The 72,089-nt window shown below is 39.1% G+C and overlaps 1 protein-coding gene across 3 annotated transcripts; it reads left to right on the top strand.

Moving 5' to 3' along the window:
* Positions 1-38,109: 38,109 nt before the first annotated feature.
* Positions 38,110-49,043, top strand: CTXN3 (cortexin 3). Of its 3 annotated transcripts, XM_043912201.1 has the most exons (3): positions 38,110-38,189; positions 39,089-39,719; positions 47,857-49,043. In XM_043912201.1, exon 3 carries the CDS (start codon positions 47,947-47,949, stop codon positions 48,190-48,192), a length of 246 nt encoding a protein of 81 aa, XP_043768136.1. In that variant the 5' UTR covers positions 38,110-38,189; positions 39,089-39,719; positions 47,857-47,946; the 3' UTR covers positions 48,193-49,043. The 3 variants fall into 3 exon arrangements, with proteins under 3 accessions (XP_043768136.1, XP_043768135.1, XP_043768134.1); XM_043912200.1 differs by lacking the exon at positions 38,110-38,189 and having other exon boundaries at positions 39,001-39,719; XM_043912199.1 differs by lacking the exons at positions 38,110-38,189; positions 39,089-39,719 and adding an exon at positions 42,476-42,984.
* The last annotated feature ends 23,046 nt before the right edge of the window (positions 49,044-72,089 follow it).

Here is a 72,089-nt window from a genome sequence, read left to right as displayed (position 1 = left end):
CTTCCATCACCAGTCATATCCACAACTGGGTGTTGTTTTTGCTTTGGCTCCATCTCTTCATTCTTTCTGGAGTTATGTCTCCACTCTTCTCCAGTAGCATATTGGGCACCTACCAACCTAGGGAGTTCATCTTTCAGTGTCCCATCTTTTTGCTTTTTCATACTGTTTATGCGGTTCTCAAGGTAAGAATACTGAAGTGGTTTGCCATTCCCTTCTCCAGTGGACCATGTTTTGTCAGAACTCTACACCATGACCCATCCATCTTGGGTGGGCTTACATGGCGTAGCTTATAGTTTCACTGAGTTAGACAGGGCTATGATCGATGTGATCAGTTTGGTCAGTTTTCTGTGATTGCGGTTTTCAGTCTGTCTGCCCTCTGATGGATAAGAGGCTTGTGGAAGCTTCCTGACGGGAGAGAGTGACTATGGGGGAATCTGGGTCCTGTTCTGATGGATGGGTCCATGCTCAGTACATCTTTAATTTAATTTTCTATTGATGGGTGAGGCTGTGTTCCCTCCCTGTTGTTTGGCCTGAGGCCAAACTATGTTGGGGGTAATGGTGGTAATGCTAGCCTCCTTCAAAAGGACTTTTGACTGTACTGTTGTATTCAGTTCCCCAACCCTGCAGCAGACTACTGCTGGCCCATGCCTCTGTGGGAGACTCCTGAACTCTCATAGGCAAATCTAGTTCAGTCTCTTGTGGGGACATTGCTCCTTTCTCCTGGGTCCTGGTGTGCACAGGTTTTGTTTGTGTCCTCCGAGAGTCTGTTTCCCTAGTCCTGGGGAAGTTCTGTAATCAAATCCCACTGGGTTGCAAAGTCAAATTCCCTGGGGGTTCTCAGTCCCTTTGTTGGATCCACAAGTTGGGAAATCTGTTGTGAGTCCTAGAACTTTCTTAACAGTGTGAGAATTTCTTTGGTATTATTGTTCTGCAGCTTGTAGGTCGTCTGCTCCATGGCTCTATGGTGTGGCTAAAGGCAACCTCTTCCCAAGAGGGCTTATGCCACATGCTGCATGTCCCAGGTCTGCTATAGCCAGAGCCCCTGTCCCTGTGGCAGGCCAGGAGATGGCAAGAACGAACACTGACATTTTAGCAATCAGTGAACTAAAATGGACTGGAATGGGCATATTTAATTCAGATGACCATCTATATCTATTACCATGGACAAGAATGCCTTAGAAGAAATGGAGTAGCCCTCATAGTCAACAAAAGAGTCCAAAATGCAGGACTTGGATGCAATCTGAAAAATGACAGAATGATCTCTGTTTGCAAGGCAAGCCATTCAATATCACAGTAATCCAAGTCTCTGCCCCAACCATTAATGCTGAAGAAGCTGAAGTTGAACAGTTCTATGAAGACTTACAAGAACTTATAGAATTAACACCAAAAAAAAAAAAAAAATGTCCTTTTCATCATAGGGGACTGGAATGCAAAAGTGGGAAGTCAAGAGATATCTGGAGTAACAGGCAAATTTGGCCTTGGAGTACAGAATGAAGCAGGGCAAATGCTAACAGAGTTTTACCAAGAGAACGCACTGGCTATAGCAAACACTCTCTTCCAACAACACAAGAGATGACTCAATACATGGACATCACCAGATGGTCCACACTGAAATCAGATTGATTATATTCCTTGCAGCCAAAGACAGAGAAGCTCTATACAGTCAGCAAAAACAAGACTGGGAGTTGACTGCGGCTGAGATCACGAACTCCTTATTGCCAAATTTAGACTTAAATTGAAGAAAGGAGGGAAAACCATTAGACCATTCAGGTATGACCTAAGTCAAATCCCTTATGATTATACAGTGGAAGTGACAAATAGATTTAAGGGATTAGATCTGATAGACAGAGTGCCTGATGAACTATGGATGGAAGTTTGTGACATTGTACAGGAGGCAAAGACCAAGACCATCCCCAAGAAAAAGAAATGCAGGAAGGCAAAATGGTTGAGAAGGCCTTACAAATAGCTGAGAAAAGAGAAGTGAAAGGCAAAGAAAAAAATGAAAGATACACCCATGTGAATGTAGAGTTCCAAAGAATAGCAAGCAGAGATAAGAAAGCCTTCCTCAGTGAGCAATGCAAAGAAATAGAGGAAAACAATAGAATGGGAAAGACTAGAGATCTCTTAAGGACATTAGAAACACCTAGGACACATTTCATACAAAGATGGGCACAATAAAGGACAGAAACAGTATGGACCTAACAGAAGCAGAAGATATTAATACACAGAAGAATAATACACAGAAGAACTAACCAAAAAAGATCTTAATAATCCAGATAACCATGATGGTGTGATAACTCACCTAGAGCCAGACATCCTGAAATGTGAAGTCAAGCAGACCTTAGGAAGCATCGCTATGGACTAAGCTAGTAGAGGTGATGGAATTCCAGCTGAGCTATTTTAAATCCTAAATGATGATGCTGTTAAAGTGCTTCACTCAATATGCCAGAGAATTTGGAAAACTCAGTAGTGGCCACAGGCCTGGAAAAGGTCAATTTTCATTCCAATCCCAAAGAAAGGCAATGCCAAAGAATGTTCGAACTACCACACAATTGCACTCATCTCACACACTAGGAAAGTAATGCTCAAAATTCTCCAAGCGAGCTTTCAACAGTAAGTGAACCAAAAATTTCTAAATGTTCAAGCTGGATTTAGAAAAGGCAGAGGAACCAGTGATCAAATTGCCAACATATGCTGTATCATAGAAAAACCAAGAGAGTTCCATAAAAACATCTACTTCTGCTTTATTGACTATGCCAAAGATTTTGACTGTGTGGATCACAATAAACTGTGGAAGATTCTTTAAGAGATGGGAATACCAGACCACCTGACCTGCCTCCTGAGAAACCTGTATGCAGGTCAAGAAGCAACAATTAAAACCGGACATGGAATAATGGACTGGTTCCAAACTGGGAATGGAGTACAATCTAAGCTATATATTGTCACTCTGCTTATTTAACTGATATGCAGAGTGTATCATGTGAATAGCTGGGCTGGATGAAGCACAAGCTGGAATCAAGATTGCTGGGAGAAATATCAATAACCTTAGATATGCACATGATACCACCCTTATGGCAGGAAGTGAAGAGGAACTAAAGAGCCTCTTGATGAAAGTGGAAGAGGAGAGTGAAAAAGTTGGCTTAAAATTCAATATACAAATAACAAAGATCATGGCATCCGGTCCCATCACTTCATGGCATAGATGGGGAAACAAGGGAAACAGTAAGAGACTTTATTTTCTTGGGCTCCAAAATCACTGCAGATGGTGACTGCAGCCATGAAATTAAAAGATGCTTGCTCCTTGGAAGAAAAACTGTGACAAACCAAGACAGCATATTAAAAAGCAGAGACATTAGTTTGCCAACAAAGTTCTGTCTAGTCAAAGCTATGGTTTTTCCAGTAGTCATGTATGGATGTGAGATTTGGACTATTAAAAGCTGAGCACTGAAGAATTGATGCTTTTGAACTGTGGTATTGGAGAAGACTCTTGAGAGTCGCTTGGACTGCAAGGAGATCCAACTGGTCAATCAAAAAGGAAATCAGTCCTGCATATCCATTGGAAGGGCTGATGCTGAAGCTAAGCTCCAGTTCTTTGGCCACCCGATGTGAAGAACTGACTCACTGGAAAAGACCCTGATGCTGCGAAAGACTGAAGGCAGGAGAAAAAGGGGGTGAGAGAGGATGAGATGGTTGGATGGCATCACTGACTCAACGGACATGAGTTTGAGTAAGGTCTGGGAGTTGGTGAAGGACAGGGAAACCTGGCCTTCTGCAGTCCACGGGGTCTAAAGAGTCAGACGCAATTGAGTATTTTAACAAAACTGATGATAAACCTCAAAACCTTTATACCCTTGTGGTCTTAAATATAAATAAGAAAGTTATGTTAGATATTAGATTAGATATGTCTGATATTAGATTGTCAGTTTTCTCTTTGAATATCTAACAGCTTTTGGTTCGCATTAAAGCAATGTGATTGTGTAAATTGTCATGACTACTGTAACGTCTTGGTGGATGTCACACTGTCTTAAACGCCTCTTTCCCACTGTTGTTGATGTTTTTTAGTCGCTAAGTTGTGCCCAACTCCATGGTTCCTCTGTCCATAGTGTTTCTCAGGCAGAAATAATGGAGTCCATTGACATTTTCTTCTCCAGGGGATCTTTCAGACCCAAGGATCCAATCCGGGTCTCCTGCTTTGTGGGCAGGTTCTTTACCACTGAGCCAGGTGGGAAGTCCCTCTTTCCCAATATTGGACGGGAAATTCATAATTGGGAGGGAATAGGAAATTAAACAAGAAGGTGACTAGACTTTAAACAAAAACAAAAACTTGGACAGAACTTGGACTGCTAGTCTCCTTAAAAGAAAACATCTCAGTGATAAAGTCCTTCTGTTTCTGAGAAGCAAAAAGCCTCTTCATAAGACTGTTCTCGATCGATACAGCTACAATGCTGCCCGAGAGTCTTCCCTCACTTGGCGTTTTTGCTTTTCCATATAGTCCGTTGCCCATTTATTTACTTATTTTTAGATACTCAGGATCCATCATTAGGAAGCCATTAAGATTGCTAGGCTTTTGTGTCTTGGCAACATTCTTCCTTTTATGCTCTTACATTACAGTAAGAGCACACAATCATTATGTTTTGATTGTATAGGTCAGGCTTTCAGTTCTAAGTACTTCATTCTACATTCTTCGTACTATCGTTAGATGAAAGTGTTGAGGAAAGAAAAAAAAAGTGGCTGCCAAATTGCAATTAGATTACTGAGTTGAGATTTCATACATTCAGTGAAACGGTTTCTGATTTCCACTGGCCTACAAATCTATTTTGTACCTATCAAGTCTGGAAACCCCTCTTAATTCCAAAATGATGTGATTTCTAGGTAAAAGCAAGAGGTATGACTATACCAGGGGCTGGGAGTACCATAACCACTTGTGCAATCTTATAGGACAGTCTAGTTGTCACTGATTTTTTTTTTCTTTTTAAAAGAGGAAATAAATCTGAAATTAAATTTCTATAATGTTAGCTGGCTTCCCTTGTAAACTAACAAATTCTAAAAACCCATTTATTTGTCAGGTTGTGTGTCCTGGTTTTTTATGCAAAAGATGTGGTAGCATAAACTACTGTGAACAGTAGAGAACACAAAGAACCCGTAGAATATTTCTTCAAGGATTAACAGACATCTAGAGAAGAAAACACCCTCCCCAAAAGACCATTAGAAAATGGTAGAATACAGTGTAGAATCAACTGCTAATTTAAACAGCATTGTCTCTAAACTTTCCGGAAGTTCAGAGAAAATTTTTAAAATTTAAATATACCTTGATTACTCAGGATATAATTTTTCATTTTAGACAAGATGCCTCTTCCCATCTCTGTAACTGAAAGCAGACCAGGTAATTTAAGGAGTCTGGGAGCAAGTAACATCCTTTCCCTCAGCTTGGAATTTCAACCTTTCCCAGCTAAGTGTAAGAAAAAAGCCAAGCCTGGATTTACTGAGTGCCAGCCACTTGCCAAGTGCTTTAATGAAAATCTCCATTTTTACAGACAACAAAACTGCAACTTGGATTGCTTCATGGCTGAGGTTATTGAGTCAGGAGGCAGCAGGGCCAGTGTTTTATATTGAGTCAGAGCTCCCGATCCTTCAAAATTGAAATCATGCCTTTGCCACTTTTTTCATGTAAATGGTTAGAAAGCAGATATTTTATCTTTTTTGCAAACCGCATGTCATCTTCCTGAGCAATGTGCTCAGGTAAATCTTCTTTAGGTCATTTCATAAACATTAGAACCAGGGGAGGAAAAGGATCCTCAAAATCCCCTAGCAGGGTTGCCAGATTCAGTAGATAAAATACAGGATATTCAGTAAAACATTAGGGATATCCTTGTGCTAAAAAACATCATTAAATTGTTTACTTGAAATCTGTGTTGAACTGAATATCCTGCTTTTTATCTGGCAGCCTTATTCTGAAGCCCCCATTCACAATTTCATCCTTCTCAAAATGGCAGATTTTTCCTTGTTAGATATTTACTCTTATTTTCTTTCCTATAAGCCCTGTATAAGAGAAGAGCAGATGGCAAGAGTGGCCATTAGGTGCTTATCAAAAGGAGAATTTTGTTTCAATAGTAAAGTCATCTGCTCTCTCTGCATGGTGTAGAAACTGTAAATTTCATCCCTAATTCTGAAAATTTCTGACTGGTGGCAAAATCTTTTAAATGACTTTATTAAATGAAAACTGTTCTGTTTTACTGGTAAAGGGTCTTAGATGAGAATATTGTAAGGTAGGAGGGAGACCTATGCCACCTATGCGTGCATGCGTGCTAAGGCGCTTCAGTCGTGTCCAACTCTTGGTTACCCTATGGAGTGTAGCCCGCCAGGCTCCTCTGCCCTTGGGATTCTCCAGGAAAGAATACTAGAGTGGGTTGCCATGTCCTCCTCCAGGGGATCTGCCTGACCTAGGGATCAAACCCCCATCTCTTATGTCTCCTGCATTGGCAGGTGGGTTTTTTACCACTAGCGCCACCTGGGAAGACTTATACCACCTATACCATGCATTAAACTCGAAGTTTTATGTATATTAAACTCCAACTTAAAGTTGTTTTTTTTTTTTAAAATACATTTCAGGAGACAATTTCCCTAATTTCCACATATTGCAGAGTCATGTTGGTGACCACAGTCTCTGATGGATGGTTGGTTAATTAAATGATACAAAATCAATCTGGAAAGTGTCCCAAGAATCTGTGGTCAGTTGGCGGTAAACACACATGGGAATCTTAGACAAATTCACTGTCAAGACTGCCACGATGAAGGTATTAAAATTCATCCATGGTTTTCAAACCTAAGGAAAACAACTGAATGTGGGTGAATGTACAGTCTCTGGAAAGATGACCTTCTTATTTTCAAAGGATAAAAACTTCATCAAAAACTTGAAAATAGTTTCTGAACATGATGGAAAACAGAGCATGGAGAACATGAAACAAGACAGTAATCGAAGGAAAAACTCCAGTTTTGGTCAATGTCTACACAGGGGAATTTTTTAAATGCATATGTCACCCCCAGAAGACAAGTTTTATTGTACTCATGACATGTTCCTGCACAATGTTTTGGATATTTCTCTATTAGTTATCCCTGAGGGATGTGTAGGAATGTAAAGTTGATAGAGATTGCAAGGTGACCTGCTCCAGCTCCTCCCAGAGTAGCAGGGAAAAGGCAGTTTTAATCACGGCTTAATGGAGAGGTGAGGATGGGAGTGGGAGATGGAAACACAAATACTTATTTATAAAAGTTTTAAAAGTAATTGCTAAAAAGTTCCACTGAGAGAGATTAAATGATTTTCAAAATCAGCCACTCAAGTATCTCATTTACCAATATTTTTTCCTTAGGACTTCATTAAGATCTCTTTGATTACATTGTGAAAACAATGAATACATCATTCTTTTAACCTAAATGATAAGATAATTTCTCCAGAGAGAGGTGCTTCCCTCCAGCTTCAGATAAGGGAAGGTGGTAGGGATGGACCCCCAGTCGTGGTGGGATTCCAGTGCTCTGAACATCTGCCCTCACTTTGAAACATAATTCAGCAATTTTTTTTTTTTTTTTACATCCCAAAGAACAAATCCAATTCTGCAGTACATGACAAGTATTTCAGGTGTTAACAGGATTTAGTAGGAATGTAAGGAAGTAAATTGACATTGTCCCCCACCCCTGCCACCCGCCACCCCCCCAAAACAAAAACAAACAGAAAGAAAAATCCTAACAATAAAAGTTCACGTTAGGTATTTTAGCACTTCACCATAGTTTCTCTCCAGCTGCCTCAAATTTCTGCTTTCTTCCCCTTCCTCCTCTCAAATGTCTCCACTTTTTGGAGGAATACTGCGCTCACCCTCAGCTAGGATATCCCACTCAGCAAAAGAGCAGCCCTATGGCCAAGGGGCTTCCCCTGTGGCTCAGCTGGTAAAGAATCTGTCTGCAATGCGGGAGACCTGGGTTCGATCCCTGGGTCGGGAAGATCCCCTGGAGAAAAGAAAAGCTACCCACTCCAGTATTCTGGCCTGGAGAATTCCATGGACTGTATAGTCCGTGGGTTGCAAACAGACACAACTGAGCGACTTTCACTGTCTATGGACAGAAGGATCCTGGTAACTGCTCTCCTACTGACAATCATTATCACCCCAAAACCCTTGGGATCTCATGTCCTATAGCCAGTCACTTTTCAAGTATTCTTTAAGCAAGTTTTTTCCTTTGTGATAATGTACCTCAAGATGGCCCCCAATGATTCTCGCCTCCTGGAATTCACTCTTCTTGAGTAATCTCCACCTACAATGAATCGTGGCTAAATTATCATGGCCCATATGACCAAGAGAATCTGGTAGAAGTGACTGTGTATGACATCTGAAGACAGGTCTTGAAGTCATTGTAGATTTCACCTTGGTCTCTGGATAATTCACTCTGGAGGAAGCCATGCCTCTAGGACACTCAAGTAGCCCTGTGAAGTGGCCCATGTAGAGAGAAACAGGTCCTGCCAACACCAGCATCATCCACGCTGCCAATCATGCTAGTGAACTTTCTTGAAACTGATGACAAATGTCTTGACTGACATTTGACTAAAACTCAGAGATCCAAACTCAGAACCACCCAAACTACCACTGAATTCTCGGTTCACAAGAACTGCCAGGGAAAATGTTTTTTTACTATTTTAAGTGACTATGTTTTGTAGTAATTTGCCTTTTGCGACTGTAAAATAATAGTAAATACATATTGGTCTCAGCCCTAGTTCTTGCTAATATTTGCTGTTTGATCTAGTTCCTGACACAGAGTTCCTAAAATACTTGTAATTTCCTAAGTGACAGATCTTTTGATCTAATGAGATGACTCTTGGTGGGCTCCTGGGTGGGGACTGGTCACCAGAAAGACCAAGCCATGATTAGAAGCTTAGAACTTTCAGCCCCAGTTCCCATTCTTCAAAGAGGATACAGAGGCTAAAAACTTAGCTACTGATCAATCATGCCTATGTGATGAAGTCTCCATAAAAATCCCTAAAATATGGGGTTTGGAGAACTTCCGGGTTGGTGATCACATCCATGTACCAGGAGGATGGTACACTTGACGCCACAAAGGATAGGAACCTCTGTGCTCAGGACCTTTCCAAACATTATCCTATGTACCTCTTCCTCTGACTGTTCATTTGTACACTTTGAAATGTCCTTTGTAATAAATTGGCAATACTAAACAAGCCATTTCCGTGGGTTTTGTGAGCCACTCTGTTAAGTTATTGAGCCCAAGGATGGGGTCATGGGAACCTTGATTTGCAGCTGAGTCAGACAGGAATTGTGAATAACCTGGGAGACCCACTACTTGTGACTGGTGTATGAAGTGGTCCTGTGAGACTGAGCCCTTAACCTGCAGGGATTGCTTTACCCTAAGCAGTTAGTGTCAGAATTGCTTCATGTGGATAACCCAAATGTTTGCGGTCAGAGTGTTTCCTATTCAACAACAATGAATAAGCAATGCATTCTTAATGCAGGCAGTGATTCCAATTCTAACTCAGTTTTGAGGTATTAAGAATGCCTCAGGATTCACAGTATTGGATGACTTCTCTATTTCTTATCTTCCATCATGTTTTCCTAATAAATCAACATGGAGAAATACAGAAACTGTTACCCTGAGTTTCTAATGGATTAATTATTTAAAGTATATTCTATCCAGACCTAAAGACATTAAAGCATTATAGCAGTGGCCCATCTGGAGCTAAGAAAACTGGATTCTGCTTTTTTCCAGCTACATGGTCTTTGGCATGTTATTAATCTAAGACACAGCTTTTCCACCTGTAAAATATGCAGAGTAATCACAAGTATCTCACAGAGATCTGAAGGAATGAAATATAATAGTACATGTTCTCTGTACCCTGCATGGCTTACTGTAGTGAATGCACAAGAAATGTTGGCTATTATGGAGCTGCTGTCCATATTAAAAGTGTGTCTGTTCTGATTACATTTAAAGTGGAAATTTGGCAGATAAAGGAGAGAAGCTTGAACCCAAATCTTGCCAGCATCTTATTTTTTGTTAACGATATTAACCAGATCTGAACGACTTCCTGTTTATCTAGACTAGTTCACAGACAACCCACTGACACTGTGAGCTTGGATGTTGTGGAATGCTAATCATTTCTAACAATGTCAACTCGGAGAAAGCACCAGCTGGAGGAAATTGAATCAGGGATATCTTCCACATTTTATGTTACAGTCTACCTACACTTAACATAACTAGTTTGCATAGAGAAATCTTACAGTTATAGAATATTCATGAAATATTCTTAAACCTCTCATGCTTCATTTCCTGGGTTTATCTATTCTTCCATCACACACGGATACACACACACTTAATCTACTCAGAAATCATTTATTGGTTGATTTATTGGTAATTGTGATGCTCCCTTAGCTAGAAGATGACACTGATCGTGAGATTATTTTTTAAATGGGGAAGAGAAACAGATGTTTCTCTCAAAAAGAGTTGGAGAAGTAGCAGAAAAAAGGGAAATTTAAAACTCTAATAGAAAATGCCAACTAGAAGAGAAAAGTCATAAATAATGAAAATATGGAAAACATGGAAGCCATAAGGAAAGTGAGTATTTGCTTGGTGTGAAAAATTAGTACGGAACTGACTCAAGGGCAAACACTATATAAGAATTTCTTATGCCTGTCACTAGAACTTACATTTCATCATTTCCTTTAGCCAATTTCTTTAAGAAGAACTCTATTATTAACAGCACTAAAATGAAGTGAAAGTTTAGCTTGCAGATACCTTTAAACATTTAGCATAAACCTTATAAGCTTACTGTTTATAAACAGTCGCTTAATTTAGGTTTGCTGGCTCTTTATCTTCAGCATTGGAAATTGGGCGGGGGGGGGGAAGCTATGTATTGAGAAATAAGTTGATTAACTGGGTCCCCAGGTAAGTAGAGGAGATTACTGCTTAGAAGACCCTGGGCTATCACTGAGACAAAGTTTTCTCATAAGTATACAGAAATCATACTATCTGTTCTTCCATCATATCTGAGCAATAAGCGAGTCAGTGACTAGATCTGGTCCATGAGATGTAAATACACTCCTCATATTTATTACTTTAAGACAGAAAATTTCAAATGAATTCCACAACAAAAATGGGGAGGCCGAAGAGGGTGCAGTGATCAGAGTTTAGACCATGAGTCCTCATCCTGAAAACAATAACTTAGGTGAATTTACACGTATTGAATGCTGAGTGCTTAAGCGCACCCCTGGGCTTCCGTCACTCAGATAAGACCCAGGAAGTTCTCCTTTGGCAAGTCTGAACAGCCTAAAAGACCTAAAGTCACTGACATCATAGCTGTTTGATAAATGGCCCACCCAGATAACACGATAATGAAGTTCAAAGTCAACAAGTCTCACACACATGTTCGGAGCTTCCAACTAGAGAAGACCTCCAAGATGGAAGATAAAAACCAGAATAAATAGGGAAAACACAGTAAGGCAGGAAAAGAAACAAATGAGGAAGAAGATATCTTCCAAAGTCTATTCTACATATTCCAGGGAATTAAGAGAAGTTAGTGCATCCATGAATTGAAAACAAGATACTAAGTAAAAAGTATTCAGTAAACCAAGAAAAATCTTTGGAAACTGGAAAAGAGATGATGGCAAAAATTATAAACTCAGTGGAAGAGTTGAAAATACAGCTAGAGAAATAGAGCAGAAAGTAGAAAAAAAAAGATAAAAGTGAAGGGAGATAAGAAATTTAGAAAACAGTCTACAAAACATAATACACAACAATAGATATTCAAAAAGAGCAGGGACAGAGGAAATTGAAGGTAGGAAATCATCGAGACAATAATTGAAGACATTTCCCCAGCACCGAAGGTCATGAATTTTCAGATTAAAGGAGTTCATGGGAGGCTTAACAATGAATGAAAATAAGCTTATGTAAAGTACATCAATGTGAAATTTCAGAACTGGGCACGGAGTAGATTCTCAAAGTTTCCAGATGGAAAAGCAAGTCATACACAAAGTGTTAAAAATCACATTAACTCTGTAAGCTAGAAAAATCAAGAAATTCTTTAAAATTCACAAACAGTACTATTTCCCATGTAGAATTTAATACACAGCCAAAATATCAATCAAATGAGAGGAGAAAATGCAGATATTGTCAAACATGTGAGCCATTCCCCCCTCCCACTCCCCCGCCTGCCAGAAAACCATGGGAAGATGTGGTCCACTGAACTGAGGAAGCAAATCAAGGAGGAGGAAAACATGGGATACAGGAAACATGGAATTCAACACTGAAGAGAGGCAAAGGAGTCTCTGGAAAAATAGTGAGGAGGGATTCCAAGAATGGAAGGTCAAAGCCTCTGCTGCCAGCTTTCAACCCTGAGAGGGAGAGACAGATATAATGAAAGTCAATGAAACCACTGTATTTATTGATGAGATCCATGATGAGATGATTAAAAACTGTGACTTCCACTAAAAATTGCTGTCTCTCTTTTAATCAAAATCTTGGTAAGAGTCTGCAGTTCCCATAAATGAATGAAGAAGAAAGCACATGAAAACTCCCTGAACATGACTGAATCTGCTTTATATCCCATTATTTAGACTCTACTCTATTTTTCTATCAATAAGGATTGAGTATCCTTCTGGTTTGTCCCTTTTTAAGAAGTCACACTAATTTTGCATCATAGAAGTAGGGAGTGTATCAGAAGCACTCTCAGCAGGAAAACTGAGGGCTGGGAAACTCTACCCCATGCAGAAGTGGATAAGAACAGGGTCCTTACAGGACAAGGCTTGTAACTCAGTTTTCCTTTAAAGGAATCCCCTGTGGTTTATATGGAGAACTAAACTGAAGTGCATAGAGCCTTTGTTTTTACATGGTGGCCACTGAGGCTGTCTATATAAATTTGTGCTTTTCAGTTCAATCCTGAAGATTGTGTGATTGAGTAATTCCTCACATGGTTTATTCCAAAAATATGCCCCTACATTTATTAATCCTAAGATCTAGAACTTCAGTGATTTTATTTAAAACATGCAGTTATTGAATTGTTTGGGTATATCTTGTTGTAAATTAATGCTACTCAATTTAACTATAGTCGGTTGTTTATAATATGTATTTAGAATGATAGAAGAATTGAAAAATATCCTTCACTAAATTTCATAGATGAGATACTGCTTTTTCTTTCTGCCTCAGCACATCAGGAAGACATGTGATGGTCCCATTAGAAATAACAGCTCCCTGTAAGGAGAACCTGCCTCTATATCTACCCTTGTGGGTATATTCTCTTCTCAGTTGACTTTGATCCATGTTCTCTTTCAGACAACTTGAACATTGCTGTCAAAGTTAATCTATTCAATTTATTAAAGTCTTCCTTCCTTGTATTTGTATTGGGATTTGACAGATGAAATAATGATAACTAATGGGAATTACCGAAAGGAAAATGTTTCTTTACTTTTGTTTATAGAAGTTACTAATGAAGTTCAAGGTAAATTTTTGTTTTATTAGAGGAAAAATCCTTTTAAGTTAATTTTCATATGATTGGGAAAGATCAGAAATATTTCAGTTCCATTTTACCTGAATTAATTGCTTAGAGAACTTGCATTTTCCCCCATGACAAAGTAATTCTTGTGTTTGTGTTTAATGTCTCAAATCCTAACATCAGATTTAAAAGATGTATTTCTTAGCTGATATTTTCTGTGGTTTATCCTCAAGGAAATATTATTTGTCTTGAGTGATTCTGCATAGTCTCTTTGATTTGTCTTGAAAATATGTTCTCTAATCCTTTTTATTCGCTTGAAAATAAACAATGAAGACAAGACCACTATGAGGCTATCAGACAGTAACTTTCCAAGCATATGAATTAAAATAGATACTGAACTTTGGTTTTAAAGAGACAAGAGTTTTTTTAATACAGTCTGCTTTGCATTCACCCAGCAAAACACCTACCTTATGTATAACTCAGTATTTTGAGTATCATTTGGTATTTCCAGAGTTTCTGAATATTACCTTTGAATCTTATGTTGTAAATTAAATTTAAAAATCACACGGTTGGTTATATAACTTCTAATCATAGCCCTGGGATATGCAAAATAAATGCAACTTATCTTTTAACTCTGAACTCAGAATAGAATGGCTTCTGTTTCTGTTTCTTCTATCTAATACAAAAACTTTATCTAGTTACTTCTAAGTAATCTGTGTTACTCACAGATTTGTTCTCAGTCTCTTGGGTAAATATTCAGTCAGATCCAGGGTTTCCACCTCCTCTCCAGGGTCAAACAGTGTTCAGTGGTGGGATTGAGAGGAGCAAGTGTTTTTCCTTCCAATGGGAAAGACACTTGAGCATCTCACTAATTTGAGTACATGTCCTTGTGTGTGTGTCTCCATATGTGTACACTCAGGGCTCAAGGTATCCCTGCTGAGTGTATGACTTTGTTGTTAGCACCACTTTGGATTGGGTTGTAAAGGGTAGTTTTATGAAATGTTGTATTTTGGAATACAAATTGTAAATCTAATTTAAAAATCCCAGAGCATGGAAGGTGGTTGAGGAGATTTCAATTTTCTTGTTGCCTGTTCATTGGGAAGTTCCAGGTTCATCAGGGAGGAGGAGGCTGAATGGTCCCACCAATTTTAAGATAAGATGATTTGACTAATCAAGATATATGTTGATGTGTACCTATACACAGATTTACATATTTGTGATTATATATTGTATTCACACTGTATTTCTATCATTTGAATTGATAGCCTTCTTATTTGTATTCCTGTATTATATGCTCGAAAATTTTAAGATTATGTGTGTATATATCATACACTCACATGCAGCAATTAATGCTCTCCATTCTAACATTTTCACTATTATTCAAGATATTTAGGTCAAATACATTGTTGGAGTACAACTAGTCTGAAGGAAACTTTTGTGAGACTCCTGCGAGTAACCTTTTCACTTCCCCATTGCAGTGCTGTGAAGTCCATTAATGAAGTGTTATATGATTCCCACTTCTCATCACACCTGAACAGTTGCACCCACTCATGTAGAAGTCTTTCTGAGAGGAGCTGTGATGCATGTGACATTCCCTCCCTGGCCTCTGCTGCCCCTTTCAGCATCACCTCTCCTCGGGCCCTCTGAGTCCTCTGAGGATTGAGGGTCTGGCTCGAACAAGAGTGCTTTCTGCTTTTCCCGATTTCATGTGTGTGCCAGTGGACACACAGGAAAGGGAATGAGACTCTGAATAACTCAACCACACGGTAAGTGTGCAGCCAGTCTGCCACAGTGGAAGTTTCCCCGAGGAGGGGTAGCCTCCTCTTCTAAACTAAACTGAGAATGTTGGTGGCAAGAGGTGACATACTCTGTCCCACACCCCAGCATCTCAGGCCTTGAGGGTTGCTCACCAGATTTTACCCAAGGGTGCAAAAGGGAACATTATTAATACTATCCTGCCTTGATGGACCTTTTAAGGATCAAAATCATGGAGAGAGCTGAGACTTCAGGGCCTTGGGGTAACAGAAAATTTCCCTTTGCCATCCTGTTGGAATTGAGGTCCTTGAGATATAACATATCAATTTTGCCTTCCTGGCCTAAAAATAAAAATCATTAGTGTTCTATGCAAAAGGGACCTATTCTATTCCCCATAATCAGAAATATAAAGATTTGTTAATTAATAATTGCATGTAGATTAGAGTTTAAGGGTATACTGAGTCACTCCAATATTTTGGCCACCTGATGCGAAGAACTGACTCATTGGAAAAGACCGTGATGCTGGGAAAGACTGAAGGGAGGAAGAGAAGGGGATGACAGAGGATGAGATGGTTGGATGGCATCACTGATGCAATGGACATGAGTTTGATTAGGCTCCGGGAGTTGGTGAAGGACAGGGAAGCCTGGCGTGCTGCAGTCCATGGGGTCACAGAGTCTGACATGACTGAGCGACTGAACTGAACTGAACTGAACTGAGTCACTCCGACCTGGTTAGTACACTTGGAGTGGTAGCACCCGTGAGCTGCAGGGCTTCCGTAAGAATTACTTGATATACTGTCTGTGGAGGAGTCTGGGTCCCTTGACCCCGGGGCAACGTGAGATAAGCCCGGATGAAGGATGCTCCTATGCTGTTGTTACCCATGTCTCAGGGACCTTAAAGGGGTGTAGGTGCGCTCAATGGCTCAGCCATGTCCGAATCTTTGTGGCCCCATGGACTGTAGCCCACCAGGCTCCTCTGTCCATGAGATTTCCCAGGCGAGAATACTGGACTGGGTTGCCATTTCCTTCTCCAGGAGATCTTCTCGACCCAGGGATCAAGGCTGCATCTCTTGCATCTCCTGCATTGGCAGGTGAATTGGAGCCACAGTCAATAGTTGGCTCTGGTCTCTGACCCCCCACATTCCAGTAAAGGATCCAGAAATGACAGCAACACTGTTAAAGTGTGTGCTTTTTTTCCTTTTAGATTTCCATGAGCCTCTCTGTTGATGTCCCATGCCTCTATGAACAGTACACAAGCCTGAATGGATAAAAGTATCTTTAGAATTAGGAACAAAGACAGTGTTTCCTAGCAGATTGCAATATTGTATTGCCATGCAGAAGGCTCAAATTTTCTTTTCTACTCTGCCAGGCATTTTGCGTCCTTACATGGTGAGAGAGAGAGGAGAGAGGGAAAGACTTCTATGCTCTTTCAATTTTAGTTTCTTCGGCTATAAACTGATTACTAAAATAAGTGCCTTTTAAATGAATCTGTGAGAATAAGTGAGATATTGTAAGCAACAAATGGTACACATGGTGAATTCCAACAGAAATATTCTCTAATCATAGAAGTTAGTGAATATAATTAAAAATGTGAAGAGCCACCCCCTGTAAATATCTGATAGATACTTATGAAATGTAGTTATAGCAATGATGCTTCTTTTTTTAGAAACATTTCTAAATTCTTCCTGAAAACTGAGATCTATATGAATATATGTTTATGTTATGACCTCTTCCAAAAAAGAAATTCTTATTACTTGCATCTGGGGAAAAACTGAACACAAAATTTAGTATTTGTTTATAGGTCTTTCCTCATTGTTAATCATATGTTTTTTTTTAACACAAAAGTATTCTGTTGTCATTAAAATTTTGGGGGCTCATAGTAATTTAATAGCAGTGACTCAAGTTCAATTAATACTTTAATGTTTATATGTGTAATAAAGGCAAATGGTTTTGTTTAGCCTGATAATTGTTTGCCCCTTTATTCACAGAAATATATATATATATTGAACCTTGACTTATGACTTTTCGAACTACTTGCTTCTCTATGATAATTGTCTACTGTTTAGTCTTTAGCTGCAGCACAACTTAAGCAATATTTGCTTATGCATTTATTAGAGACCACATGCAGAAACATGTTAACCAAGCCTGGCTGAAATATGAGCTGGTTGGTGGTTTACTTGCTAAGTTGCATCCAACTGTTTGCAACTGCATGGACAGTAGTCCGCCAGGCTCCTCTGTCATGGAATTTCCCAGGCAAGAATAATGGAGTAGGTTGCCATTTCTTTCTCCAGGGGATCTTCTGGAGCCAGAGATTGAATCTGCGTGTCCTGCACTGTAGTTGAATTCTTTACCCACTGAACCACCAGGGAAGCCCAAAATATGAGCTACTTGAAATGAAAATACATTTTCCTTTCTCATTGCAATTAATGACCTAACTAAGGTTGAGTCACTTAAAGAAATTTTTTTAAACTAAGTTTTGATGTTAGAGGTATAAGTGGCAAATCAACTATACTTAAATTATAAACAGAGAAGTTTAAGTGGGTTGAAATTCATGAATTGACTTATCATGCACATAAGTCCATGTATAGCTCAAGCTGTCTCATAGGATGTGAATTAGGCACAAGGATAATATCTGATGTTAGAGGACCATAAGTCCTAGAACAGGAGATATAACATGTGTGGGGGGTGCTTGGGGTTTTCGTCCACCTGAAATGCCCTAAGCATTGTTCTGGTAAATGTTGAGGAGAGCTCCATGACTTCCAAAGTTTATTCCAATTTTTTAATTCTAAGATTTTTCCAATCAGAATGAAAGTAGTCTACAGTGCTTTCATGTTATCCAAGTTTTAGAGGCTCTGAGACTTACAGATAGGCACTCATTTGTATTAATAACTTCTAGATGCAGTAGTGTGATTTTTAAAATGTTTATAGATTTGAAAGTAAAATGATTTGGTCTTATGCCTTGCATTAGCTCTCTCAGAGATCTTGCTATTCATTCGGAAAGAATATGTTTATGGTGATCAGGACAGAAACTAGCAGGAAACTTTCTGAACTGGCACTGAGCCCATTTCTTCCCTGGGCACTAGATAAACTCATAGCACAAGTCATCAGAGATCAGTATGGTTAAAGACGTTCGACTAGAACCTGGAAGCCCCATGCAACTCTGAAGCAATTTCTTCATCTCAAGGTTTTCTCTTAGGTTCAGAAGGATGTAGCCTTATTTGAATTACACTGAAAGTGCTCTTCAACCCTAAGGCTATCATCGGAACACATTAACAAGCTGGAGATTTCTTTCTATTTGTATTTGTTTTTTCTCTTGTCTGTGATGAAGAATGATAATGGGGTGAAGCCATTACTTCCATTAACAATCATGGCTCATAGCCCATCTTTTCAGTTCTGACGTTAATCATGGTGAAGCCCCAGCAGCTTCTTGAAGCAGTGCTGAGCAGGTTCAACTGTGACCCGAATTCTCAAAGTAAAACATAAAGGCAATGTTTTCAAATAGCTTATCAAGAAATGTTCTCCCAAATAGCACAGTCCAATTTCAGCAACTCTTGAGATGTGACATTTCAGTTATTTATTTCCTTGTTCTTCCTTCCTTTCTCTTTCCTTATACTGGTTTGAAAATTCCTGTGATCCTTAGCATTTATATTCATTGCTGATTATCTGATTATCACTGTAGTTCATTTGGGTGAGAAAAATATGGGTGTTACTCTCAAAGGTCTCATATAGATGAACTAAAACAAGGGTAGGAGACCAATAGCCTGTGAGTCATACTTGGCCCATCACCTGTTTTTGTATATGGCCTAATAGCTATACAATAGCTAATTGTCATAAAGAAAATCAGTCCTGGGTGTTCCTTGGAAGGACTGATGCTGAAGCTGAAACATCAACACTTTGGCCACCTAATGTGAAGAACTGATTCACTGGAAAAGACCCTGATGCTGGGAAAGATTGAAGGCGGGAAGAGAAAGGGACAACAGAGGATGAGATGGTTGGATGATATCTCCGACGTGATGGACATGAGTTTGCATAAACTCTGGGAGCAGGTGATGGACAGGGAGGCCTGGCATGCTGCAGTCCATGGGGTCGCAAAGAGTTGGACACAACTGAGCGACTGAATTGAACTGAATAGCTATGAAGGAAAGATATATCCAACTGAATGCAGAGTTCCATAGAATATCAAGGAGAGATAAGAAGGCCTTGTTAAATGAACAGTGCAAAGATATAGAGGAAAATAATAGAATGAGAAAGACCAGAGATCTCTTCAAGAAAAATTGAGACATCAAGAAAACATTCCATGCAAGGATGGGCACAATAAAAGACAGAAATGGTAAGAATCTACAGAAGCAGAAAAGATGAAGAGGTGGCAAGAATACACAGAAGAACTATATAAAAAATGGTCTTAAAAAATTTTTTTTAAAAGGTCTTAATGACCTCAATAACCATGATGGTGTGATCATTCACCTAGAGCCAGACATTCTGGAGTGTGAAGTCAAGTGGACCTTAGGAATCATTACTATGAACAAAGCGTGTGGAGGTGACGGAATTCCAGCTGAGCTATTTAAAATCCTAAAAGGTGCTGCTGGTAAAGTGCTGCACTCAATCTGTCAGCAAATTTGGAAAACTCAGCAGTGGGCACAGGACTGGAAAATGTCAGTTTTCATTCCATTACCAAAGCATGTTTAAACTACCCTAAGATTGCACTCATTTCACATGCCAGCAAGGTTATGCTCAAAATCTTTAAAGGTAGGCTTCAGCAGTACATGAACTGAGAACTTCCAAATGACAAGCTGGGTTTCAAAGAGGCAGAGGAACCAGACATCAAACTGCCAACACCTTACTTGTCTTCTGAGAAATTTGTATGCAGTTCAAGAAGCAACAGTTAGAACAGGACATGGAACAATGGACTGGTTCAAAATTGGGAAAGGAGTACGTCAAGGATGTATATTGTCACCCTGCCTATTTAACTTATATGCAGAGTACATCATGTGAAATTCCAAGCTAAAGTAATCATGATCTGGAATCAAGATTTCCAGGAGAATATCAATAACCACAGATATACAGATAGTATATGGCAGATGTGTAATGGCAGATATACAGATAGTAATGGCAGAAAGTGAAGAACTAAAGAGCGTCTTGATGAGGGTGAAAGAGGAGAGTGAAAAAGCTGGCTTGAAACTCAACATTCAAAAAACTAAGATCATAGCATTCAGTTCCATCACTTCATGGCTAATAGATGGGGAAAAAGTGGAAGCAATGACAGATTTTATTTTGGGGGGCTCCAAAATCACTGCAGACAGTAACTGCAGCCTTGAAATGAGAACACGCTTGCTCCTTGGAAGGAAAGCTATGACAAACCAAGACAGCATACTGAAAAGCAGAGACATCACTTTGCTGACAAAGGTCCATATAACCAAAGCTATTGTTGTTCCAATAGTCATGTACGGATGTGACATTTGGACCATAAAGAAGGCTAAGCACTGAAGAATTGATGCTTTTGAATTGCGGTGTTGGAGAAGACTCTTCAGAGTTACTTGGACAACGAGGCAATCAAATCAGTCAATCCTAAAGGAAATCAACCTTGAATATTCATTGGAAGGACTAATGCTGAAGCTAAAGCTCCAATACTTTGGCAACCTGATGAGAAGAGCTGACTCACCGGAAAAGATCCTGATGTTGGGAAAGATTGAGGGCAGGAGGAGAAGGGGACGACAGATGAGATGGCTGGATGGCATCATTGACTCAGTGGACATGAATTTGAGCAAACTCAAAAAGATAGTAGAGGACAGAGGAGGCTGGCATGCTACAGTCCATGGGGTCGCAAAGAGTCGGACAGGACTTAATGACTGAACAACAACAAAACAAAGAGCTATGTATGGTTTCATGTGTTTAAGTAGCTAGAAGAAAAATCAAATAAAAAGTATTTGGGGACACATGAAAATTACATGAAATTCAAATTTCAGTGTCGATAAGTAAAGTTTTATTGGAACACAGGCATATTCATTTGTTTATGCATTATCTATGGTTGCTTTCATGGTACAACAGAGTTGAGTAGTATGTATCAATACCACCTGGTCTGCAAAACTGAAAATATTTTCAATCTAGCCTTTTACAGAAAGTTTGCTGACTCCAGAATTAGAATACGAATTAGGAAATTCTAAAAGGCAAACATGAAGAAAGTGCTGCCTTGAGGGGGAAATGAGTAACTGCCAGGGACAGTTACATTTTCCACAATCAATTTTTCCTGTTTAGTATTTTGAAGATATCTCATACTTGTGGAGTTTTTCCCATCAGTATTATTTAGCCATCATAACTAATACAAGCTAAGGTGACTTCACAACAACAGTGAGTCAGAAGGAAATAACTCTTCCCACTGTGATGAGGCTTAATGAGAAAACTGAATCCAGAGGAAAGGAAAATAGTGCTTACACCTAAAATATTCTTGTAAATATTAATAAATAAATGTACATTGCGAAGAAAATTGGGAGAATAATTTTCCATTTTCTCTGGTATTGGCTTTGCTGGTCTATGGCTGAAAAAGAATCCAGGCCTCGAGTTTAATGTATGAAAGAATGATGGGCATAGAAGAAATGCTTCCTCAAGATTCTTCCCCCTAGCTGATTTCTGAATTCTCAATCTCTTCCCCCCTACCTAGCCACTTTGGGTTCAAAATGGGTTAATGCCTTACCTCTGAAGCTGGGGAGACTTACAATTCTCAATTCTATTTCATGTTTTCATTTGTCGGGTCCTGAGCATTGTTTAACTGGGTACATGTTTTTGATGGACATTCTCAATATTCCATTCCTCTGAAAAGTTTCTGAGTATCATGTCTACTAATTAATGTCTTAACGAGAAGGAAAATGGGGGGAAGAGGGAAGAAAGAACTAGTTTTCAAGAATGATCCTTACAAATCTATAGTAATCAAAGCAGCATGCTGCTGCTAAGTCACTTCAGTCGTGTCCGACTCTGTGTGACCCCATAGACGGCAGCCCACCAGGCTCCCCCGTCCCTGGGATTCTCCAGGCAAGAACACTGGAGTGGGTTGCCATTTCCTTCTCCAATGCATGAAAGTGAAAAGTGAAAGGGAAGTCTTTCAGTCGTGTCCAACTCTTAGTGACCCCATGGACTGCAGCCCACCAGGCTCCTCCGTCCACGGGATTTTCCAGGCAAGAGGACTGGAGTGGGTGCCATTGCCTTCTCCAAAGCAGCACGATACTGGCACAAAAAAGACACATAGCTCAACAGGAATAGAATAGAGAGCCCAGCCGTAAACCCATCCACCTGTGGTCAATTAATCTGGAACAAAGGAGGCAAGAATATGCAATGGAGATAAGACAAGTCTCTTCAATAAGTGATGTTAGGAAAATTGTACAGCTACAAGTAAAAGAATGAAATTAGAACATTCTTTAACATCTTATACCAAAAAAACCCAAAAAACCCACCTCAAAATGGATTAAAGATGTAAATGTAAGACCTGAAACCATAAAACTCCTAGAAGAGAACATAGGCAGAGCACTCTTGGACATAAATTGCAGCAATGTGCTTTTTTGGATCTGTCTCCTAAGGCAAAAAAAAAATAAAGGCAAAAATAAACAGAATGGGACGTAATTAAATTTAAAAGCTTTTGCAGAGCAAAGGAACCCATTAGCAAAACAAATAGTAAGCTATGGGATAGGAGAAAATATTAGCAAATGATATGACTGATAAGTGGTTATTATTCACATTATATAAATAGCTCATACAACTTAATATCAGAAGAACAAACAACCTAATGAAAAACCTTGGCAGAAGATCTAAATAGGCATTTTCCAAAGAAGATATACAGAGGGCCAACAGGCACATGGACATCATTAAATATTAGAGAAATGCAAATCAAAACCACAATGAGATATACATTCACACCTGTCAGAATGACTAATATCAAAAAGTCTACAAATAACAAATGTTGGAGAGGATGTGGAGAAAAGGTAACTCTTGTACACTGCTGGTGGGAGTGTAAATTGGTGCAGCCACTGTGGAAAACAGCATGGAAGTTCTTAAAAACAAACTAACAAGAAAACTACCACATGATCTAGAAATCCCCTCCTGGATATATATTCAGAAAAAACAAAAACATTAATTCTAAAAGATACATCTACCCCAATGCTCAAGGCAGCACTATTTACAACAGTCAAGATAAGAAAGCATGGGCATACACACCGAGGAAACCAGATCTGAAAGAGACACGTGCACCCCAGTGTTCATCGCAGCACTGTTTATAATAGCCAGGACATGGAAGCAACCTAGATGCCCATCAGCAGATGAATGGATAAGGAAGCTGTGGTACATATACACCATGGAATATTACTCAGCCATTAAAAAGAATTCATTTGAATCAGTTCTAATGAGATGGATGAAACTGGAGCCCATTATACAGAGTGAAGTAAGCCAGAAAGATAAAGAACATTACAGCATACTAACACATATATATGGAATTTAGAAAGATGGTAATGATAACCCTATATGCAAAACAGAAAAAGAGACACAGATGTACAGAACAGACTTTTGGACTCTGTGGGAGAAGGCGAGGGTGGGATGTTCTGAGAGAATAGCATTGAAACAAGTATACTATCAAGGGCGAAACAGATCACCAGCCCAGGCTGGATGCATGAGACAAGTGCTTGGGCCTGGTGCACTGGGAAGACCCAGAGGGATCGGGTAGAGAGGGAGGTGGGAGGGGGGATCGGGATGGGGAATACATGTAAATCCATGGCTGATTCATGTCAGTGTATGACAAAAACCACTACAATATTGTAAAGTAATTAGCCTCCAACTAATAAAACTAAATGGAAAAAAAAAAAAGATAAGAAAGCAACCCAGATGTCCCTCAACAGATGCATGGATAAAGGAGATGTGACATTCCATATGTACAATGGAATGTTGTGAAGTGAAAGTTGTTCATTCGTGTCCAACTCTTTGCGATCCCATGGACTATACAGTCCATGGAATTCTCCAGGTCAGAACACTGGATTGGGTAGCCTTTCCCTTCTCCAGGGGACCTTCCCAAGCCAGGGATTGAACCCAGGTCTCCTGCATTGCAGGCAGATTCTTTACCATCTGAGCCATAAGGGAAGCCCAAGAATACTGGAGTGGGTAGCCTATCCCTTCTCCTGTGAATCTTCCCGACCCAGGAATTGAACCAGGGTCTCCTGCATTGCAGGTGAATTCTTTACCAACTCAGCTATCAGGGAAGCCCTACAATGGAATGCTATTTAGCCATAAAATGAATGAAATTCTGCCATTTGCAGCAGCACGGATGTTAGGCCTAGAGAATATTATGCTTAGTGAAATAAGTCAGAGAGAGAAAGACAAACACTGTGTGATATCATTTACATGTGCACTCTAGAAAAGAAAATGAATGTATATTGCAAAAGAAAAACAGAACTACAGATATAGAAAACAAGCTAGTGGTTACTAGTAGTGAGAGGGAAGTGGGGAGGGGCAGAAAAGGGGTGAGAGATGAGACAGAAATTACTAGGCATAAAATAGATAAGCAACACGGATATGTTGTACAGCACAAGAAATTATAACCATTATTTTGTAATAACTTTTAACAGAGCATGATCTATAAAAATACAGAATCACTATGATGTGCACTGAAACTAATATAATGTTATAAATCAACAATACTTCAATAAAAACGAAAAACCAAACCAACCAAAAAAGAATGATGATCTCGATTCGCTATTATCTCCTTACACAGTAAGTCTTTTAAAAGACACATTCAGGTGTTAAATTGCTCCCTGGAATTAATTAAAGAGCAAAAACACACTCAGGACAGCAAATGGAGAGGGCTGGCACACGTATCCCAACTTGACATCCAAGGAAACTGAGTCTTGAAAAGGTTAGTGAATTACCCGAGTTTATGGAGTTTGAGAAGTGGGAAAACTGGAATATGTACCATTGAGTAGAAACATTGAGCTCCTTCTGCTTTATCACAGCTATGCCCCTGTTATGGAATACAGTGGAAGCTACAGGGCTAGATATAGCTGTCTTTGCGGGACATAGTTTAAATATATTAACTGAGCACATTATCTATCTGAAAGAAAATCCTGAGACCCATCATATAATCTGTATCACCCAACCCAGGGCTTCTTAGAAGTCCTTGAAGCTCTATAACCTGCCAACATCGGCTCTTAAGCTAATATTGTCTCAAGAGTCCCATATTCACACTAAGGCCTGAATGATAGCTTTCCTTTAAAAGCAAGATAGATGCAGATGGCTCACAGAAGAATGAAGACAAAGCCTTGCCAGGTGGGGCCCTCCAGATAACTCAGGGCTGACTTGACCAGATGTGTGGTATAGGGAAGAAGGGCTGGCAGGGGAAACCAGTCTTAAATCAGGAGTGGAAAAATTGCCTCACTCGAATGGAATTCTGTAATGTTTACCATCGGGTGGGAAGGGATCACAGCAGTCCTAGTGTTTATGAAGGGCTGACTTCATCCATACAGGACTTGCTGGAGGATACAAAGCTACTCACGGAGGTTAAAGGATAATGAGGGAGATAGGACATCCATGATGTGACAGTTTACTCATTAAATAAAATTGTGTCCCTTATAAAGAATCTGAACTTGGGCAGCTCCTCTGAGTTATGGATGGCAATAGTTATATACTGACTGATCCATTATTGCATAATAACAGCTATTAACTCAGGAAGTAAATGAGGAATTTTCCACCCATATAAAGAAAGAGTGCATAGGTTAATCAAGTGGTCTCTCGAGGCCAACTGCCTCCACTTAAATTCCTTATTCATTTCTTGTCTACCTGTGTGGTATCGGGCAAGTCAAGAAAACAGTTTGTGTCTCAGTTGCAAAATTAGGATAACAATATCTAATTTCTAAGGATTAAATAAACCATCACATGCAAACACATTTAAGGCGCTTGACACATAGTGAAAATTTAATAAAAATAACTGTAACTTATATGTTAATGTTCCAGAATAGAATTCAATATATCTTTAGGGCTTCAATTCCAGCTGAAGGATGGGTAGTAGATTTTAAAATCATAAAACCATTTGAATTTGCTGGATTTATGTTGCAATTGAAAATTATAATATACTTTTATCATGGGAAGATATGTCATTATCATTGGTGCAATAAGAGAAAAAAGTAAAATTTATGAATATATACTAGCTTGTACTTATATAAAAGCATATACTTTTATGTCCCAGAAACTATTATAAGCTCTTTTATATAAATTTAATTTGCTTAATACTTACAACAATGCTAGGAGATTGGTAAGTACTATGATTAGCCCCACGCTACATACATGGAATATAGGCAGAGAGAAACTGAGAAAAAAGAAAAAATAAGGCTACTATTTAAATTGCTTTTTTGTCTTATGTTGATGGTAACTATGAACTCTTAACCTTTCATTAGCTGTCATTCTTTTCTATGTTTATAATCTGTTCACTTAATTTTTAAAGTGAAGTCTCATTATAAGATTTTGCTGATTGTGTATCCCACAGAGGAGAGTCATTTGAGTACAAGGCCAAACTGGCCAAGGAACTGGACTATAGTGGGTGGGAAGTTTCTGAGGATCACTTACAGATGGGTCTGAGAACTGGAGAAGCCAACACAAATGACAATTGCTAACAATAGAAGTAATTTTGAAATAACATTCTGGTTTAATATGACCAGATTCCAAAATGGTAAGGATGCTTGAATATAGGTACTTAGTCGATTGTTTTATGAAGAAATCCTAATGGCAAAAACTCATCTAGCAAATCGTTCCAAGAAGCTTTTTGTTGGAAGTACCAATAAAAGGGTCATGATTTCTAACTATTCTCTGAAATGATTCTTTAGTTAGGTCTTTTTAGAATATGCTTCTGCTTGAAATCCATTGAATTTATTCCCTTATTATAAACAGTAACCTTTGAAAAGAACATAGCCAGTGCTATTACCAGCCACTCAGTTGAATTGAACCAATTACTCAAATCATGATGGATTTGAATTAGTTTTCTTTGTGTTTATGAAAATGTGCTTGTGGAACTGAATTTTTCTTTTCCATCATTCATCTGTAAGAAGAAAGAGCAAGCATTTCAGAGTAACAGCATAATTCCCTATGATGGGTTTACAGGCAACATTGAACTATTTGATACTCTAACAGATTGTGGAAAATGCTTCTAGATGTCTGATATTTTCAATCTGAAAGGTAGGATTGTGTATTGAAGTTGCTACTGTGCTTCATCTACAATAGACCTGCTTCTCTCTTCTGCCCTGGAGAATGGCCGGCATATATGTTAGGGCTGGATAGAAGTTCCTGAAAAAGGAAGAGGAGCTTCCCACATCTCACCACACTTCAGAGCCTTAAGTCCTTAGCTTCCAACAGCTGACTTCTGACTCTGCAGGTGAAGACTCAAAGTGAATAGTAACGTAGAGTTCCCCCATTCCTTCTGTCTATGAATGAAGCAGTCTATAAGGCAATATTGCAAGCTACTTTTCTGAAAGTCATGTGAGAAAACACAAGAAATCTCTCTCATCCTCCAGATGAAAATTTCCTCCTGAAGCACTGGTGGCCCATTCTACCCTGCAGAGGTCGAAGGGCTTGTACTACCTCCAGTTATCCTGATGTAGGTGATAAGTGTTCTGGTAAGCTCTTCCAATTGATGCTTTTGAACTGTGATGTTGGAGAAGACTCTTGTCATTTGTGTTGGCTTCTCCAGTTCTCTGACCCATCTGTAAATGATCCTTAGAGTCCCTTGGACTGCAAGGAGATCAAACCAGTCAATCCTGAAGGAAATCAGTCCTGAATATTCATTGGAAGGACTGATGCTGAAGCTGAAATTACGATACTTTGGTCACCTGATGCGAAGAACCTGATTTATTGGAAAAGACTCTGATGCTGGGGAAGATTGAAGGCAGGAGAAGGAGATGACAGAGGATGAGATGGTTGGCTGGTATCACTGACTCAATGGACATGAGTTTGAGCAAGCTCCAGGAGTTGGTGATGGACAGGGAGGCCTGGTGTGCTATGGTCCATGGGGTCGCAAAGAGTTGGACACGACTGAGTGACAGAACTGAAGCTCTTCCAAGTGTGGGGAAACAGTGGTGACTTTTTTCTTCTGGGCATGTGACAGATGGAGAATCTAGAATTTTAGGTCTAGTTGTATCCTTCTTAATAGCTGGGGAGTGTGGGACACCAGAGTTGAAGATGACTTGGCCCCACAGCCATGGTAAGAGTACAGATCTGTCTATACTACCTTGCCTCCCCCATGTCACAATCCAAAGGGCCCAGGAGTGTTAGGTAACTCTTCATCCCCTTTTCTCAGGAGATTACACTGTTCTGAATGTGTTATCATGTCCAAAATGATACAAAATTCCCTCAAACTACAGTTTGTGTGCATTCTAGTTATAACACATAGCCTGAGACTCAAAACCATTTTCACTAAAATAAAGGAACTCAATATTCTTAGAGTAGCAAAACACCAGTTGCCATATTTACTGATACTTCCCACAGTCAAACATCCTAGAGATGGAGTGTGGGGGTCACTTTTGGTTCCAAGCCCCTAATTAGAGGACAGTGTTGAGAAATGACTCTATAATATAAAACATGAACATAAAAATATTGATGAATATTTCTGCTTCAAATCAAGTCATAATAATTTACGTGCAATTACATGCAATTATAAGTTAGATGATCTATCCCCCTAGATCCAGGGTTATGCCCAGTTTGGAGCCACCTGTAATGTAGAATTTAACTCAAGATTAAATTTAACTGTCTAAATATAAGAGGTGAGGCAGGCAGCAAAAGACCAAGAGACCTCAGCTGCCCTCTAGTTGGGTTAGCGGTCTTGGTCTGTTCATGGTGGCTACTTCAAGATCTGTGTTAACCTCAAAACTCAAAATCCATGCAGGAAGTTGAATGGGCCCATCCCCATTATGAACAAGGACTTCAGGTATGAGGCTGGGTTTTTTCCCTTTTTCTTTTCTTTTGGCTCTGAGGAGCTTTTTGCCTCTGCACTCACAAAGGCCTCAGGCTTATGTCCTCCTTAGAGGACCGCAGAGAAGCGAAATCCCTTAGACAATGTTTATGCCTTGAGGAGTTCTAGCCTAAATGATCACTTTTCCCTTATTTGAAATGATGCCATGCTTTTAAAATTCTGATTCTACATGGATCTGGGAGAGGAGTTGGCCAAGGTCAGGGTAGTTATAAGAAAGATTTGAGAGATTCTGTATAGTTGGAAAAAACCAGTAGAACAACAAAAGATGGCACAGGAGAACAAGTAAGACAAATATGAATAATCTCTAACTAGCAGAAAAATTATTTTTGAAACATTACAAGTAGGTCAGAATGATGAAAAGGGGCACCTACATTCCCCTAAGGATATCAAACCCAAGAAATGGTTGGCTGCCTTATTGTGGAGATCTGTCTCCCTCCCACCCATCCACCCCTGAGTCATCCAGACCATGCTGTTTCTCAGTTTGCTGGAACAAGACATTCCTGCAGACCAGAGGGGCAATGCTTAAAATTCAGATCGGATGCAATCTCATGTAGTGTTCACATCCACCTTCCCTGCCCACTAAGAAATGAATATCACTGTTTTCCCAAAGGCCTCTATCAAACTCCGAGATATTTTTAGACACTACCATGTCTATTTATCTTAGGCCCTGCAGAAAAGTGAGAGATGGGCAAAAACATTTTAAATGTGATCTTTGTGTTCCTGAGAAAATCATTTCACCCCCCCAGACCATGCCTACATCAGTTCAATTCAGTTCAGTCACTCAACTGTGTCTGACTCCTTGCAACCCCATGGACTACAGCACGCCAGGCTTCCCTGTCCATCACCAATACCCAGAGCTCGCTCAAACTCATGTCCATTGAATTGGAGATGCCATCCAACCATCTCATCCTCTGTTGTCCCCTTCTCCTCCTGCTTTCAATCTTTCCTAGCATCAAGGGCTTTGCCAATGTCTACATAGAGATAAAATAATACTAATATTTTGTATCCAGGCATAGTATGGCCCCTGTGAGGACCCGAGTATGATACATGATCCATTAGGCTGGAGCCAGGGTATGGGAGTGGACCTAGAAATGTCAGGCTGTGGAAACCGACTGTGAAAGAGCCAAAATGTTCTGGGATTGTATCAGAAAGACAACATGTTCAAAAGACTGCCTTACGGCACCCAGCTAGAAAGGAAATAAGATGTAACCCAGAAGAGGACCCCATAGATCAGAGGCTAAAGAAAGAAAATGAACCTCGACATAAGAATCCAAGTGGAGACTTAGAAGAAAAGGGGAGGCAAACAGGAGATCTGACCTGTATGAGGTGGAGCTGGGTGGGAGATAGTTTGCAGAAGATTAAAACTCAAGGATCCTGAGATGCCAAAGACAGGTTATGGTGGGAACATAATCTATGGGCGGGGGAGGGAGGGTATGCTTCCGTGGTGGCTCAGAAGATAAAGAATCTGCCTGCAGTGCAGGAGACCATGCATTCAATCCCTGGGGTGGGAAGATCCCCTGGAGAAGGAAATACCAACCCACTCCAGTATTCTTGCCTGGAGAATTCCATGGACAGAGGAGCCTGGTGGGCAATAGTCCATGGGGTCCCAAAGAGTCAGACACAACTGAGTGACTTAGGTAGGTGGGTAATCTATGGGAAGTCACTCTGTAAAGGGTAAAACTCTGGTTAACTGTAATGGTAGACTGTGTCACTGTCAGTGTTCCGTGTTCCTATCTAGGGAAGGATTATACTATTCAGCCTATTAAATTCAAATGTGGCCATGACGTTTGCTTTGCCCAATGAAATTGAAGCCACTTGGCAGAGGTCTTAAGAACTAGCACTTGCATGCCATGCTCTCTCTCCTCTCTACCTTCCTATCTGGCAAAGGCCAGCCCCTTTGCCTGAATCTTGGGATGAGGGCAATGATGACATTGGAGCAGAGTCCCCAGATGACCCTTAATGAATGCGTAGCAAGAAAAAAAGTTTTTCTTATTTTTTTCCATTGAAGTTCTTTCTTTTTTAAATCACAGAATTATCTAGCTGCTTTTGACTGATACGAATGAAGATTACTGGTTGGAAGGCAGTAATTAATGGTTATGCCTGGTTAGACTTATTTTAATATGACAGGCAAAGTACGACAATGATGTTGCAAGAGAAAATAACTAGGAAAAATACCACTAGAATGTTTATTTAGGATGATTTGTAACAAAGAGTGAAGTCTGTGGATAAATTATTACCTATGCTAATATTATAGCCAGTCAAGTGAAAAAATACATTAATAAGAGACTCAGCTTTCTTCATTCTCAAGTACTTTACAGTCTAATCAGAAAGCCTTAACAAATTCATACACACACACACACACACACCTTTGATAGATAAAAACATGTAAAAGGGTTCAAGTCTTGACACTGTAAGAGTCAAAAGTCAAAGGAGACCAAAGGTACAAGCTTGCTGAATTATATGATTATAATTGTGTTGTTATTCTAATTATCATCATCATTATTTTACTGTTACTTTTGTGGTGTTAGATATTAAGATGATAAAAAGAGTAGTTGTTGACAAGAGTTGAAAAAAAAAATTCCATTATTCTTATTTGTCCTATTTAGTATCCTGAGCCAGATAGCCTTTGAATGGACAATACTTGAGGGAAGAAAGGTAATTTATTATTTTTGATAAACAGATGGCTTAGGAATAGGAAACATGGTGGTTTTGTAGTGATGAGACTACAGAAAGAGAAAGGATTAAAAAAAAAAAGATGCAAGCAACTATAATCAGGTAGCCAGACAAAACATGGACTCTATCTCTAGAGGGGAATGAAGACAGACAAGCCTCAGGAGCCAGTGACGGCTTGTCTTGGATCATAGAGGCTAATCCTTAAAGGCTGGACCAGGGAAGGGGTCTCTGTTAATGACGAATGTCCCGTTCTGCCTTCCTGACTTGGCCTACAAATGTGGGCATGTGCAGGGAACCATGCAGAGATTTTTCTTCATCCTTTTTGCATTTGCAAACACAGCTTTTCTTGGCTTACACATTAGTAATCCATAGTCCACTGAATATTGTATTGGCATTTGACCCAAGCCCCTAACCATATTTGTGATATGCAACACCGATTATGGGGCTATTGGGAACACAAAATGTTCATTTTTCTCAATTGACCCCATATCTACTTTTGAATTAAGAAAAATGTTGAGAACAAAACCAGGCCCCTTCCTGAAACTAATGCTGAAGGGCATTCTCATGAGGACAAAAGTAAATGGAAGTGAGACCTGGCTGATATCTGCTCTGTCTCAGGTCATTTTAAAGTGTTGTTCTTGAGCATTTCAAATGAAGAGCTGACTTTTTCACAAGCTCTCTGAAAACTGTTACTGAATTGTATTCAGTCCCTATTAAATTACTATGCGGTATTTTCACTTCTGTGGTAGTAATATACACTGAATAAACTCAAGTATATGCTATTGCTTTTGTTTATGTACAATTGCTGAAAAATAAAGTTTATAAAATACCTAGTTTTTGTTTTTAGATTAAATGTTATCTAGTGTTTCAGCCAAACAACCATTTTTAAAATGATTTTATCCTTCAAAACTTGAGAAAAGTACTTCAAGCCTTTCCTAGCAATGGGAAAATTCACCGAATACATAATAAAATTTTTTATGTGTCTGCTACCACTAATGACATATCACCTATTGTACTTCATAGCTTTCTTCAAACATTCTAAAGTTTAATGGGAAATAAATGTATACACATAAATAAATGGATAAATAATTAAACAGAAGTTAGAAACATAAGTGAATAGATAATACACATAAAATAGAGGTTGTAAGTGTGATATGGGAAAACCAGGGCAATAGTTTAGATTTTAGGGCACTGCATGTGATTACAAGAAATCAGATTTTAAGTGTACACAAGATGTTTGAGGAAGACAGAGAAGGATCTGTTTACTTGCATGCAGAATGGACCACAGCCCTTGAGGGGTGATTCTGGGCGTGCGAGGAAGCCTCTGTTTTCAAAGAATTATCCACCCATTCACTGATGGTCCTCAGGATGATACTATAAAGAGACTCAATGGGTTTCAGGCAGGGTTTTTACTTACTTCTTAATATTTGGCTCATACTACACTGACCGTCTTTGCAAAGTGAAATCACAAATAGTCAAATTACTTAGAAAGAAAGTCTTATACCGAAAAGTAGCTATTCTGTGTAGCACTCATCTCTCATGGCTAAACCCAGGGAGAATGAAATTTTAACAGTTTCATTTAAAATTTAAATGAAATTTTAACAGTTCCTCCTTTTAGTTCTCTTGATATTTTCTTATTAACAAATTGACGTCACTCTTCCCTATTTGGTCAATGTTGACGTCTGTTCTGTTCCTTCCGTCAAAGGGATGACTTCTATCAGTCCCCATCACCACCCATCTTAATAGTTACTTCAGGATTTTGGCCTACCAGTTAGTTACCTCTACAATATTGGAAGGCAGTGGGGTCACTCATTTGTCCCCAGGCCTTCCACTTCTTATTTTTAGCCCCTTTTTTCTTTTTGACCCTAGTCTTCCCTGCCACACAGACACCCACCCCTTGCAAAGCTGCAGCCTCCTGTGTGTTTTCAAAGCTCAGCATCTCTAGTCAGCCCTCCTCCATCCACACTCCTCTCTCAGAAATAGTTTCTCTCTGCCTCTTGTTCCACTGTGTTGTCTTTATCACCATGGGCTTCTATTCCTATCACTGTTTGCTACCACTTTAGCAAGAGGTAAGAAGGGGAGGAGGGAGGAAGAAAAAGAAAAGAGGAGATGCATGTGTTCTGAATGGGCATTTCACTCAGAGTTTCTCAAAGCAGGCTGTATGTATTTTTCTAATGATTGGTTCAGGCATTCAATCCATTTTTTCAAAGAGGTACATGACACCCTAAATTTTAAGCTTAAGGTTCTTTCCTCATAGAGTTAAAATGCCTAATATGGCCAGATAGTCACCGAGAGGAAAAAAATTTAACTGTATTACTTTCTAAGTGTAAACTTCAGACTCCTTACCTCATTAATCATATTGGTTTCTTATTTGAAATATAGATTCTTGGTCTGATTTAATTAAATAATCTGGAAAAAAAGAAAAAAATAAATAATCTGGGCCAGGGCCCACCCCTTAAATCTGCAAGCTTAACAAGCTTGTGATAAAATGTAATATTAATGCTATTTTATTTATAAATTAAATGGATGTAATTTAATGTTAATAACAGAAACACAGGTGATTTATAACATTTATGTACTTGCTATACATAAACATGGGAGAAGGAAATGGCAACCTACTCCAGTATTCTTGCCTAGAGAATTCCATGGACAGAGGAGCCTAGTGGGCTACTGTCCGTGGGGTCGCACAGAGTCGGACACGACTGAAGTGACTTAGCATGCATGCATGCATTGGAGAAGGAAATGGCAACCCACTCCAGTGTTCTTGCCTGGAGAATCCCAAGGATGGAGGAGCCTGGTGGGCTGCCATCTATGAGGTCGCACAGAGTTGGACAAGACTGAAGCGACTTAGCAGCAGCAGCATACATAAACATTTCATATATATTATTTAAAGGAAAAGTTATAGATGGCAGGCCTCCTACAAACTTTGCGTGTATAATCAAAAGAGAAACATATACCCTTAATATCTGCCTCTTAAAATAATTTGCTATATGACTAGAACTTCTGACTGATCTCATTGACATGATTGTAAACTTAAACATTTTTTCAATCAGCAACTAATTATGTTACTCATAAAATGCAGTGTTGAATCAGCTGAAGTTTGTATTCAGTGATCACATATCATAACTGCTGTTAATTACTATTTCCTCAGCCTTCTTTCAGTAATTTCTACAACTTTCAATATCAGGAACTGAGGCTGGTTTTTCACTATATTTTTAACAAGGATTTTTTAACTGCTTCATATGATTTTTCTCTCCTCTGAGTGTTTTCAAATTGATTTTTCAGTGGCAAGATTTTTAGTTCCAGAAATTTGTCAGGTATTAAAGTCAGGCTAAAAGGTCAGTAATTCTCAGATACATTCTATTTCATTTTATAAATCATCTTAATGTTCTAAGCTGCTTAATCCTCAAGTTGTCCATGTATCTTCTCTTCCACAGTGCAGCTGTTGAACAGAAAGAAAGAACCCTGCCAAAATGACAGCATAAGAATTTAGAGGGATGGTTTGTATAAAACTCTAATTGGTACTTTATATGACATTTTAAAGGCATTAAGTATTTCAAAGTCATTAAGCAAATGGTTATTATTGTACAAGTCATTTTAAAAGAATAAATTTACCCACCAGGCTGTTAACTGCTCAGTATGAATTTCCTTTGAGCAGTGAATAAGCCATAGTGATGTTCTTATACTTTCATGCTGTAATTAGAATTAATAACTAACATTTTGCAAATATTATCTCTAAATAGAATTAATATGATGTGTTTTGTGAAGTTGTTCCTTTTTAGGACTGGACATCAGCTTTTTTATGAGCATGACGCATTTCATTCCTATCTATATGCTTTAGTGTTTTTGATTTCGGAAGAAATAAACTCGATAATTTTTAGGGCAATCTGTAATCCTGACAAGTATGACATTCTATTAGTGTTTTCTTTCTTTCAAATATAATTCCACTGCATTGCACATTGTTTGTCTCTCATTTTCATTTTTATATTTCTCTGTGCTCCAGCTTCATCGACTACTAATTGAGCATTCACCATACAACAGATGTGATGGTACAAAAATGCGTTCAAGAAAAGATTAAACCAGGAGGCTGCCAATTTGCAGTTGGACTTTAACCTGCTTGCTTTTTAATAATGCTTGACTATAGATCCTTATTTATAGGCTTGGTATAAATATTATTAAATCTTTCCAACTATTCCCTTGAGCTTTGAATGTTCACTGACCTGTGAAGATAGCCAAGTGGATAAATAAGCTTATACTTAGACCTGGCAAATCAGAGGGCTATTACAGCTCATCTTGATTTTTTTTTTAACTTTACATTACATGATACATTGATTTTTTTAAACTACGAAGACATTTAACAAAGACACACTTAAACTGACTTCCAATTCTCTTTTAGTGAATTGAAAGTGGTAGAGTCATTAGTGCATATCCCAGCCTGTTTTCACATCCTCCATTTCACATTTGCTGGTAGTCATGTAAGTTACAGTTGGCTTTAGTCTTGGAAGGCTAAAGAGAGCCTCTGAAAGCAGAAGTTAACAAAGGAAAGGGGCTCTAAGAGCTGTCATGCCCATTCTTGCCACCCCATCCATCTTACTCTGTGTATTCTTTTCCCCATTCCTTCCTTGGAAAGAGTGGTCAGCTATGTTCAATGTCGTCACAAAGAATAAGAAAGATTAATGCTAAAGAAGTTTTTTTTTTTTTTTTTTTTTTTTGGTTCAGGCAATTAAAAGCTACAAATGACTTTGTGAAATCAGGTCCTGTAAGAACATAATTCAGATGCCTGCTGGGTGAGTAGCGAAGGGAAGGGGAGCAAGTGGGGAATAGTGGAGGTGGGCTTATCTGTCAAGAAGCTTAGCAACCGTGGCTGGAAGGTAAGCTCCTAGGGTTCTTACTAGGAAGCCTCCTAGAGTTGTGCAGTGCACAACCTGAACAACCTCAAGCAGGGATGTAGATGTAGGACCTATAGTTTTTATTCTGAGCACACTTAACACAGAACATATCTGATTCGCAACGAATGAACTTAATAATGTTTCTTGAATAGCGTCAAAGGAAAATTTACCTAAAAGAAGGAAGAAAAGATTTTTTTAACCAGTAATCTAGTGATGAAAATGAAAAGAAAATCATGTTTCTGTTTTGAAAATTATACCAAGTTTCAATTTGATTTTGAGAATTAGGTAGAGTCAGAAGAAAACAATGATAATTAATAATAGTACAGCCTTGTGTTGACATAAAGCTCAGCAGCTCATGAACTTTTCCTCATATTCATTGTCTACTTCTTTATGGAAAAGTGCAGTATAAGAAATTTAGGAAAGAACTGTAACCTAAAGAACATTAAAAGTGAGATGAAATTAGAAGGTAGGAAAAGTTCTTAAAATAGATTTCTAACAATACTAACTCAGGGTATCATGTGGTAAAAAGACTGAATTGACATTCAGGAATAACCCTGGGATCAGAGAAGCTAGAATATAAAACCTATGGAACCTATTTCACCAAATTTCATGTTAGTCTGAAACATGAAACATCTCTGTGTAGCCTTATATGTTCCTGTTTAAAGCTGGACTAGAAAGCAGAAATTTGGGGAGGAATTCAAACAACTATAAAGATTATCAAAGACAAAAGGACTGGAACCTACTATGAAATGTTCAAAGAGATAAACTTTTTGTCAGGCCTTCTTCACTGACGACTGTCATAATGTAACTGCAGGGGAGAAGGGCTGATACTGATTATTCCAATGACAATTATCTTATAAAAGAAATATCCAAACTTGGCCTGAAGATCTTGGTAGCCGCAGATCTTCATCAAATGTTCTTTGGCTTACCTAGTTCAGCTTCCTTTGTGGAAGAGCATTCTAACAGAAGCTTGCCGTGGCTAATGACCACAGAGGGGATAGAAGGAAAAATGTGCTGACTCACCGAATTGAAGTAAGCAATGGAGGAGTTAGTTTAAACAGAGGTTGTCAGAGGGGGTTTTGGAATCTACTTCTCTGGAGAGTTTTAAAAATAGGCCAGGCACTCATCTCCCTGGGATGGGTTCAGGCTGCATAGTAGCTAGAGGACAGCCACAGCCCTCTCGTGTTCCCTGACACCTCTACTGTCTATAGATGACAACAGTATCTGAGGGGCCTCTGGGCAGGGGCCGGTGGTCACCTGGCCCGTTTCTAACTAGAGTCCTTTTTTACCCCCATGGAATGATAAGTATATAAGTGAGGGCGGGGTCAGATTGTTCCCTGAACCACACTCTGTTAGCATTTCCGAGCAGGATGCTCCGTCCACCAGCACCGTCAGCTGAAAAGCTTGGATACCAGTTAGTATTGAATGACAGTGCTCTGTTGGATTTCATTTGTCGCATTGTTTTGTGTGTCTGTGTGTCTTTGTGTGTGAGAGAGAGAGAGAGAGAAAATATAGTAAGTTACACTAACTGGAAAGGAAATTTGGTTAAAAAGTCTGGAAAACATCTGGGGAAAATACCTTCATGTTCTTGTGAAGCATTTGATTCTGATGTTAGACTCTAACCCTTAGCATTTGAATTTCCTTGGATCTGAGGCTTATCCAGGATTGTTGTCTCTTGCTAGCAGGTGGGGGTTTTCCTCTTAGAGAATGAGCTTCATTCTAGTCCCCTAGAGCTACTGGGTCATGGCCAGCTTCTCAGGCAAGCCAAAGAGACAGCAGAGCTGACAGGCACTGGGAGAGTTAGCTTTGAATACCTTGCACCCCATTATTCGGTGGGTGGGTGTTGTTGCTAACTGTTCTTCCATTTCAACAAAGAAAGTGGTGAGTTGCCAAAAATCAAGGATGTTCCATCTCAAGGATTAGGCTGAATGTTTTCAAGAGAAACACTTTTTTTTTTTTTAAGATGAATGTTATCCTATATTTTCCCAATTTATTTAGGTACTCTGTCCAAGGAAAATAGTATAAGTGTTATGCCATGTAACCAGAATCTTTAGAATTAGTACAACTTTCTCTCAGTGAAGGTCTATCTTTATTTACCAAGTGGGCTCAGATGGCCTGTGTGGGGTGGGGTAACTGCCAAAGTCACAATTATGCACGCTGCCCAGAGGAGAGCGGACCTGGCAACCCACCACCTAGTAAATTTACAAACAGGTGGTGAAAATAGGATTTTCTTCTTTTTACTGGTTCCTTCCTCAATGCCTCCCATAATCGTTGCTTTTCTGAAAGGTCAACTTTGTTTTTTTTTTTTTTTAGGAAAAGGAGTCTTTCCTTCATCTCCTAAATGCTAAGATGATACCCTTCCCTAGAAGTCTTTCCATTAATTAAGTTGGCCTGAAGGTCATAAACCGTGATCGATATGGAGGCTGGTTGCTGCAAGGTGCTAATTGACATCCCCAAAGAGGAATAGTGTCAACAATCAATAGAGAAGAGCAGGACACTGGTAGATTTATGACTTTGATTTTTGAAAAGATATGGGAATGTCCTGTGATGTTTTCCCCCGTACTCCTTTTGAATGTTAATGCTTTCTTGAAGATGATTTCAGACACACTGCTAGGATACTGCCTCTACTCACTGAAGCAGAATTCTCCGAAGAGTTGCTGAGGCAGAACCGAAATCATGGCTCGCCTCAGAGAAACAGCTGTATTGGCCGCTAATGATGCCTCACACAGAAAGACGATGCTCCTTTAACTCGGGGTTTTAATGGGAAGTTTCTAAGGCTGAAACAACAGCTTTAGCTCTGGGGTGTGCCATCAGCTGCTTGCAGCTACCACTGCCTACTGCTTTCTCACAGCCTGGTCGGGAAGAATGGAAACTAAGGAGGCTTGTAACTACCTGTAACTGTTCCACCAGGAAATGGATCAAGTGTTTGTTCAGCCAGATCCAGGTATTTGACCAAAATCTGTGTCTATGGTGGGCTAATTAAATGCTTTCCTCTAACTTTAAATATATGCATGAGCCATGATCGCATGGATGCCTTTTGGATCCAAGTTCTGAATTTAGATCTAGCTGTCAGATAAAGTCTAATTAAATAGCTGCTAGGTAAAGTTAATGCATGGGGTGAAATGTAATGATGCCTGTATTTTTAAAGCATGCTTAAGTTTATAATGCTACAGATACTGGATAAGAGAATAGTAAAACAGGCTTTTTTCTTTGCTAAGCTGCAGTAAATTATTCTTGAAAGCTCTTTGCCCATTACATTTTTTTTTTTCTATTTGCCTAAAACAACCAACCTTCTAAAATGTAACAGGGATGTTCTAATTTGGTTACAAAGGATCATGACCCAAACAATTCATAATGATAATGCTGACTGTCCCTGTTGTCCCTTGGCAATGTGCAGCCCTAGCCTTTTGAGGTATCAGCAAGCACTCTCTTTCACTAGGAAACACACAAGGAAAGAGAAGGAAAACTGAGTTGAACAGTAAGGTTATTGTTTGGACTTTAAAGTTCCAGTTTGCTCGTGGTGCCTTTTGATACCCCCCTTTACTGACTGTGCACTCACAGGCTATTTTTCTGATGTTCTCAGCAAGGCTGCAGTCTTGTCCTGCAGTCCCTTTAAAAGTCGTAAAGCAGATGTTAGGAGGAAGATGAAAATAGGGAGGAAGTAAAGCTGAGGTCAGGGCTCAGGCTGAAGATAAAGGTCCCCTGCTGACCAGCATGGTGAACTGGCTACAACAGGGTTCACAGCCCAAACCAAGCAGCAGATGTGTCTGCAGGCTGACTTTGCAGAGATGGGCAGAGGAAGCCGACCTCCGGTGCAGCAGTCAGGGCTAGCAACAGTTCTGAAACTGCCTGTTGACATTTGTAGCTGACCACATTCGCTCGTCTTTAAAATTGTTGTCTATGGGCTTTCTACTAGCCTTGGGTCTAGTTTTCGAGTGTATAAAGTAATATTTACTCCTAACCATCCTGTGACTTTGGAATCATCAGGGCTATTGTATCAGAACAGGAGCAGTGTTGAAAAAGAGGAACATGGAAGTTGCCATGTATTTATGTGAGCCAGAAAAATGGGGAGGGGGTGGTTAAAATGCCTGAAGTACTTAGAGTCAGGAAATCTCTACCTCAAGGTCTTGGCTGGCCACCAAAAGGGCCATGTATTCTGTGAATTTATAGGAAACATTTTGCATCTTTGCGTGTATATCCTAGAATGCAAGTTGCTCTTCACTGGATTCATACACAGAATTTCTACAAGAAATGAGGTGGCTTTGGTGGTGGGCTCACAGTTGTGGGGGGAGATGTGTAAAAGGGTTGACTGGGATGTTTACACGTCGGGGGTGGGTCGGTGGGTGGATTGGACGATATACGTCCCAACACTCCAGCTATACAGACAGCAATGCAGTTGAGGCTTCCTTTAGCTCAAAAAAGTAGAGAGTGATTCTATTCTGCCTCAGTTTCAGGATATATTATTTCTTCCATCTTTACAAGACATGTTCACATTTCAACAGCCAAGCTTCAGAACTATTGCAGGATAATGCAGCACTTTGAGGAAGTTTGTCCCTGTCAGTTGTTGCAAATTCAGTCCTGCCTACCCAGCCAACTCCCTCCCTACTTCATAGTCTACGGATTGGTCTCACTAGGCTGCTAGATAAATATAAACAAGGTACACAGGATGTCTTTGTGGGACAAGGTGTCCTGTCCATCACATGTGAGTGTAAATTGGACAAGCCTGTGAGTGTTCTTGCTCGATGGATGAACTGTTTTTACATCTGCTTTTGCAAACACAGCAAGTCACATAACTGGGTTTGTGGCCTACAAGGTTTAAAAATTAGGTACAGCAATTATATGGTTTCGGAGTACTTAAAATACAGACTGCATTGTTTCACAGCACCCTGCAGGGCATTAGCAGTTGAAGGATGATGACTTTCTACTCATTCCCCTTTGAAGGGGGCTACTCTTTTGAGTTTTTTGATTTGGGGCGGTTTATTTAACAATCTCCATTCCTGCGTGGGAAATGAGCAATAAATCTCATTTTGCACAACAATGAGATAAAGAGAAAACACTCATTCCTCATCACCTATTTTTTGAACAGCTCACAATGTGCAAGGCAGGACTATACTCACCCTGCATCTACTGCAGCTGTTATTGCAACCCATTGCAAGAGGGACGACCACAAAAGTGAGATGCTGAAATCAAATGCCTGTGTGTGGTTTCCCAGGACAAGGGGCCAAATGCAGTGAATGAATTCTGTTGCTGTCGCTTGAAAAATAAGAAATATATCATTACTTTAAGATCGTTCTCTCCAGACAAAATATTTTTTCTTACTGTGAAATTTTATAATGAGATGAACAGTCCAAAGGCTCCAAGCTTGAGAAAGATATGTGTTGACATTGATAGTTCCCATGTAAGACAATAGGATTCAGGATATTTTAAATGGCTACCCTTCCCTATCAAAAAGCAATCTAGGTAAGAAAGGATTGACCCCTTCAACAGAATGGAGAGTGCTTAATTCCAGCTGATTTCTATATTTCAGACCCTACCCATCAGCAGTGAGGTAAAAAAAAATTTAAAAAAACCAAACAACTGCTTCTTAAATCATGAGCTCTGTGACTATTAAAATGTCATTGTGACTCAGACTATTTGTGCTTCTTTGAAAACAAGATCTATTTCAACCACAATGGTCTGACATCCCAGTTAGGGTGGATGACATGTGCTTTTTTTCACCCCTTCTCTGTACCACCCAGCACCTCCAAGCTTGAATTCAGTTCCCTGAACTCTAAGGGGCCAGAGGTTTGTTTCAACCTCTATTTAGAGAGGCAACGATCCCAGAGCAGCAAGGAATTCCTCAAGGAGCCTGTTGTTTAAAAAGGGGACGGTGACGAGCACAGTGGAGATACATCGGGTGATAGGTGCTGCTGCAGAGTGGAGGTGAAGTGTTCCCGGGGACCGAGCAGGAGGCGTCGGTGCCTTGGGTGAAGGGAGGACCGAGGCCCCGCTGAGGAGGAGGACTTTGGCGTGGACCCGAGGGCGGGAGAGAAAGCCGCAGGTGGGAAGAGGGCGAGGAGCAGAGCATCTGGCGGGCAGCATCATGACTCAAAGCTCAGAGGTGGGAAGCCTGGAGGTGTTCAAAGAATACCAGGTGTGAGGTGGAGCTGCTGAACGGCCAGAGTTGGGACGCTCTCCGCTCTCCTTAGGTGACTGCAGATCAATTACATGTAAGTTTCTTCTTGTCCACTGGTCATTTTGCTCAAAACCAAATGTGACTTGATCTTTGTTCCTTTCTGAACTTACTTTGAAAATATAGTAAGACCTCAGAAAAATTCCACTGACAAGATTGCCATCTAATTTGTGGTCCAGAAAACAGGTGTATCAGGTCCACAAGAGGGTTAAGAGGTTGGTGAGGGTCTTGGATATTGGAGTACAAGGGTTTTCTGAGGGGAGGAATGTTAAATTTGAGCTTAGAAAGATGAATCATGACGCAGTATAGAGGAAGTATGGGGTAAGAAAGAGAGGGTTTCTCTGCAAATGAACTAGAGTGAGTGGCTGACTGTAAGAATGACTATGGGTGAGATGGACTCCTCACACGGGGCTTAGTGACTAATTCAGGGTGTTTGCACCTTGTGAACTTAGAGTCCAAGGAGCTTAGTTTGAGAAAAGGGATGTATTACATGACTTTTGAAAATGGCAGCTTTCAATTAAGGTTTCCTTGATCCATGTTAAAATTAGACTTTATTTCCCGAGCACATATAAATGGACCCAGCAAAGGGAAGACAGGTGTGCTATGTGATAGGGAAAGCCAGTCAGGATTAAAATATTGCTGTGAGTAACTCTGGTCCTTCTTAAAATAACTGCCTTTTGTTGTTATTAATGCTGATAATGGTTGCGTCAAAATCTTTCAAAATAATTTACTTGCCCACATTTCACTATTCATCTGAAAGGAACCTTTTATTGTTTAGGCAAAAGCAATTGTGACCATTCCCTAAGAATTATTTCTACCAAAAAAAGGGACACTTTACTCTCACTTACAAAATTTGGATGTCTTTGAATATTCTTGTACTGTGGTGGCCAAGTGATTACATTTATTTCTATTTCTGCATCTTACACTGATGCTTCCTTTAGCTTAAACATGCTGTTGAGCTTTCCAAACTTGTAAATTATTGATTAGTTGATTGCAGGTTTAAAATCAAGCAGGCTCATCTAGGGATTTCAAGCAGTTCCAGGCAAAACTGGGAAATAGTTGGCATTTCTTTCTGAATCTCTGGATCTCCATTTCCCTTCATAACCATTTCCTCTTCTCATCTCTACCCACTCTCCCTCATCCTTCCCCAGGACTCTCCCTCTGGACCATCAACTCAGAGCCCCCAAGTCTGGTTCCTGCAAGTCCCTCTAGCAGCCCCTTGCTCCCAGCAGGATCTTTCTTCAATTTCCTTTCTATCTACCTCTTTTCTTCCTCCTCCAAACAGGAACAGTATTCAAAGACAAATCCCTGCCAGTGTGTTAATGTGTCATCTTCCCTGGTAAAATACTGCACTTTAAGAGAGACCTGTGATGATTTGACCAAATGAAGTTATTTTAATAGGAACTTGGGCATCATAGTATGCTGGGAGGGCAGAGGCTTACAGTCTGTAAAGATCTTTAGAGTTCTCAAAATGCTTTCATCTCTATTGTCTCCTCAGTTTGGTATATCTAAAAGGGATTGGTGGTGAAAGGCTCAGAGAACAAGAATATATATATTTATATTTTAGCAGGCTTCTCAAAACACCTGATCAGGTTGCTAGGAGGGTTAACTATATCCTTAGATCTGCCTTTTAATCAGCATAGCATGGTAAAATTGCAAATTAAAACTGTGTTAAGACATTCTAATAGTTGGCTTTCCTGTGAAGAAGTGAGGCCCCAGACTCATGTATAGAGAGATGTCGCTGATGATCTGAATTGAAATGACTAGGTTGTTTACTGGGGCTTCTTGGAATGGTTGCCCATCACTGCATCCCCCAAATGAATGGTGTACCCGTTCTAAAACCTGAGTTATGGCATAAGCCTAGGAATTATAGGATGCTTAGCTAAGAGAAAAGGACTTGATACTTTGCCTTGTACAAAGGACAAGGCTGGAGAAGACTGGTCCAGGATGTCATGATGGTGCTCATCATGATAGCAAAGTGACCAGGGGTGAGAAAGAAGGGACTGAAAAGGTATTGCTATATTAATCAGACAGCTCATGGCTAGGGTGTCATTAATACAGGCTCAAAAGTTTCTATGTCCACTTCTCCACTGTTTTCATTGAACTTCACAGATCTAGCAAACTTTGTGTTGTAAATTTACACAGTTAATGGTCCTCTTTTCTATTTCCCTTTTGTTTTCATAAACAAAATTTTCCTAAAAATGCAAATCTGTCTCGGCTGTGTTAAAGAACAGACAAAGAAAATGGCTCTGGCTTCACTTGGGCCAGAGGGAAAATGGACATAGTAAAATGGATTTTAGTAAGCCAGTGGGAAGACCAGGGATCAGTCAGACATGAAAAGACAAGAGGCAACATAGTGCGTCTCAGTGGTAAAGAACGTGCCTGCCAATGCAGGAGATGCAAGAGATGAGGGTTCGATCCCTGGATTGGGAAGATACTCTGGAGGAGGAAATGGCAACCCACTCCAGTAGTCTCGCCTGAAAAATCCCATGAAGAGAGGAGCCTGGCAAGCTACAGTCCACAGGGTCGCAAGAGTTAGACACAACTGAGCTTAGCAGAGCTTAGGCATCTATTCCTCTATCACCAAAAGGCTTTCTTTTGACCCAGGTTTTGGAGAATTTTTTGTTTGGTATGATTAAGTCCAGTTTGGGTGTTTGGTGTGGGTATGGATGCCCTTCGGAGAAGGCAATGGCAACCCACTCCAGTACTCTTGCCTGGAAAATCCCATGGATGGAGCAGCCTGGTAGGCTGCAGTTCATGGGATCACTAAGAGTTGGACACAACTGAGCGACTTCACTTTCACTTTTCACTTTCATGCATTGGAGAAGGAAATGGCAACCCACTGCAGTGTTCTTGCCTGGAGAATCCCAGGGACGGCGGGGCCTGGTGGGCTGCCATCTATGGGGTCGCACAGAATTGGACACGACTGAAACGACTTAGCAGCAGCAGCAGCATGGATGTCCTTAGTTATAAGCACCAGGGAGAACTGCCTTGGCTACCTTTCCTGTCTGCTCTTCAGTTCCTATTAAGAATTAGCACCCAAGACTGGTGGGGTGCTTAAAAACAAGCAAACCAAGCCCAATCCATGAATATCCTCTATACTCCTAAAGAGATGTTTTTAAAAAACAGTCAAATTTTATTCCAATTGTATTTTAAAATAAAAATGAATCATAAATGAATCTCCTGCAACTATTTCAACCTTTAAAAAATTCAGAGTCAAGGATCTGCAGAATATTATTTCCATAAACTGGTAACTCCTTCCTCCCAGATACCAGTTGTAATTCCCTTTATAAACTGTTTTTAAACTGTGATTTTATAAACTTGAAGTGTCAACATATATGCAAAGTGCTGTCATGCTCATTAGTTCTATACCTCAAGACAATGATTATAAATTAACTAAAGAAATACTATGTTAATCCTTTAGGCCATAATTCTATTTTTATTTGGTTGCTTATTTTCATTGAGCATAGTTTCTTTTGAATTCATGGTAATTTCTATAGATGACTATGTAATTTTTTTACATACAGATTCATAAATATGTCCTATGATTTACCTATATAGTAATGTCTAATGTAAGTGCTTTTCTTTATCAAATTTGATTTAAATAGGTTTAGTTCAATATATGAAGCTTTCACTGGCCTTGGTGTCTACTTCAATATGCCTTTAAAGACAAACAGTAATATCTATACACCTTAGTTTTTCTACTAGCAAAATAGAAATAGTGATAATCTTTCTTTCTTTCTCTTCCTCTCACCAAATGGTCTTAAACAAACAGTAGGAAGCTGCTTTAAGGCTTTTAAAAAATGCAATCAATTTCTTTTCCCAAGCTCGGTTCTCTAGGTCCTTTCCAGGATCAAGTATTGAACCAGGTTTTTGTTTTTTGATGAAAAGAGAAAAAGTAGCAGGAGTTTAATGGTTTGGGAATCTGAGATCCCTCCCTTCTCCCTTGGCCCAGGCGAGAGAGAGCAAAGGAGGAGCATGGTAGCTTCCTTAGTCCTGTCTTCAGTGAAGCAACACTTTGTTTCCCTTGCTTTTCATCTTTGTATGCTTTTCAAAGGTTTCCCCTGACATTCATCTTCACGGTAGCACCGTGAGATAGCACTCAGCCATTTCTACTTCTCATCTTTCCAGCTTAGTGACTTCTTCAAGGTCCCACACACTGTAACACGGAGGCTAGAGACTGAAGACCCGAACCCAATGCTCCTTGAGAGAGTTTCTATATTGAACAACTTTTCCAGCCCGGCTCAGACAATAAAGAATCTGTCTGCAATGCAGGACACCCAGATTTGATCCCTAGGTCAGGAAGATCCCCTGGAGAAGGAAATGGAAACCCACTCCCGTATTCTTGCCTGGAGAATCCCATGGACAGAGGAGCCTGGTGGGCTGCAGTCCATGGAGCCACAAAGAACTGGACACGACTGAGTGACTAACACTTTTCCAGCCTCAGTTTCCTCATACTACAGAGATCCCTGCTTTCATGGAGGCTGTGGTAGAGTGGCTATCTTCAGTCCTGGCACACAGCTGGTGTCCAGTCAATGGTCTCATTATAAGAATGATGTGAGAGTATTGTTATTGGAGGGAATCTGGAAGAGACTTGGCAGGGAGGCTGGGTTTGGATGTCAAGTTGGCAACACACCTGAGGTCAACATTACCTTGTACATTTCTCATCTTCTGTACTCTGGTTGCCCTTCCTGCCCATCCCTCCTGGCCCCAGGTGGCTGCCCTGAGAGCAGTCTGGTAATTTCATGCAAGAGTAACATATTCTTCCCCATAGTTATATGGAATTAAGCATCCCTGTTGAAAAAGCTTAGCGATTGCTTCTTCTCTCTGAAAAATAGGATGTTGAGCCTAGAAATACAGTTGCCCTTTGATGTTTACTCCATCTCCTTCCCTTCCTTTCTCTCTGAAGCCTCTCCAAGGTGCAGCCACCATGATCTCAGCAGGCTGATGATGGAAGAGAAAGAAGCCGGGAGACCCCGTGCTCTAGCATCCCTGGACGATGGATGGAGGACAGCCAGTCCCTTCTCCCCTGGTGCCCCTTGGGAACATGTCATCAGATTCTAGCATGTCTCTGGAGCAGAAAACCACATTTGTTTTTGTGATTTTGTTGTTTATTTTTTTGGGCATCCTCATCGTCAGGTGCTTCCGGATTCTTTTGGACCCGTATCGGAGCATGCCAACCTCGACCTGGGCTGACGGACTTGAAGGCCTGGAGAAAGGGCAGTTTGACCATGCCCTTGCTTAGCAGGACAGCAACAGGAGTCCATCCTGAGGAAGAGAAGTGCTTCGTGTCTCAGTGAGAGGTTTTCTTTAGTCAACGTTCTCAGCAACTCAAAGTCTTCACCCTATCTGGTTCTAGAACCACAATCCATTTATTCAGTAAACATTTGAGGACATTGGAAATGGAGGTTTCTATTACCAAACCAAAATAGGAAAGTTTCAATTTCGATATTTACTCAATGAATGAATATTGTTGAATGTGTGTGATGACGAAACCAAGAGTACCAATAGTGACTTTGCCTAAAATGAAGCCCTACTGGACCTGGGGGACCTGACTAGGTCACCAGGAAAAAAGACCTGATTTGAATCTGAAGGCAGGGCCAGAACAGACTTCCTTGCTCTAATTTTGTCCCCCAGCTTGTTTTATTTTCATGGGAATCTGGGTCCTAGGCAGAGAATGAGGAAGATGCTGCTGAGTGGACCCAAAGCAGGTACTTGTTTTCTCCTAAAGCTAAGAGCAATGGGAGGCAATGGGGAATGCTTAGAAGAAGTGATTGTCCCTGGGAAACACGAGTGAGGATGATGTTATTTTACTTTTCAAATAAAATGAATTCAAAGGCTTGTGGAAGTTTGCAAACTATTTACCAGGCCAAGTGCATTCTATGTATTCATATTAATAACATGAGTAGAGGTAGCGATACATAATCTGAATTTACTTTCTTTGCACAATTGATTGAAATAATAGGTGGCTATTTCAAGTTGTGCTTTTTTTTTTCAATAAAAAGTTAACTGTTTGGAGGAGAAGACTTTTATAGTCTTAAGAAGAATGTATGCTTATGACTGAATAAACCAAATAAAACTTTTGAAGAAACAAAAGTGTCTCTTCTCTCTTATTTCAGCGCTCTGGAGGCAGTGTGTTATATCAAATGCTGAGGACTAATTGTTCTGAGAAAGAGAAAAAGACCAAAGACCATGAAAGGTCATCTAATTCATCCCTCTCCCATTTCAGGAAGGGCTTCCACGGATTGACACATGGGACCTATTCTAAGCACCATTTAATCTCCCAAAAAGAGAGATATGAAAACCTCTTATTCCAACTCAGTAAGGACAGGAAAAACTTTCATCTAAACTAAACTCCTTAAGGCTGCATTTAAAGTCTGTGTCTTTTAATTTTCTCCCCAATTAGCCTTCATTTAAAAAAAAAGTTTAAAAAAGGAACTATGCCTTAAAAGGCAGCCCTTAGTAAGACTTCTCCCTTGTCTTATTCTTTCTTTTGTAACATTTTGGAGATTCTTCTGCTCAGCTTTCCCTTGTCCCTCATGTTCCCTCTTGATTTATTTTCATTTAAAAAATAATAGCTCTATTAAAATGTAATTCACATACCACAAAATTTAGACTTCTAAAGTAAACAATTCACTGGTCTTTAATATGTTCACAAATGTGACCATCATCACTATCTAATTCCAGAATTCTATACCCACCACCAATCATGTCCCACCCCTCTTTCTCTCAGATCTAGTAATTTCTAATCCAACTTCAGTCTCTATGGATTTGCCAATTCTGGACGTTTCATACTAATGGAGTCAAAGAACACATGGCCTTTTGTGTCTGGCTTCTTTCACATAGCATGTTTTTAAGACAGATTCATCTGTGTTGTAGCATGATCTGTATTTTATATCTTTGTATGGTCAAATAATATCCTGTTGTTTGGCTAGACAGTGTTGTGTTAGTCACTCAGTCATGTCCAACTCTTTTCAACCCCATGGACTGCAGCCCGCCAGGCCCCTCTATCCATTGAATTCTCCAGGCAAGAATACTGGAGTGGGTTGCCATTCCCTTCTCCAGGGGATCTTCTCGACCCATGGATCGAACCCGGGTCTCCCACATTGAAGGCAGATTCTTTACCATCTGAGCCATTATTCATCTATCATGGTTATTCATTGGCCAGTCTTAAAAAAATGCTGCAATGAACACATTTGTACAAGATTTTGTATGGATATGGGTTTTCAATTCCCTTTAGTAAATTCCCATGAGTGGATTTGCTAGCCCATATGCTAATTCTATGTTTAACTTTTTGAAGAACTGTGAGACTGTTTCCCAAAGCAGCTGTATTAGTTTGCATTTCCACTAGCAAAGTATGTAAGTTTTGATTCTTAACTCTTCCCAACTACTCAGATTTCTTTAGCAATAGAATTCGTAACTGTGTTCACTTATAAGAATGAGCCAGATTAAAACAAAATCTCTTGGTTTTGTCAAGCTACAAGTTAACTGATGCCTTCAGAGATCCTACATTTCTAGTTCCAAAAACACAACACTGATGCTGATCTGTGGTCATCCTGTGGTCTGTTAAGTCACCTAAGTATATATATATTTTTTGTGTTACTATTGCATCTTTCTTTAACCTACTAATTGAAAAGTTTTCTTTTTTCTTCAAATGTACCATGTCATGTGTATCCTTATTTAATTTCTCTCCTATTTTATTGGGAGTCTATTCAAACCCATTCAAGTACTTATTGAGCACCTGCTTTGAGCCTGGCATTTCTAGCATTGGAGAGATAGGAAAAACATGAAACTAGTTCTTGCTCTTTAGTAGCTGTCGACCTCACTGAAGAGCTGAGAAATGAAAGAAGGCATGTGTCCACGTCATTGTTCAAACAACTGTGGGAACCTATGGTTCCTACACCATCAGAATCCTCTGAGAGCTTAACAAATATATATGCACCCTCACTAGTTTTTATTACAAAAGGTGTACATGACCATGGTTAAAATGTAGAAACAATATGGAAAGATATAAAATAAACAGCCAAAGTTAAAATTCTGCCTCCTTAGTTCATTCCAGCTCCTTAGTTCCTCTGGGGGAGCTTGCTGAAAATGTAGATTCCTACATTTTCCCTCCCTACAGAGTAATTCTGTAAAGGTGGGTCAGCAAACAGATGCTCCAGGAGACAGAATATGGGAGAGATGGATGAGGGCCAAGATAGTCAAGGAAACGTCCCAGGAAACAGTGAGTCAGTTGAGGACAGTGCATGTTTAAGTGCATGGTATAAAACTTTATGCAATCTAAGTTGCTATTCTGAAATAAATTATGTCTTGACCTAAGATGATAGATGTGTTTTATATATGTTCATTGGAAGAGAAGAGGTAAAGTTGTAGAAGAGGAAAGGGAGTGAGGGTGTGGGGCTTAGAGGAAGGGGAGCAGCCTGCCTGGACAATATAGTTGGAAGGAGAGTTGGAACTCTCATGGGAAGGATAAGGGTGGAGCTGAACATCCGAAAGTCGGAAACGGCAAAATGAAGGGTGAGAGTCACTGCAGATTCTTGAGAAAGAAAATGACATGGGGAGTGGTGGTCAAGGCCAGTGTGTGCTCCCTCCCTTGGGGCCACGCTAGGATCTGCTACTAAAACAGGACAGACGCAAATAGCCATCTGCCCTCCACGAGGCCTTGGAACACAGGGTTGCCAGTAAGTGCCACAGGGCCTCCCAGAGCCTGCTCTTCTTTCTCTCCTCACTTTATCCCCCACTCTATTTTTGTTTTTCCTTCTCAGATTACTGCTCCTTCTTTAACCCACCCCCTCACTGGTTGGGCCAGTTTGATCCCACCCTGAATATGGGTCTCCCACGCTCCACCCTCCCTTTTCCAGAGCCAGAGACCAGAACAAGTGATGAAACACTTTGGGGTGTTCAGAGTAAATTGATCCCTCCAGTGAGAAGTGCTAACCCTCTGTTTTAATTACTCAGGACTCCTTGGGGTGAACAGACTATTCTTGAAAGGTCACAAAAGCCCTCTCTCTCCTGGCTTTCTGGCTACCGGAGTTATAGTGCAGCATTTTGCCTACCTTACAAGATATTTATAATGACTGCAGCTGCCCTCTATCATGTATATCTGTATCCCAGGATGACAAAAATTACTTTCCCAAGGTCACGCTAGAAGAGAGCTGACTTTTGATTCAGAAAAATGTGGCAGACTCATTCTCAGTCTGAGCTCTGTTTGTGCTCCCAAGAGACTCCAAGTTCTAGATCAACACTGCCTCTTCCAAAAGACCTCTTTTTTTTAAAATATCTTAAACCCTGTAAAGTAAGTCTAATATGGGTTTGAAGGAGATTAACTTGACTCCTGCTGTTAAACTAATGAACATTCCAAGTAAGATTGTTCTTTTACTATTTTTAAGGGTTAAAGCTGAAACAAAGCAACAGTTTTAGGAAGCAGAAATTAGAGTGGATGTATTCAGGGGGAAAAAGTACCCAGTCAAGTCCCATTGTTTTATTGAAACACTGAAACTTTTATATTACATTGATAAATTTGGTGTGATGACAAATTTTACTTGATGACAAATTTTACCTGACTAAATCATCGAAAGACATCTCATAGTTTCAAGAAGATGCCAACTTTCAGAACTGACATATAAACCATATGGAAACATAATTATTTTCAAAAAAAATATTTTAAGCTCCAAAGCATTGAATAAATTCTGAGATGTGATTTGTGAGATCTGAGATATAGGTCTTCTGAGACAAAGTATACAAAAAGAGGCGTTCCTCAATTATTGATTCACCACAAAGTTGTAGAGAGCTGTGATCTCCAGAAAATGTGTTCAGTTCCCTAAATGTGGATAGTCAGGGTGGGATCAAACTGGCCCAAGCCAGAAGAGTTTAGTTATTTGCTTGTTTGAGATGCAAAAGAAGGACAACCATTTAAGCTTTGTCTCTCCTGTTACTTAAAAGAATAAATGAATTATTTCCAGAGAGGTGTCTACCTCTTTAGAAGCGAGTCCTGCCTACCCTTACAGCTGGCTCCAGCCTGATGAGTCAGCACCCAACACTTCAGCCAGTCTGGGGCTCTTACCAAGGTCAACTTTTTAGAATAGGATTCCCTGCTGAATTGAGAATACAGTTGAAGTTTCGATTCCAGTTTCCTGCCATAAAGTGCACTCACATCTTATCACAAAACACCACAAGATATTCCTATATAATTCCATCCCATAGACTTCCCCAATATCCTGATTGATGTGTCTATGCTTTAGCCTAAGAGAGATTCCCTTAAACCATTTTTCAAAGGGGATTTCCATTTTCTTTTCCCTTCTAAGCTTCCCATTATTTTCTTTTAAGCTTTATTATATTCTTAGAGCTCTGAATATTAGGCAGTTTTTAAGAAGGCAGCTCTTCCTGGATTCTCTGGAGTTTGCAAAGCTGTAAAGAAACACTGCTATCACCTATTTCAACCCCCTCACTTTTCATGGAAAGAAACAGGAAGACAAAGAGGTCGAATGGCATGCCCATCTCCACCCACTAGTTATAGTTTTGTCATCTTACATATGTGGTATGTGTGCACATGAATTCAAACAGAATGAACAGTTAATAAATCTGCAAAGTGAAAAATGTCCTTTTGCTAACTGTCATGAGAGTTACTCTTAAATAATCTCCTTTTTTTGGCAGGGGTGGGTGGTGGGGGGAAGACATGTTGTATTTCTTAAAAACAACCCTATGGACAGTATCTTTTCCTTTGGGGTATTCCCAAGCTTCAGTTTAGGTGTCTGGACAACAAGAGGTATTTCCAGGTAAATTATAAAGGATCCCTTAGCAAAGATTCTGGTTCTCTAGACACAGGATAATCAATCTAGGATAAGGCTTCAGAGTTTATTTCCAAGTAGATCTTTGAGCTGTTTTTCTTAGCTGAAGAGGCCCGCCAAGGGAGATTACAACATAAAGTTCATAAAGGTTTTGGATACAGCCCTAACTCTGGCTTATCAAAGAGATGTCTGGGTCCTCTTAGGACAGAACTAGAGCTTCAGAAGTTATACAACAAAGTATTTCAAGTTTGAAAGGACCCTTTATCCTTTTCTGTCATGCATTTTTTCCTAGTTACCTCACTTATTTCTTATCCTCTATTTTCTGATAAGTGGAGTGCTGGAAGAAGCTGAAAACAACATTAAATTCAGTTCTGCTCTGGTGTATAAATATTTCTTCAACAGTCACAACAATTGGCTGCCTGAGTTCTGCCTGAACATGTCTAACTTCTCAAGGAGTCCATTCCATCTTGAGCTCGTGCTGTTTTATAGGAAATAATTTTAACCTACTGTAAACTTGTATTTTGGCCATTTTCTCCAAGGGGACACCGTTGTTTTCTCCTGAAGTGGCAGATTTCTGATATTCTTTAATAGGACCACCCTCGAGATGTAACTGTTGTTGAAAGACACTTCTTCATGAATCCCTCCGCCTTTTTGCATGTCCTTCTAGCTGAGGCACCGACAGAGTGTAATTCCTTTGAAAGTTCTTTGTTTAGAGATAGTATCTCTCTTGCCCTAGGTAGATGGTTGGGCAGATTTGCTTGTTGTTGTTCAGTTGCCCAGTCGTGTCCAACTCTGTGACCCCATGGACTGCAGCACACCAGGCCTCTTTGTCCCTCACCATCTCCTGAAATTTGCCCAAGTTCATGCCCACTGCAGGTAGCCTATTATAAAAGATTGGGGTTTCCTGAGCTCGGGATTCCTCTCATAACGCCACCTATCGTGTGTACAAGCATCATCTCCTCCCATTGGCATTGCCCTGTGCGAACTGGTATAAGGAGCTGACACAGGGAAATGCTGATACTCTGGGTCCTCTGACTGTTGTGAGTAACGAACTGTTCTCTGACTCTGGGTCTTATGCTTTCTACCAGCATCCATGGAACTGTGTCAGGCTAACAGATCAGCTTGCAAGTATGGTCAAATCTCAGCTTCTTCAGATTTCTTGACAGTTATTATTATTCCCCCAGGATAAAAATACTCCAGTTCCTTCCACCACCCTTTATAGTGTCATATGTTTCGAATCATCTCTTGTTCTTATCAAACATTCTGGATGCTCTTCAGTTTAGCCATGTCCCTGGTACAGAGAAAGGAAAATAATAACCCCTATGTGGCTGACTAAAATGAGTGGAACCAAATTCTGATTTATTTTGTTCTGAGAAGCACATGTTACAAGATGCAGTCCAAGAGGAAATCATCTTTTTTTGTGCAGCCACATTACCGTTCATAGTAGGCCGTTCAAAAGTCATCACAGGCAGCTGAAACTCTTGGGTATTTTTATGTATGCCAAGGTAGAAATTTACCTATGCCATGTGATGCCAAATGTTATGTCAAACATAAAATCCCATCCTCTTCTGGTACAGTTTTAAAATATTGCACCCCAGTCTAAGAATTTAAAATGTCTCTTTTTTATTTCATTATATTTCATTGAGTTAATCGGTCTAGGCTTTTTAGAACCTGATTCCCTCATTATCATATTCATTGTGCTCACCATCTTTGTGTCAGCAAGGCTTCCATATTTTCTTTTTCACATTAATGGCAAAACTTCAAACATATCAGAGCCAAGTAGAGAGCCCTGGGTCATGCCACAGAGATCTCAATGCATTTAAGGAATCTGTTGGCAGACAGAATTGTAAGCAAATGCTCCCCACAGGAAACTCCATGGAGATAGACACTCCATGGAGACATTTAACCAGGAGGAAACCTAGGAAGCATGATGACTCATGCAAGTCTGCAGCAAAGTTCCAGAAGACAGGGAAACCACCAAAGTGATATTCGCACAACTTTCCAAACTCAGCTGAAATGTTATGGGTCCAAATTGGCAAATGGAAGTCACACAAATGGCAAAAAGAGCCTCTATCCACTTTTGCTAGAGCTTCAAACTCATAGGCAGCGAAGACTGTTAGCTCTACCTAGCTTTGTGCCCAGCATTGTAACTCTGGTTACACATGAAAACAACCTCACACTATCTGCTGGAGAAAACTCCTACTAGTGGCAGAGATCATCAAGCATATACTAACCCACTTGAGGTAGTAGATATTACATGGTAGTACGGATCAGTTTTTCCAGTGGTCATGTATGGATGTGAGAGTTGGACTGTGAAGAAAGCTGAGCACCGAAGAATTGATGCTTTTGAACTGTAGTGTTGGAGAAGACTCTTGAGAGTCCCTTGGACTGCAAGGAGATCCAACCGATCCATCCTAAAGGAGATCAGTCCTGGGTGTTCATTGGAAGGACTGATGCTGAAGCTAAAACTCTAATACTTTGTCCACCTGATGCAAAGAGTTGACTCATTGGAAAAGACCCTGATGCGGGGAGGGACTGGGGGCAGGAGAAGGGGAAAACAGAGGATGAGATGGCTGGATGGCATCACTGACTCTACGGACATAAGTTTGAGTAAACTCTGGGAGTTGGTGAAGGACAGGGAGGCCTGGCGTGCTGCGATTCATGGGGTCATAAAGAGTTGGACACGACTGAGCCGACTGAACTGAACTGAACTGATGGATCAGTGAAGGAGCACACACCGGGCACTCAGGCAGCTTGAATCTTTACTGGTCCTACCAGGAACCAGCTGAAAGGTTTTGTAGAAGTCCCTTAATTCCCTAGGGCCTCATTTTCTTTTCTTGTACACTGAGATATATGGACTAGTTAATCTCTAAGTACCCCCTTTTCACTTCCTAAAAAAGCATTTATAGCTAGAAACTTGGGAACCATTTACTGAACACCAACATGAAAGAGATCTGAAAAACCTAGACAGTGTGTCTCAGATCACATGGCCAGTGTGAGGTTACATGAGAATTTGAATGTAGGTGGCACAGTGGGTAAAGAGTCTGTCTGCAATGCAGGAGATCCGGGTTAGATCCCTGGGCTGGGAAGATCCCCTGGAGGAGGGCATGGAAATCCACTCCAGTACTCTTGCCTGGAAAATCCCATGGACAGAAGAGCCTGGCAAGCTACAGTCCATAGGGTCACAAACAGTCAACCCTATGGTTGCCATCTCAGCACAGCATGCACCATCTACCAAATAGCACTAGGAAGGGAACCAACAGCAAAAACTCTGAAAAGAAGAAAAACTCTAGAAATAGAAATAGTTTTCTAGAAACACTAAATTGAATCAACATTCTGCTGACACATTTGTTGTTGTTATTTTCAAGAAACTATCGGGATTGGGAATACATGTAAATCCATGGCTGATTCATATCAATGAAAAAAACAAAAAAATAAAAAATAAATAAATAAATAAATAAAAAGAAACTACCTGGAAAAGAGATTTTATGGGCTAACAAGTACAAGTAGCCTTTCACAGGGCTGTGAGGTTGACTTAAGATACTTAGTTTTGTTTTGTTATGGATATTCAGCTTGTTTACATTCAGGCTTCAATCCTCATTCATTTTGTGACCTGGGGAAAATGACTTAACTGTTATACCTCATTTCTTAACTGTAGAATGGGCATGCTATTAATAGCATTTTCCCCACACGCCTTTTTTCAAGAACTAAATGAAACTAGTATCTGACCAACAAGCTTTTGACAAACACTGACTTGAAAACTGTTACAATGAAGGAGGGATATTTTACATATGCGCCTCACTGAGACACCAAATTATTTAAATATGTACCCCAAACATAAGACTCTACCTTTAAAAATTAGGCTATTAAGGGCAAATTTTGTAAAATTGTATTTTGTGATTAGTTTGTGTTTCTAAATTCAGGATATAATGAAGAAAATATCCAGTTTTAAAGTAATGATTGATTTGAGCTCAGTACTTAAAAGCTTTATCTTTGGAACTAGTTCAGACCTCTAGGCATTGAGAGACAAGGTTTCTCTTTTTCATTCCCAGAAGTACTCTTTCATCATACAGATTTTTTTCTTTACATGAGCCAACTTTCAAAATATTTGGAAACAGAAAGGATTCACTCTTAGGTTTCTTATCATTGCTTTGCTGGTGACCTTGATAAAGTCAATTGAGTTCCTTCACATTCTCCATAAAATGGAAGTAATAAATGGGACTATGAGGCAAATAAATTAATGATCTTTTGAGTGTGTAAAATCTTACCAAACTATTAAATATCAAAATATGAATATTTGAAAATAATGAATTTTTGTGTCCCCCAAAAGAAATAGATTAAGCATAGACTTTGTTGATAAAACAAGATAAACAGCAAATGTTACAAATGCTACTTCATAGCCCCCAAGTAATGTATTTAATCCTGAAATATTGGAGAATTTATTGTGGATGTTCTCTAGCAGTATAATCTCTGCCCTTTGCTAGTCTGCCACCCCCTCTAAGATAAGTAGAGGCTTTTGCAGCTATTTTTAGTTTTAAATTAGTTTTAAATAGGGAAAACATTAATCTTGTGATTACCCTCCTCAAAGAGCTCCAAGACTGAGCTTTCATGGAGGTCACTCTGTTCCTCTGAGGGGTCTATAACCGAAGTTTCAAAGAATACCCAGCTAGCTAGTCCAGGAATGAAACTATGTGTTTATTTAAATATCTCACCAAGGAGGGCAAAACATGAGAATGATACGTCCTCAAACTTTTGCACAGAAATTCTTGGCAATAAATCTCGTTGACTCTTTGGAATTGGATAGGTCTGCTTAGTACATTGGACCGTTTTCCAAAATATCAGGTTATTGGCCACAGCTTTTGGTGGTGAGGTTTCTATGGGGCAAACACCTCTGGGGAGAAATCTGTAATTGGGGCATCCTAGAGGATGTCATTGGGGGATTGAATAGAATAGCCTCTGTGGTCAGCTATGATCCTCCCCCAGAGACATTTCTCAAAATGTAACTTCCCCCTCGTGCCCTGGGAAACCCCTACCTGCTTTCTTGGATTGTTCTACATTGCTGAATCATTCTCTACCTTTGCTTACACTTCTGGGTAATTTAAATCTAAGGAGTGAAAGTTTCCAAATGCTGTGAGATCACATTTTGCATTAATCAATTAATTCATTGGTCCATGTACATTACTGAGTACCTAACGGCTATCAGGCACTGTACTGGGCCCTCATTAGGTTTACAGAAATATATACATATACCTGCTCTTGAGGAGTAGACATGCTAGTTGGGAAGCAGAAAAAAGGTTAAACTCCTATCTATTACTTAACTTTTGAAGAAGCAAACATTCTGATAAAATTTTGCCCAAGATGCCCCTTAAGTTTGATTTGTTTCCATTTACCTTCTAGAAAGTCTTACTTCCCATTAGTTTTTAAATGAATGTTTTAAAATGTTTCAGAGAAATCAGTAAAATATGATAAATGAGTAAATGTTATTGAAGTATATAAATGTCTTAAATGATGTCTTCAGATCCTAGGACTACCCAATGTTTTCTTTTTGGAAATGTCTTTAAGATAGATTTAAAGAAAACATTTGGATTTAGGCCAAATGATGAACCCTAAGTTCTGGGAAACCAAATTAAATCAGTTAAATGATGAATAGAAAGAGTTCTCCCCTACAAACCAGTGCTAAAGTCTGTAAATGAGGAGAGGGTTGATACTCTGATCAGCTGACCGAAAAATAGTATCCACAGTGCCTGAAAACTCTGGTTAATCGGATGATAGTGATAATTTGTAATCATCTTTATTTTCTGCATATTTCCTAGTCAGCACACTGCTTTAGGTACAACAAATACTTAATAATTATGTCACAGAGAAGCGAATTTAACTGAGGTTAAGTGCCTGAATATCTACTTATCCTGTGGCCACTGAATACTGCCTGAGATAAACTTCCATACTCAGACTCTTAATGTCTATACTCTAACTCTTAAGGTCAGAAACATGAGAGGCCAGTTACTGTCTTTTCCTTTTTTCCCCCATTAAAAAAATTACTAGTAGGTCCTCTGTGAGGGAGTCGTGTGTGTGTGTGTGTGTAGGAATTTTCCTTAAGACTGACTCTCATTTGGGGGATAAGTTTTACTTTCTATCCATCCTTTGAGCCCCATGTAAAGAACATACTTAAAAGTAGAAATATTTTGGTGATTTTGTCTCTTTTAAGCTAAACCCATATTATATGAAATTCCTGCTTTTTAAAAGTTACCCTGTAACCACAGTTTGAAACGGAATTTAGCATGATAAACATTTACTTAAGAAACATACCAGGATAGAAGAGTTGGGTGATGGATTATCATACATTTAAACAGCCACTGGCAGAAACTAACCAACGCTTTTCCAGTCTAACTTGACTGGATCTTTTTGGCTGGCAGCCTTTCTGTACTCAGCTGAACTGGCACTCTTCATATTTTAAAGAGACACATGGATTTTCAAACTTAATCTTTAAATCCCTAATAGCTTGGTTTCTGCTATAACTCACTAATTCCCTTCTACTTGTTCTAACGAAAGGAAAGGTTTAACAAGGAGGGATAAAATTATTGTTGTTTTTTTAAATCAATAACAAGCTTTGAAATGAATGTGGAGCCTTTTGTTAAAGGAGACCAAAAGGCATTGCATTATGGCTTATCTTTTTTTTTTTTTTTTACATTTTCATGCATCCATTTTTCTTATTATAGATTTAATAGACAAGGTTTCAAGTTACTGTGTCATTTTCCTTTGTTCAATCACCTGTTTGACAAGAATACATGAAGAGTTTCCTACGTGGATGGCATTCTACTGGATATACACTGAATCAGATAACATCATTGGCTTTGAAATATTTAAAATCCAATAAAGAAGCTAAGGGTCACAAACATACATCAGATTTCAGACTGCGTGTGGGCACAGAAGGATGTCTCTGCTGGTTGGTCATAATGAAAGAGGTGACATTTATCTTAGGTCTTAAAGAATAGATGGAATTTCTATATGCAAAATCAGGAGAAAGAAGAAGGATGAATGAGGGGGTGTAAAAGGTAAAAGATTGGAAAGTGGAGGATTTGGGTTCTGGAAACATCCAGAAATTCACTTCAGGTGCTCTCGGACATCAGGGTCTTCATTTGTAAAATGAACTATGTCAGGTGATTTCCACCTTCCTTTCCAGATCTATCATTCTATTGCCATGGAGAAGCATGGAATTAGCATGAACGGTCTGGAATGACCAGTAATTAAGATAAGCTGGTGCTGCTCAGGGGTTCATGTTGAAAGAAAGAGTAGTAGGCTTTGGTCTTCAATATCAAACTGGGGAGACTACCTTCGGTACTATTAATAATAATAACAGGATCTAATGTTCAATAATATTATATTTAATGTGGAAGAACCACGATTTTTAAGTCTGCTCCACCCATCAGTTGACATTCAGAAAATGATCTTGAATGACCTGATGTTTGCATGAGGTTTTGTCACTCATCCTTTGGTGCTTCCAGTTATGTCAATTAATTGCTTCAGAAAAGTTTGGTTGTTTCTTCTCTTCTCAGAGACAAATCAGGCCCACTGATGGGTAAAATTTAGGTATTTGGGATCTTAAAGACACAACTAGTGTTGGCATCTCAAAGGAGGAGCCAAGCCCCTGCAGTGGCATCAGGAACTCCTCCTTCTATCTTGTTCTATACACATTGTTGGGTTTGGTTAACAGATTGGTTGCTTTGGGGACTCATGAAAGAAGATGTATTATTTTGGCTTGTAAAATACTTGCAAGGGTAACTTTTTCTGAGCCAGGCTTGTTCAAGTTAGTAAACAGCCCCTACAGAAATACCACATGATCCCTCCCCCAGCCCCTCCTCAAAAAACGGAGTGAGAGTCTTCCAGCTAAACAGAGCTCCATCTTTTTATGCTCTCATTGCTGTGCCAAGGCATCACAGCTAACATGCGAAGAAGCAAAAAGCTGGGGGGTGGGCAGCTATAACAGTTTAGACTTCATCTGATGAACAGAGAGAAAGATTTTTTTTTTTTTGAGTAGGGAATGGTTTTATCTGAATCATTTGCTACGAAGAATGATTTGGAGACAGAACACAACATGGGTAAGGGACACTGGAGGAGGGAGACGGTACAGGCAGAGAAACCTGGCAGGATACACTGTAAGAAGCTGGAACTAGATGGTAATATTAATAGTAAGACTGAAATGGAAGAGATTCAAGAAATAGTAAGGAGGAATAAGAGAATGATCTAGAAAAATGCTGTCCAATAGAAATATAAAGTAATTCACATATTTAAATTTTCTGGTGGCCACATCAAAATAAAAAGAAATAGGAGAAATTAATTTCAATGATAGTATTTCATTTTGCACAATATATCCAAAATAGTGTCATTTCAACAGGTAATCAATGTAAAAAAAGTATTAATGAAATATTTTACATTTCTGTTTACTGTACTAAGTGTTCAAAATATAATGTGCACTTTGCACTTAAATTTCATCTCAGTTCAAATTAGTCACATGTGATTAGTGGCTACCATATTGTTTAGTGCAGCTCCAAATGACAAATCATATGTGAATTGGCTCATGGAAGAAGAAAGGAGAGAGAAGCTTAGGATATGAATCTAAAGGAAGATGAAGCCTGGTTCTTTTATTAAACCTGGAAATGTTAGAAGATGCATGTGGTTGGGAAAAGAAATGGATATAGAGGATGAACAAGTAGTGAGCCTATCACTGTGACTTACAGGTTTCAATAAACAACTACAGGAAAATATGGAGTGGGCAATTGGAAAGGCAGGGTTAAAATTCAGCATGAAAGACAGAACTCAGAAATGAGATAAAGACTCAGAACTGGTTCTAAGAGGGAGACAAATGGGATGGTGATATTCAACGTGGTTATCAAGGGCAGGGAGAGGAAAGAGCCTTGAGAAATGCTGCAATTGAAGGGTACAAGAGTGAAGGCAATTTGGTACATGAAAAAGGGTCACAGCCGGAAGCCTGGGAGGAGATCGGGTCTGGGAAAGCCAGAGAGAGGGGCCCATACACTGCAGTCTGTTAGGATTCAGAAGACACACTGGCCTGGAGGGAAATGGAAGCACAATGAGAAAGTTGTGGTAAGAAATGTGTGTTTTAAGTTTGAGATTCATTCTTCTCTTCACTGACCTTAGAAAAACTGTCTTTCTGAGTTTCCATTGTTTAACTGTAATAATAAAATAATAGAAAAAAGTGAAAGCTGCTCAGTTGTGTCCGACTCTCTGTGACCCCATGGACTCTACAGTCCATGGAATTCTCCAGGCCGGAATACTAGAGTGGGTAGTCTTTCCTTTCTGCAGGGGGTCTTCCCATCCCAGGGATCGAACCCAGGTCTCCTCCAGTGCAGGTGGATTCTTTATCAGCTGAGCCACCAGGGAAGCCCAAAATAATAGAAGGTAACACATATTACTTGTTTCCTCTTCTGCACCAAATACTGTGCTAAGAGCTTTACAAACACTACCTTATCTAGTTTTCACAAAAGACTTATGATATCAATTTTAGGGAGTATGCTGTGATAAGAGTATTATTAGATGACGATATGGCTAAGGAATCCATTTATCACTTATTCTAGACACCCTTCTTTTTAATGAAGCTTTCAAGAGGTAGACAGATGTATATGGGACATGGAAAATAGAAGATTCATAAGTTTATTTCATGTACATACATATACTTTTTAATCCTTCCCCCAAGAAACAGTGCTTATGTCAGTTTAAAAGTAGATTTTCTTTGGCTGTCTGTTACATTGTCCCCCAAACACCAAGTTATGTGAGGACTGATCCTGAAGTCAACTTTGCTGTACTAATTTGGTCTGAAGTCTCTTTAAGGAATCTGCTGCCAATTCAGGAGACATAAGAGATGCAAGTTGGATGCCTGGGTTGGGAAGATCGCCTGGAGGAAGAAATGGCACTCTCTTCCAGTCTTGTTACCGGGAGAATCCAATGGACAGAGTAAGATGGCAAGCTGCAGTCCATGGGTTCACAAAGAGTTGGATATGACTGAGTGTGTATGCACACACACACACTCTTTGCTCAGAGATCTAAAATGTATCTAAGACAGGAGAAAGACATTACATTTTAGACTTCTGGTACAGGTTAACCTTGATTATTCTTGCCTTGTGTTTGGCATAAACCTGTGATTTAATTCAAGATCCTGTCTTCCCTTATCTTCTTAAATAGATTATTGATCTTCAAAAAACTGGGCCTAAAAATGGCATTGGTTTTTTTCAAATGAGTAATAGCCAACTTTTTGTGCAAGTTGCTAATTTGAAAATATAAGAAATTATTTTTACTCAGCCATAGCAAAGTAGTCAGCATATGTAGAGTGCTATCTATGTACCAGGTATTCTATATGACAACTGTGAATTAATTCATGTGATTATCCCAAGACCCTGTGAGATAGATGCCGTTATTATCTCTATTTTACAGAGTAAGGCTAGGCAGAGGACGTTTATGTTACTTGCTCAAGATCACACAATAAATAAATTGGAGAGCAGGATTCAAAGACAGTGTGGCTTTAACCCCTATTATATTTCAAATGGAGGAAATGGATATCTGGAATTCATAGAAACATTCTAAAAAGTTTAGGCTGCAATTTAAGAACCAATTACAATTTCTTAATCAAAATCACAAGCTAATTGGAGATTCTTTCTTTTCATTATATCAATGTTCATTTACTTAGTATCTATGATACAGCATAGCAATGGAAGACATGGTCATGCATAATTATAATAAAGAGTTCTTGCCCTTGAATTAGCTATAATCTAGTTGGGAAGACAAAACTGATGCACAGAACATTCAGAGAGCACTAAAAGGATGTAGTTAAATATTAAATCGAATGGTGCATAAAATTGTACACTAGATAGGCAAGAAGAGGGGGAATTCAGAGGACTGGTGGGCTAGGGAGGAGTCACAAAGGATCTTAAATGATAGGAAGAAGCTGGATGAGGAGCTAGAAGACTATACTTGTCAAGAAGATCAAGGTGAAAATAAATGGAAGCTATTTAGCACTTGAAATAATATTCCACTATCTGGATGTACCACCGTTTATTTATCCATTTACCAACTATAGAACATCTCGGTTGTTTCAAGTTTTAGCATTTGCTCAGTTTTTCTGTGTACCTAAAACTGCTCTAAAAAAATAAAGTCTGTTTTAAAAAAAGGTAAGTGGAAGTTCGGGAAGAGGAATGATCATGGTGCAATGGTTTCTTCTCCTCATTCCTCTCTCTCCATCTTCTTCATCTTCTCCCTCCACTTCCTCTCTCTGTTACACCTTCACATTCATACATCATACATCCATGCTTGTGGCACTATGCATGTGTATGTAGGTAAATATACATAGGTTTACTTCTAAATAATATTTGTCTTCCACCAGTCTTAAAATGTTTCTGATAAACTCAGAAGCATGATAGGTTGCTGGGAGATGACAATCTGTAATTTTTAAATCTGCATTTTACACCTAACCCATAAAATCAGAGGGTATGAGAAAGAAATGAGGTATTGGCTGCCCCTGACTAAATCTGACAAAAATATCCTCCTTTCAGAAATCAGGGGCAGGTCAACACCTGCATCAGGGAGATATTTTTATTAAAAGAGAACTCTTTATTTGGCAAAATTGACTGTTTTTTGATTGACACCATACTTTAGTCTTACCTGTACACATTCTTGGTTTATCACTGCTATGGGCAATAGAGAGAAAATTGCTCTGTAATATTATACCTCTGAGTTCAACAATAAAATCTAAAGAAAAATAAAATATTCCTCCAGTACAGTGAGTTAGGTGACAGAGATGAAAATTCAGTTTTATGGGTTGAAGTAAAGTTATGAATCATGGGTGTTATTACCAAAACAACTAGTTTTATAAGACCAGGATAAGGAATTCTTATATAAAATTCACAATATCCTCTGTTACCTTGATTGTATAAAACAAAGGGACCGACATTTCTGTCTTAATTTTGAGACATAGTAAATTGGATTGGACTGGTCACAGGATTTTTACAACTGGTAAAAATATATTACTTTGTTTTTAACTGAAAACTTCTGTGATTCACAGACTAGTACTTAAAAACTATCTCTTCCAACATCAACTGAGTATGATATTCTTGTTGTAGTATTGTATTTTTAACAACCTCCACGAGCAGTTTCTGGAGCAGTAGCCATATCTGGATTCTGCAGATGTACTCAACTGGGTCAGCGCTATTTAGACACTATCATATCTGTAAGTTCACTGACACAGTATGACCAGGGGCAAGATTGATCCTCTCCTCTTTTCTTTTACAAAACCCATCATGAACTCATAGATGTGATAAAAAGCATCAGCAGTAGCATTATTTCTGATTCCATCAATAAGAGGTCTATCTGTATGTGAGATTTTGTGCCCGTGTATGTAACCAAGACAATAGCTTCTTGGAGTAATCAGATATATTCTATAATTCTGGAGTCACTTTTCCTTTAATATTTAAGTAAAAAGTTCATTGATTCCTCTTTTCATATATTGTTGCAAACCTAGAATATTTTTCAGTAACTACATTTATTTTTTTGTTGTTGTTGGGGTTTTGTTTGGTAAGGGATATTGCTTTACATCTTCCCTGATGACTTCTGCTTTCTAGTTCTTGTTCTATTGAATTCTCAATCTCTTCTTAGCCTTTCACTCACTGTTAGGCCATTTTCTGCACTGCTTTATACCATCTGAATCTCTCTACTAGCATAATTCCTTTGAATACAGGCTATGTGTCTAGCAGATTTCCCTGAAGGACTTGTAGTGCTAAAGAAGAGTTATATAAAATATGCAGCATATTTGACAGGCTGACTTTCAGTGTTAGTCTTGTTCTTAAACTCAATCTTCTTTTTGAGTTAATTTTTACTGGTTAACTTGACTTTGGCTGCAGTCTACTGTCATATTGTTGGGTTCCTCTCTCTTCTTCAACTATTTCTCTTTCTCTTCAGCTTGCTAATCCTTAATCACCAAATTCCTGTTCACTTCTTCTCTAGAATAGTTTATGTATATCATCAAGTTATAGAAGAATATTTCCAAGTATGTTTACACTAGCCTCTGCTCCAAAGCCCTAATCATCATCAAAATACTCCTTGATATTATTTCTGTGGTTAACTTGTACACTTAAAATGTTTTCCTAAAGAACAATATATGCTGAAAATATTATAGAAGAAATGATGCATCTTGGGGTTGTTTCAAAATAATCTGGAGGAGAGGCATAGGCAGAGGTAGATATGAAACAATGGTGACTATAGGTTGTTATGTCAGTATTGCTGTGTTTTTTCAGTAATGATCATGACTGTTGAAGCTGGGTGATGGATACATGAGCTCCATTATGCTTTTCACTCTACTTCTGTATATATTTAAAATATCCTATAATAACAAGCTGATGCTTTTCTACCTGATATATGTATATATATGTATAAGTATATATAAATATATAACATATAATTTATATATTAGTTAATATGTACTATTATAAAGTATAGTATATACTATATGATTAATAATTTTACTATATATAAAGATATATACAATATCTATAATTAGTGTAAACAATTTAAGTGATTAGTAGACTAAAAGCTGGAGGACAAAAGCAAATATTGGATGAAAGACAAAGTTAAAGGCACACTTAGAGATTTTTTAAGAAGAAATACAATGATAGAAAATATATTAGTTTGTGCTACTAAACAACCAATGAATCACTGAAGAAATCAAAGAGGAAATAAAAAAATACTTCAAGACAAATTAAAACAAAAAATATGATAATCCAAAACCTATGGGACACAGCAAAAGCAGTTCTAAGAAAGAAGTTAATAGCAATACAATCTTACCAAGAAACAACAAAAATCTCAAATGGACAAACTAATGTTACATATAAAGCAACTAGAGAAAGAACAAGCAAAACCCAAAGTTAGTAGAAGGAAAGAAATCATAAAGATGAGAGAAGAAATAAATGAACAATAGAAAAGGCCAATGAAACTAAGATTTGGATCTTTGAAAAATTAGGAAAATTGATAAAACTTTACCCAGACCCATTAAGAGGGAGCTCAAATAATTAAAATTAGAAATGAAAAAGAAGTTATAATTGACACCACAGAAATACAAAGAATCATAAGAGACTATTACAATCAAGTCTATGCCAATAAAATGGATCAACTGGAAGAAATGGACAAATTCATAGAAAGGTACAGGCTTCTAAGACTGAACCAGGAAGAAAGAGCAAATAGTAATGACAATCACAAGTATTGACATTGAAATTGTGATTTTAAAACTCCCAATGGAGTAGCATTGACATGTAAACGCTACCATGTGTAAATTAGATAGCTAGTGGGAAGCTGCTTTATAACACAGGGAGCTCAGCTCAGCGCTCTATGATGACCTAGAGGTATGGAGTGGGGTGGGGTGGGAGGGAGGATTCAAGAGGGAAGGGATCTCTGTATACACTGACTTTGTTGTACAGAAGAAATCAACACAACATTGTAAAGCAATTACACTCCATTAATAAAGTTAACAAATAAATAATTCCAACAAACAAAAGTCCAGACTAGATGGCTCCCCAGGTGAATTCTATGAAATATTTAGAAAAGAGGTAACATCTATCATTCTGAAACTATTTTTTTAAATTACAGAGGAAGGATCATTCCCAAACTCACTCTATGAGGCCACCATCACCTTGATACCAAAACCAAAGAAAATCACAAAAAAAGAAAATTGCAAACCAATATTACTAATGAATGTAGATTCAAAAATAGTCAACAAAATACTAGCAAAATAAATTTAACAGTACATTAAAAAGGGTCATATACTCAATCAAGTGGGATTTATTAAACAGATGGGAGAGTTCTTTGATATTCACCAGTTGATTGGTATATAGACCACATTAACAAATTAAACATTTAAACCATGTGACTCTCTTAATAGATGTCAGAAAAGCTTTTGACACAATTCAACATCCACTTATGACAAAGTTCTTCAGAAAATATGCACATAGAGAACATATCTCAACATAATAAACGTCTTGTATGATAAGCCCACAGATAATATTCTCAAGGGTGAATAGCTGAAAGCATTTCCTCTAACACCAGCAATGAGAAATGGGTGCCCACTCTGACCACTTTTATTCAACATAATTTTAGAAGTCCTAGAAATGGTGACCAGAGGGAAAAAAAAAGAAATAAAAGGAGTCCAAAGTGGAAAACAAGAAGTAGAACTGTTTGCAGATGACATGATATTATACAAAGAAAATCCTAAAGGTGCTACCAGAAAACCACTAGAGTTCATCAGTGAATTCAGTAAAGTTACAGGATACAAAATTAATACATCAAAGTCTGTTGCATTTCTATACACTAACAATGAAAAATCAAAAAGAGAAATTAAGGAAACAATGCCATTTACCATCACATGAAAAAGATAAAATACCCAGAAATAAATCTACCTAAGGAGGCAAAAGATCTTTACTTAGATAACTATAAGATGTTGATGATAGAAATTGAAGATGACACGAACAGATGGAAAAATATACCATGTTCTTTGACTGGAAGAATCAACATTTTCAAAATGACTATTGAATCTGACAATCTACAGATTCAATGCAATCCCTATCAAATTACCAATGGCATTTTTCATATAATTAGAACACAAAAATCTTAAAATCTATATGGAAATACAAAAGACCCTAAATAGCCAAAGCAATCGTGACAAAGAAAAATAAGAGCTGGAATAATCAGGCTCCCTGACTTCAGACTGTATTATAAAGCTACAGTAATCAAAACAGTATGATACTAGCACAAGAACAGAAATACAGACCAATGGAACAGGGCAGAAAGACCAGAAATAAAGCCACACACCTATGGTCAATTAATACATGAAAAAGGAGGCAAGAATATACAATGTAGAAAAGACAGCCTGTTTAAGAGCTGGGAAAACTGGACACCTACACATAAAAGAATGAAATCAGAACACACCACCATACACAGAAATAAACTCAAAATGGATTAAAGACCTAAATCTAAGGTCATGTAAAACTCTTAGAGGCACAACACTCCTTGACGTAAAGCACAGCACATCTTCCTGGATCTGTATCCTGAGAGTAATGAAAATAAAAACAAGAATTAAAAATGAGACCTAATTAAACTTAAAAGCTTTTGCATAGCAATGGAAACCATATTTGAAAGAAGACAACCCACAGAATAGGAGAAAATATTTGCAAATGATGTGACTTATAAGGGCTTAATCTACAAAATATACAAATGAGCTCATACAGCTGAATAGAAAAAAAATTTAAAAATGAGCAGAAGATCTAAATAGATGTTTCTCAGATGGCCACAAAGCACATGAAAAGGTGCTCAACATCACTAATTGAGAAGTGCAACTCAGAACTACAGTGAGTATCACTTCACATTGGTCAGGATGACCATCATCAAAAAGTCTTCAAACAATAAATGCTGGAGAGGGTATGGAAAAGAGAACCCTTCTGTTTTGTTGGTGGAAAGAACAGTATGGAGGTTCCTTAAAAAATGAAAAATAGGAATACCATATGATCCAGCAATCCCTCTCCTGGGCATATATCTGAAGAAAGCCATAATTTGAAAAGATACATGTACCCCAATGTTCACAGCGACGTTATGTACAATAGCCAAGACATGGAGTCAACCTAAATGCCCATTGACAGAGGAACGGATAAAGAATATATGGTATATATATACTATGAAATATTATTCAGCCATAAAGAAGGATGAAATAATGCCGTTTGCAACAACATAAATGGACATAGAGGTCATCATACTAAGTAAGTCAGACAAAGATAAACAGATATCATATAATATCATTTATATGTGGAATCTAAAAAAAAGTGATACAAATATACTTATTTACAAAACAGGAACAGACCTACAGATTTAGAAAACAAACTTATGGTTACCAAAGAGGAAAGGTGGGGAGGAGGGATAAGTTAGGAGGCTGAGATTAAAATATACACACTACTGTATATAAAATAGATAATCAACAAAGACAGGACAAATACAGTACAAGAACTGCTGAAGACAGGGGTTCAGTCCCTGATCTGGGAAGATCCCACATGTGGTGGAACAACTACGTCTGTGCACTACAACTATCGAGCCTGTGCTCCACAACAAGGGAGCAAGAGAAGCCACCGCCACCTCAGTCAGAGAGTAGCCCTTGCTCTCCACAACTAAAGAGAAGCCTGCACAGCAGTGAAGATCCAGCACGGCCAAAAATAAGTAAATACAATTTAAAAGGCACATTAGAAATATTTTAAGAAGAGATGTATTGATAACAACTGTATTAGTTATCTTTCAGTGCATAGGAAATTATGACAAATTTAGTGGATGACAACAACAAATATTCATTATCCCAAAGTCCTGTGGGTCAGGAATCTGACCATGGCTTAGATGGATGTCTTTGGATCAAGGTCTCACACAGCTGCAAGCAAGTTGATGATCAGAACTTAAGTCATTCCAAGGCTTGACTAGGTAAGTATCTGTTTCCAAGCTCATTTATGTTGCCCTAGGCAGGTCTCAGACCCTCACTGATCGTTGGCCAGCGACATTAGTTCCTTGCCCATGTGTGTCTCTCCACTGGGTAGCTCTACAACACAGCACTGGTTTCTTTAGAGAGGGATTGTGTGTGTGTGTGTGTGCTCAATCATGTCTGACTCTTTGCGACCCCATGGACTGTAACCTGCCAGGCTCCTCTGCCCATGGAATACTCCAGGCAAGAATACTGGAATGGGTTTGCCATTTCCTGTTTCAGGGCATCTTCCCAACCCAAGGATCAAACCTGAATTTCTTGCATCTCCTGCACTGGCAGGCAGATTTTCTACCACTAGCACCACCTAGGAAGTCCCGAGAGTGATAAGAGACAAATTTAAGCTAGAAGCCACAGTCTTTCATCTCCTAATTTCAGATAACATGCCTTTGCTTCTGCTATATTCTGTTTGTTACAGGCATGTCAGTAAATCTAGCCCAAAGGGAGAGAAATACATAATGTTAGAATACCAAGAGGTGAGGATCTCTGGGGGACATGAAGGAGGCCGTCTACTACACAGTCTTTAGGCCCCAGTGATTCACATTCAAAATACACACTCCCCCTTCCTAGGTCCTCAGGGTCCCATTCCTTTACAGTATCATCTCAAAGTCCAGATTTTTATCATCTAAATTAGGTCCAGATACGGATGATATTTCTCAGGTATAGTTTCTTAAATATAGCTTTTTGTGCACAATTTTCCTCAACATACAGATCTGTGATCAGCATACAGATCCAGGTGATCTGCTCCTCACACACTCAGTATATAATGGTGAAATAGGCCTATAGGATAGCCAT

Source organism: Cervus elaphus, chromosome 9, assembly GCF_910594005.1.
Source record: "Cervus elaphus chromosome 9, mCerEla1.1, whole genome shotgun sequence".
Lineage (NCBI taxonomy): Eukaryota > Metazoa > Chordata > Mammalia > Artiodactyla > Cervidae > Cervus > Cervus elaphus.
This window is presented reverse-complemented; position numbering and strand designations above follow the sequence as displayed.

Coding starts and splice junctions, on each gene's coding strand:
- CTXN3 (XM_043912201.1), top strand. CDS start 47,947: ATGGATGGAGGACAGCCAGTCCCTTCTCCCCTGGTGCCCCTTGGGAAC.